The following is a 72089-nucleotide window of genomic DNA, read 5'->3' as shown; positions in this document are numbered from 1 at the left end:
GTCCCATATATTGTGATTAATAAGGCGATCACATGGTGATAAAGTGTCTCAACGATACATTGTAAACGAAAGGTTAATAATGTACATTGCGCCGCTTATGATTTGAGCCCATTATGCCACAGATAGGTGCGTGTCAATAAATTTTAATATAATCTGCAATCACTGAGGCTTCTTCTTCATGAGATACCAGCTCATGCTGCACATCCTTGTAAAGATATAAAACTGTGTGTTTTTTTTTTTTTTATTCAGTCAAGGTGCACATGAATTGACCAGAGGCTACACACACACACACACACACACACACACACACACACACACACACACACACACACACACACACACACACACACACACACACACACACACACACACACACACACACACACACACACACACACAAATAAGGACCCTCCTGAAGGCTTTCTTTGACCTCTATGTTCGATTTCTCTTTCAGAATCCAATCAGGCTGAAGCCTCCAGAGGGAGAACAGAGGAGGAGGAGGAGGAGGAGGAGGAGGAAGTGAAGTAAGGAGCGGCAAGAGCAACAGGAACTTAGTGTGTTTGCTGTGCTGTTTATGTCCATGCGTGCCATTGAAGCTGTGTTCAGGGGCAGCGGGTGCTCGATGCAGCTTGTTGATGTTCCTGTGCACTGCCAGGATCAAGACAGTTCACTGGAAGGAGAAGTAGAGTGTGCGTGCGTGCGTGCGTGCGTGCGTGCGTGCGTGCGTGCGTGCGTGCGTGCGTGCGTGCGTGCGTGCGTGCGTGCGTGCGTGCGTGCGTGCGTGCGTGCGTGTGTGTTTATACCTGATCTGATTTGTTTTCTTCATGCCACATTTTCATGGAAAGAAAGACTCTGGCTGGAGTCAACAATCTATGTGTGAGGATGAAAGGTGGCCTGATGGGTAGGTAGGGAACAGAAATGCTAAACAGAGGAATGTGTTTGGTCCTTTTTTTTTTCATTCCTTTTTTTTTGCGAATATTACAATGCATTGTTTAACAAACATCAAGATCCCAAAACTTCACTAGTATCACTATTATAGCCAACATCTACTTGGACTTACTGTACATCCAACAGGCTGCAGAATCAAGAGTTGTGTTTATCCAAGAAGTTACAGCTCCGTTGTCTTTTTCATCTCTGATGAATGGAGATCTAACGCCAAGCAACAAGATCATTGCGGTACAAATATTCAGAGACATATTAATGTGCCAACTACTTTTTATATTAACATTGTATTCCTGGAGTAGGTGTCTGTTGACTGCTTTTTCACCTCTTTCAGCAACTTGCATTGTTGGTTTTTGATCTGTTATAAAAATATGCTTCATCTTACCTTTTTTTTCTTTCTTTTTCCACAGCCTTTTTTCTTCTGAGAAATTGGAGGGTTGATCTGTGCTGCAGTGGTCACAAGCTGGGTTTTTTTTTGTTGTTTTTTTCACTGTAACTTTGACAAAAAGTTGCATCATACCAATGGTGAGTGTGACTTCTTCTGGGTCCACTGAGCACGGCTCAGAGCGCCACCTATTGATGCCCAATTGACTATATAATCCATACTTGTAAAACTGTGTAGGTAAATGTTTGAACGCAGCCTGAAATGCAAGTAAAAATGATGTAAAATTAATAAATAAATAAAAATCTCCATTGAACACATTTACTCTTCCTAATAAGCCTCTTCTTCTCAAGGCACATTACTGGTAATAAGTAACACATTATATAATAATGACAGGTGAATTCCCATGATTCACAATACATCTTTGGATAATTTGATCGACATATTTGAAATAATAAAACTACATTAAATATTAACACATGCGAAAGGTTTTACCTTAAGTCTTATATTAAAAAAAAAATCTATATGATGTGGCGTGTAGTATGAAAAAGTCAATATCAAATATATTTTGCATGAGAAATGTGTTTCTTTATGCTGTGACTTTGACCTGTACTGACTGTGGTTACAGCCGACCAGGCGTGCTGGACAAATCATTAAAACTATGTCAAGCAAAAATCCCAGCGAGCTTAATAAAACAGTATGATTAAAATTCAAGCAAGGATGGTAGTTATTCCACACACAATGGCTGTCTGCTTAATATACAGCAGTATGCAGGCCCCAGGTCTCTTTGTCCCAGTCCTCAGTGCTTGTAAAGAGCAAGGTCTTTTTTACATTCTCAGGTCTGAGAAAACAAGCTGCTCACACATTCATGCTCCACAGCAGAGCTGAGTTTTAGAAGGAGGCTTGCCTCAACGCTTACACAAACTCTGCACCTCCAGACTTTTCTTTCTGTCTTTCTTCTCTTCTTCCATCCTCCCTTCTGGTCCATTTTTAAAGAGCAAAGCTACCACACGCTTGTCTCTGCAGGTCGTTGCAGATTTGTGATGGATGTGTGTGTGCGTGTGTGTGTGTGTGTATACTGTATATATGTACAGTGAATAATAGTGTTGCAGCATATGTGACTACTGACTGTATGTGTGTGTGTGTGTGTGTGTGTGTGTGTGTGTGTGTGTGTGTGTGTGTGTGTGTGTGTGTGTGTGTGTGTGTGTGTGTGTGTGTGTGTGTGTGTGTGTGCTCTGTCAGTTCCAGCATGAGGGAACTCCTAAATGGCCCGGGTCACTGCTGATCACATGGTTGAGATAATGGTCCAAACAACCTTGACGAGAGTGGAAGAGGTCTATCTATTTAATTAGAAACTTTAATATTTCATTCTCTGCTACGCCTCATTAGAGCCCTTCCATCATACCCTCCCAGGCCCATAAGCACCACCACACAGTCTCTCAGTCTCCAAGGGTCCTCAGTGGCCAGATTTTCACTTTTCACCATTGAAAGAAAGAGGAGAAACAAAAAGAGAGTTTTCTCCTTCTTGTAAGAGTTTATCGGTTTGGTTGCACCTTTCTGTTTTTTTTTTTTGTTTTTTTTCCCCTCTTTGTATTTAAACTAAATCGATTTGTTTCACTAGTGTTCCGTGGGTTACATCAGCACCGAGTTGCGCTTTCATTAGAGATATGAAAGGTGAGAAAGAAAAGCGTGTGCCCATAGTTGTAGCATTTTACACATCTCTTTTACTTTAAGATGAAAAGTTGAGCGGATGAGATGAAAGACTCTCGACATAGGACTTTGATTTTGTGAAGCGAGGGTCACGATCAGACAGAGAAATACCCGTTATAGGTGCCGTGCTAAATTGCACCGTATTGTTGGAGTGAGTCAACGGTGAGGAAGCACATTTCATCCAGATTTCTTGGTATTTCACCTCCAATCACAATAAATACGGAAAACTTAGACTTTTGGTACAACATTCAAAATGCTTTCAATATGAATAACACTGGGGGGGGGGGGGGGTTCTATCAACCCATTTATGAGGAGGGAAGGTGAATTTTGCATGTAGCATGTCTGCACACAATGAAAACCGGCTGGATTCTGACTTCAGTTAAAAACCAGCAAACACTTTTGCATTCTTCATACAAATTTGACCAAAAGATTATTTGTTCGTCTCAATCAGTAAATCCATGTTTGCTTATAGTTACTTTTCTTCGTCTTCTTTTTTTTTTTTTTTTTAACAAGTTGCAGCTTTTGGGCAAACTGTGCAGACATTGTCACCTTTGTTTTACCACTCAGGTCTTCGACTCAGCTCACAGTTTCATAACGATCTTCACCCTGGGACCAATAAGATCTCATCTGTTCTCTTCCCGTTTCATCTTTTGTCTGACTCCACCGGGGGCGGGGGCGGGGGGGTGTTCGGGCCTGCTGCGGAGAGGGAAGGCTTTTGCCCAATCCCACAGTCAACTCAGAGGCCCCCCAGTCCTGGTAATGGGAGGCAGGATTGTGATGACAGGACACTTTAAGGGCGATTCTGTTCAAGGGCGCGTCACTCTGTCGCTGACAACACTTTAATCCTGATCAAGGTGTTTGACTGGTCACTGCTCGTGCTCTTCAGCTCTCTCCCACTATGTATGATAGACAGTATATGTATGCATGAAAGACACAAGTACTCCGTTTTAAAATCTGAGAAGTATTTCAAGATTGAATGATGAACTGAAAGGTGACAGAACTATATATATTATTTTTTTTTGAAAATTAGAGTTCTGTTATTGTCGCATTAAAACTGCATTAGGCTTATTAAATATTGACATTCTAAAGACTCAGTATTTTGAGTCTCTATAGGTCTGCATGAGTTTCTGATTGTGTGCGTGCGACATTGCTGGCAAGCGTGGTGAAGTGTGTGAGTGTTTATGTGTGGTAAGTTATAAGTTTGTGTGTAAGCAGGCATAGAGGGGGGCATAAAATATGCAGGATAATTACCAGGAAGAGGTTGGGACGCAGATGAAAAGCCTCGTATTGATTCTTGAAAGGACCTGACAGCTCGCCTGAATGTTTTATTTCCTCCGCATTGTTTGTTTTGCATATAAAGGATTCCATTTTCTTGTGAATTTTGATTGCAGTAAAGGCGGCAGACCCTCTGCCTGCTGAGCGAAGGACAAGAGCTCTGTTAACTGTTTAGAGACAGAAACAGGGGTTGAGATGCATGTGACCCCTACAGCGGGCTCTCTTTCTGAGTTTTCCAGAGAAACAATCCTGTATTGAAAAAACTAAACAAAAAAAAAGAAAAAGAAAGAAAGGTAAAATATTTTCTGGAGGTGCACCTGATTGTCCCATAGTCCCTGCAAAGAAATGCTTTGAGCTTTTACATATCGGGGTAGAGACACACACACACACACACATGCACACATTTAGGTAATGAAACATCAAGCATGAAAACAAGGATCCGGCTCTGGTGGGCCCACCGTGAGCGCTGGAATGCATCAGCGTGTAGTGTCCCAGCCCAATGTAAACAGCCCGCGCACGTGTGTGCATGACTCCCTCCTCTAAAGCTGCTTTCCATTTCCCTCTGGTGCCCATTTCTTTTCATTCAGACCTTTGTTCCACCAGCTACCACAGATGCAGTCCCACCGCAGGATTTCATACACAAACACAGCATCCGGATCACCCGCCTGCAGCCCGCCCCTCTCGCTGTCCAGCTGTCCTCATCATCATGTTGTAAAGAATGTAGTCTGGGCTCCGGGGCAAATCTTCCACTCATACGAGAAAGTGCATCAAAAAAATATGCTATATGCTATCGCTTTCAAAGGCAGGGAATAAAAGTGAGAATTTCTCAACATATGTTTTCAACCACATTACATTCAAACCTGATCATCTGCAGACCTTTATGTAAACAAACCTTTAGTGTTTTTTATCTTTGCCCTTTAGTTATATAAACTTTAAATTGAAGTGTTGAAGTTGCTTTCCTAAAATTCCAATATTTAACATACCTTTAATGGCATATCAAAGGCACGTCTTTTTAGATATACTAGCTGGGGCGAAGTCAGAGTACACTAAAGAGATGAAAATAGCGTCCGCCCTGCTTGGTTGTCAGCTGGGTTAAAACATTACCTGATTAGAGTTAATCACATAAGAGCACAGACATAACAAAAAGGCAATAAATCAGTGTTTTATTCATACCTAATCTCTTTCCAAATCAAATCATTCCCAGATTGAATTTGCGGACCTTTGTACAATAATAAAAATGCAATACAGTATTGATCTTTAAAGGAAATCCTCCTCTTACTCGTGCAGCAGGGGGCAAAGGTCAGGGTCAGTCACCACACACACACACTGCCTCTGGGGATCCGCTGAGTTTCCAGATCAAACAAGTACACCCAGTCCAGCTTATTTGTGGTATTTCTGGGTGAAGCATAGTCTCTTTATACTCCGGGCCAAGCTGCTGCTGCCCCGTCATTATCAGAGGATGCGTGTACGATTCTTGCTGCTCTCTGTGGAAAAGACCTTCAGTCCCACACTGAGGGTTTTTTACCAAACAAGACATGTTATGTTCGACTTGAAGGCGGAACAAAATATCCACCAGCTGGGCGAGAGTATTTTTTTCAGAGAAAGGGTAATGCAACTGGACGTCTGCTATTAGATATCCGGCAAAAAAATAAGAATATCATGAAAATGTGTTGTTTTGTGCAACTTTATAGTGTATATTTAGATTTTTCATCAAAAAAAAAAACAACCTCCTCTTGTGTTAAATCTGAATTTGTTTGGTAGACAAAATAAACACTGTGAAAATGTCTCCATCTTCCCCCTGAAAAAAATATTCTGACGTTAAGAGTCGCATTTTAGATGTTCAAAAAATTGACAGAAAAAAATAAAGCTCAGGTAAAAGCGAGTGCAATGGTAGCGCAGTACTTCTCTCTCCTGCATGCAGAGATTTATTTCAGATTAGTTGAACACAAGAACATACTGTACGACATGTCTTCTACTTTTACTGGGTCTGATCCCTGCCTGAAGGATAAATGTATCATGTTGATGCAGATTTTTTCTCTTGTGTGTGTGTGTTTCTATGTACTTTGTCATGTTTCTGCTTCACACCTCCTGATTTTGCTGCAACTTCTCCTACAGTTAAATCCTTAACACACACTTAGCCAACAATTCCACCATCTAAAATGTCACTTCTCATCCAAGTGTCACCCCCATTTCAAACCATCACCCCCATCAATGCCATTTTGCTCCTGGGCTGGAAAGCAATTGAAACAATTTTCTTGCAGAGAATTATTGTCCTTAATTGCAATGAAGGGCACGTTTTCCCGTCATTCCTTGGGAGTGTTTTTCTCTCTCTGGGTGGAAATGTAGGCATTGCCACTGAGCGTGGGCTCTCTGAAAGAGGTCATAATTACATCCTTCAGTATGCTCGCCGTCGGCAAGGATTTTACGCTTCATAATTATTAAATGGCAGATTCACTCCGTGCGCGCACGCGCGCGTGTGTGTGAGTGGTCGTACACCCGCCTGCATGTGCGTGTGTTAAAACACAGGGTGAAAAGAGTTTGAATTTGTTCTCCACTGAAAGCTTGAGGAGAGACTATTTGTGCATTCAGAGCGCGCGCGCACACACACACACACACACACACACACACACACACACACACACGCACACACACACACACACACACACACACACACACACACACACACACACACACACACACACACACACACACACACACACACACACTCGCCAAAAAAGTTCTCCCTGTTTAGCCGATTCTATCTCACTAATGTTTTGCCAATCACACTCAGCATTATTGGCTGTCACCGAGGTAAACAATGCATGAATAGCATCAAACTCATTTATCTGTTTCAAGAAGCACGGCAAATTGATTCCAAGTATATAATATTATTACTGAAGAACAGAATAGATGAATTATTTAGTAATTGTTATTGAGACATTAGTAATTGATATTGGAGATGGTAGGCACAGTGCCACCCTAACAAGATAAGCTCCAGTCTGCTCAACTTTCCTATTTCAGCATCATTTCCATATCATAATTATACCGTCTCATTCACAGCTGAGATAACATCCCGCACTCCTCATTCCTAATCTCTCTCCCATCTCGCTCTCGCGCCTTTCTTTCACTTCCCTTTGCTGCCTGGCTGCTATCACAAACTTTAAACTAGACAAATAAGAAGGAAAAAAAGCCATCATGAAAAGATAAGTCAGTATGAGTCTTCTGGAAAAAAAAAGAACAAATCTGCAAAATGGTCATGAATGAAATCATTTGTATTTCGAGTAACTGAAGCTGGAAACAACCAAAATTTCTGTTCATTTAATTATTTATTTTTTTTACACACTTAAATTTTCTGAAATAAATCTTTATGGTGAAAAGTCTTTTTCAATTTGGTTTTCCTTAAATAATCACACAAACACAAACACACACACACACACACACACACACACACACACACACACACATATATATATATGTTTTTTTTTACTAAAGGACAATGAAAAGCAACACAAATCTCAATGATTTTTACTTGAAATATATTTTGCAAGTAAACATGTTATCTTGAGCCACACGTTGAACGAGTCCTTTCTGTGAAGAGCTTGCATGTTCTCCCTGAGCATGCGTGTGGACGTGTGTGTGTGTGATGGTCTGACCGGTCCATGGTGGACTTTCCCTTCACTGGCTCCACTGAATTGGAAGAAGCAGTATAGAAGATGCATGGACGGTTGACTGGACGGACTTGTGATTGTCACTTAATTGGTACTTTTCTACCTGTTGTAAAGGTCTGAGAGTCACCCTGCGATAACATACATTGGTCAGATAGATTTTCTTTGTCCACCCTCTCCATGGATGAGTAATTTAGACTCTTATAACACGGCAGATTCAATCTCGGCGTTCCTCCATCGCCTGCACCTCTCCTCTGGTGAACTAATGCTGGAGATGATTGGCACTCATCACAGGCCGGGCTCGGATCCTCTCCTCACTTCACTCCCTCCTCTGCAGCGGGAGTTCATTATGCAAAGAGACCAGTGGGGTGCAATGGAATATTTTACTTTATTATAACCAACAGGAGAGTAAACAATTACACCGCGCCATCATACCCGCATTCCTGATAATTGTTTTATTCCAAATACACTTGATATTCATATATATATATTCAACATAAACATGTGATGACAATTCATATACACACCATTAATTACTTTATTCCCATGTAGTTGTTGCGTAGTGTCCACTGGCTGTGCTTACATGTTCCCCAGCGAGCGCTATTAGAAGTAATTAGAAGAAAACTCTGTTGCTGAGGATGACTGGAGTTTATGTGCTGCTGGGAAGCAACAACATCTGCAACAACAACAAAAAAAAAAAACGTCCACTTATTAGTGGACCTTGTAAAATGACGCAGATTAGTCCACAGAATCATCTCGTATCTTCCAATGTGACTAAAGTTAAATGCTGTGAAGCAGCAGTGTAAAACTGAAATGAGCTGGGAGCCACTGCTGGAACTCTCATCTCATTGGACGGCCACTGTGGTGTTTGAGTTGTACAAAAAAAAAAAACACATTTATTCTTCAAAATGTATTATTTTATTTGAGGTAATGGATATTAATACAGAACTGCAAACAGTAGTTGCAAATCTTTTCTCTCATTCTGATGTATTTAATTGAAACGTTTCAATGAATTAACAAATAAACAAATTGGTGCTGTTCTGGCCAGACCCCTGTGTCAATAGCAGTTTGACAAAGAGGCCAATAATAGTTTCATATTTAACACAATAAGAAAAATGAGAATCATATATGTCCTGTTTAAAAAAGATCATGTTTTTGCAGATAATATTTCATGTTTTTATTGCGTCGTTCAAACAAGTGTAACAGATACAGATCTGTTACATGGAATTACTTCCAATATTTTTCAAACTTTAATTCAACATATTTGTCTGAAGATGAAAAGCTTAAAGCTTAAAAATGGCTGTAATTTCTTCACAGAGGGTTTTGATTTAGTCATTAAAGCTTCATTTGGCTTGTTAACTTTCTAAATCATCTGTGTGGCTCCCAAACGGTTTTAGATTATTTTACATTGTTTTCTTGCATCTCACCAATTCAACCTGAAAATGTGAAAACAACTGGCACATGCTTGTTTCAGCAAGAGACAGGCAATCAGGAAGTATACTGTCAGACTGTGACGTTCAGTGCTTCCATAGCAAGGTGAAACCTAGAGAAATCAAGACAAATTTCAAACTTTGAAGGGTAAAATGTGGGAGAGTTTATTCATGAACGTGTATGTGTGTGTGCACATAGCGACACACACACTCACTCACACGCCCTAACTAAGAGTGAGCAGTCACGTGGTTCTCAACATCACATGTTTCTGAACTGTGGGAGGAAACAGTAGAGTGTCCGAGTGTAAAAAGTCAACTCATGCAGAGGCAGAACATGTAAACTCCACCGCAAATGTCTCCCGAGGTGCATGGACAACTCGTCCACAACAGATGTTTTTCAGCATTATTGATTGGAAGGACTTTTAAGTATATTTGACATAAAAACCTGAGATTTAGATTTCTTTAAAATGCAGTCGTTAGGTTTAGGGGTGAGGGAGGTGTGATAAGCTAAATTTGAGCAATTCTCAAGAGAAACAAGGCCACATGATGCTATACTAAATATATATGGACATAAACTAGAGATATGAAAAATATCTAAAATATCAATAAGAAATAGCAACATGTAAAAGTACATTGTACAGGATTTATTTACTCGAAACAATTCTGAAATCTCATCCGTAGGCGAGTTGTCCTCCAATCGCCTCCCAAGTCGGTTCTCTCACTGGAAGGTGAAACTAGTAACCACATCACCATGTGTCCTGATTGTCTGCATGTGGAAGGGTCTGTCTTTATTCAATATATTTTTCAGTTTTGGGTTTTTCACACCAACACCACCTGGAAAGAAATGTTTCTAAAACAATCATGACAAAGTTTATTCTCACCGCGATTAAGTTATGTGCAGCAAATTTGTGTCTTCTTGCCCAACTTATTTCATCCTCGGTGAATTTAAATATTTGAATGGAGGTCAGGCTGCTGTTGTGTAACAAAGCCTCTCCATGCAAAGTCCTCGAGCTGCGCCAGTTTACCTGCAATGAAAGCAACGATTTCAATGCGGGAGAATCAATTGAAAATAATAAAATAAGTGTGACTCCCGGGGTCTCCGGGGAAAAACATCTCCTGCAACAAATCAAAACTTTCCCCATTTTTCTGTAGAGCGGTTGTTGAAAACACCCTGTTTAGTCTTGTTCCATTTCTTCACAAACATGCATTTTTGCGGTGAAAAGGAGGAATCAAGACTTTTCAGTTGTCTCTCTGGAAACAGACACCTGAGTTGGAAAGTGGGAGAGAAGTTGAGCTGTTAGATCTCAGAAGCATACGCTCCCCTGGGGAAAGCCACAGCTCAGGGTACTCATCCTGCGCTGCTGTGGAGCCAGCTTAAAATACTGTTGTCACATAGCGATCATAGGCTTCTGCTGATGGTACACAAATAGTCCCCTTGCGAAGCTGTTAAAAGCCCATTAGACGTCACCACGCGCTGCGTTAAAGATGCCACTGCTAAGTGCTCCTGATGCCAGAGCAAAAAGCAGGGAGACAGGCCTGATGCAGAACAACTCCTGTTTTAACCTGTTTTTTTGTTTTTTTTCTTCCATCTCAACATGTTTGTTGACTCTTCGGCTCATTTTATGCGGTAAATATCCGAGCGAGAGGCAGAAAATCTCAGATCAGGATGTGTGACATTTCGACAGATTCATCTTGTGACACAGATGTTTAGCTGGTGAAAGCTGACTTCTGGAGGGCGTTTCACTCTTGAGCTGCCAGGTGGCATCTCGGAGCCCTCGCTCTGCAGAGCTGACTGTGATGCCGCTGTGGCAGAAGGTCGAGCAGGACCACCAGCTCTGGGAACAAGGTGCTGGTTCCGCATACAGGAGGAACCCGGCAGTACTTGTTGTGGACTTGTTGAGTTCTTCAGGCAGCATGTGAAAGCTAAATAGTGCCATCTGGTGACTTTTAAGATTCAGGTGGCAAACCAAGAAGATAATCAAAGTGATAATGTGAAGTAATGATGTAAATGATCTTTAAGGCAGACATTTGAGAATGCATCCCACACAGCTTGCGTGTTTGTACGGCTTTTTAAACAGCAGTTATTCAAACACTAAATCAAATATTGAAGTTTCAAACAGGTAAATACGTTCATTTTTTTATATATTTTTTTAATGACTATAAATCCCAAATTTGCCAGCTCCTTAAAAGAACACCGGCAAGAGCTGCTGGGCCCGGAGGAAAAAAGAGGAAGCAAATAAGAGGCAGAGGTGAAAATGTGAAACGAATGGAGTGAGAGGGATGCGGGTGGGGGTAAACAGCATGTGTGCGCTGCGTGCTCAGAGAGGTAGGTGAGGATAAATGGAGAGCAGAACTCTGTTTGAGTGTGAGAATGCGTTGGCAGCCTCGGGAGCTCAGTGATCACTCCTCCAAACGGTTGCTGTGGGGATTGTGGCTCCTGGAAGTGGAAAAACTAACAGGTTCTAAAGAGGCGTGAGCCCAGAGGGAGGGGAAGCAGTGCTTACAGCAAAGGATCAGCTCAGCCAGTGCCTCTAATTGCACTTCATTATCTCATATTGATTTAATTAGCAGCTGCCTTGCCTTGTGTGCACAGGGTTATGGTATGCCTTCAAACAAAAAGGGTCCGAAAAGAGGCATGCACTGTGATGCATCGGCGTTGAGTCAATGAAGCCTGTCACATGACGACGCTCAGCTGCGTCACTGTAATTACTCGCGTGCAGTGTCACACGTGCAGACATATAAATATGTGCTTCGACCACAGGCCGCGAAGCAGCAGGTCACAGAGTTGAAACGCACACGTTTTGCAGACTTCAGGTTCCTGTGTGGAGGCCCTTAAATCTGACGTCCTTTAAACAGAAAACACCTGAGACAGTGCTTTTTTGTGGGTGAGTTTGTTTTTTGTGCATTTTTAATGGGTCATAAAGCCTTTAAATATAATTATAGGGTACTTTTTTTTTTTTTTTTAAACATAAAAAGTGTACAGCTGTCAAAGCACAACAAACTTATGGAAATGTGTATTGGCAGAAATCCTCACTGACGTCAGAGGTTGAACACATTCAAATAATTGTCTCAATGGGTTCTGGTGTCTCGCTCTCCAAGTGTGGTGACTTTCCAGCTGACCATACTGACCTTAGTATTTACTTCAGAGCATGAAAATAAAGTCAAACGCACAAAAGTGCACTATTATGAGAGTGAATGGGCTCCACAGAGGACAGAGGCGAAGAGGAAGACTCGGGTCTCAGTTTGGCCCGTTGGAAACATTTGACATTTTTACAAACTACACAAATGAGACCCCCCATCCTGTGATGAGAGACGGAAATAGAAAGTGTGAGCATAAAACTGAGAGATGAGGAAAAGATTTGGAAGTAATGTAGAACAAATAAATTCATAAATGAGTAGGACGATAAATAGATTCTTTTTTTCTTCTGTATCTTTTCAGAAAGGACTCTGGGAGCAGATAGGGACAATTTCAACAGACACACTTAGGCTGTCTATCTTTAATGATCCAAGCAGCTCTGGATACAATCATCTTTGTAATAAAAATGAACTATCTTCTCCACCAACCCAATCCGTCCCATTACAGCAATCTGTACCCGATTACAAGCAACAACTGCACAGAGATATTTTAATCAAAAGACGATGTCCTGGAGGGGAAGTTAAAACTATGCATTATATATCTAAAACTTGAAAAGATTCTGTTATTAATTTTTATACCTGCTAAATATCTTAAAGATGTATTTTACTTATCAAGCAAGAGCAGCCAGCAGAGGAGGGATCTTACAAAGGAAACCAAATTTATTTCATATCCGCAGACTTTCCCGATTGTCACAGCCTTTTGAACACCCTTCGCTCTCCCTCTTTGACACGATCCCTTTGAAGACTCAAATACACCGGCGGAATGAATGAAAAGTTCACATCAGTTATGGGCTTTAAGGGGGACGGCGTAGCTTGACTTCACCTCATTGCTTTTCATTCGACAGACATGCTGTCTTCTGACAGCTCTGTCCTCTATTGACTTGTCCACCGAAAACCAAAGCCTCAAACCTCTCCACCCTATATTTTATTTTTAATATTCCTTCAACTCACCTAATTTTTCTGAAAGGTCTCACTGCGTGTGTCACTGCATGTAAGCAGAATCTGTATTAGAATAAATGCAATGGGTCTGTGGTGAAGAGGGAGACGAGAGAGGAATAGAGTCGGCAAATAAAAAACAGCGAGTGCAGCGTGGAGTGGAAAGCCCCAGCAGCAATCTGCTAGCACTTAGAGGGAAAGCAGCCTGGGGTCAATATCTAAAGCCAAAAACTTAAAAACACACACAATTTAGCCACTTTAAATTGTTAAACAAATACCAGTCAGTTTAGAACGAGCCGGTGAAGGTATGGCTGCTTTCTGTTCTCTTGCGCCGGCTGCTCCTCCGTGAGTCTTTACATTTTCCTCACTTTTTCCACTTTTTCTCCTCTTGGCATAACTTCTCCTGGAGTGTGTTCCTGTCTTCTTTCTCTCTTTGCTGCCTTGGCACTCCGAGGCAGAGATAGATGGATGGACTTGGCAGGCACACATAGCCAGCCTGGTGATGCGAGAAGATCCGGTGCCAATACAGAGATGGTACAGATGGACATGACATGTTGCTGTTTTCGGTTTTTGTCTAATATTTCTATATTCTTTCCACGTCTGTCTTCTCACATGTGTTTAAACACATACTCGGATGGTTCTCGCAGGGGTCTGTGCTCATAGGCTTCGAATTGGCCATTAGTGTATATGTTCAAAGGACAAATCATCAACGGCTAATTAACAATTATTAACTGTTCTGCTGTGAAAGAAGACAAATTATCATAAATTACTGCCTAATTAAAATGTGATTGCTGGCTCAATAGTTATAAATCATTAATTTTTAACACCCTTATCACATGCGGACGGAACCAATTCAACAAAAGGTCTATTAGACAAAAATGAATTCAGCAGATTCTTTCAACACACACACACACACACACACACACACACACACTGCTCCTCTCTCCCAGTGCAGTCATTAGCCATAATTACTCTATGTAACACACTGGCTTTATCCATAGATATTAAGGAACAATTAAACCAAAGCCTAATTGCATTAAGTGAAGTCTTGTGTGGAAGCTGCCCAATCCTAAACTATATGCAATTAGTGCACGGAGATATATGGGTATACTGAGGTAACCAACCGTAAGTGCAGAAAGAAACTGAAAACTTCTCCATTACGAGTGAAATTGGCTTTACTTAAATATTCCATTTCTACTACTACAGCCACCACATTCACAAAGCGGTTGCGGCGGTTGCGGTGCAAGATGTTAAAGCACGACGACTCGGAACAACTTCGGGTTCATTGTCCTGCTGAAGGGCACATAGACAGGTGAAGCTGGGGATCAAACCGCCAAACTTGGGATCCATCAATCCGTTCATCCACCGCTTTACTGAGCTGACTCCAGCTGACTTTGAGCTTAGACAGTGGACCTGTGCAGGTTACACCTGGGTAAACCAGCACTTTTAGAAAATGTCTCCCAGTTCACAATGTTTTCTAAACGACTCTGCCCCTGTCTCTGTGAGAATGCAAAAATGTAACCGTCCTGAAATGTGATGTACTACACCCATACTATTGCAGTATGTAGCTTTTATGCCCCTGCTTAAGTACATCTGCACCAATGACAGTTTACTCTTTTGAATTTAATGTTCCTCCAACAATGAACATTTACTATACCATCGTCTGGATCAGTGGAGTCATTTCATCGTGTGCTAAATTCTGAGTGTGCTGATGTGATGAAGAACAGCTAAAAGCCTCATATGGTTGCATCAAAAACACGCCACCAACTAATGGCCTGGCATGGAAACATTTTCAGTGTTTTTCGTGTTCCCCTGTGTATGATGAGGGTGCCATTTGTACCTGATTTCTTTCTGAAATGCAATCCCACAGGTAGTGTAAACAGGGCCCCTCACATTCACACCTATGAGCAATATTGAATTATCATTAGCTTTAAATGTATGTTTTTGGATTGTGGAAAGAAGCCAGAGTGGTCAGAAAAGACCCAGTTGCATGCTGGGAGAACATGTAAACTGCACAGAGAAAGGCCCCCAACTGCAATTGAACACAGAGATATAGCCTCATTTTTTGTAAAACATTTTCTGAAATAAGCCATTTTTTTTTATCTTTCTATTGATTGATTGATTGATTGATGGAACCCCATTGATTTGCAGTCCTGGCTTCAGGCAGCTCCAGCAGAGTATCTATGCAACCCTGCACAATTTCAAACAACTGTTTCATCATGTGCTCTTTCCTTGCCACACCATACCTGCAATTACTTAAGCGGTTGCTACTGCATAAAGAAAGTCCCTGTTGCCCCAACATTTAATGAAAGTGTTAAACTTGTGAATAAAAGGGTGATTATTGTTACAAAGCTGCTACAAGAAACAGTGTGTTTTGTCAACATTGTGAGCACGGTCTAGTCCAAACAATGTTGGCTTGTTTGGTTTCACTGTAAAAAAAATAATACATTTTAAGAAGAAGAAGAAGAAAAAGGACAAAAAGACTGCTCTGTTGCTCAGGATGTGTTTGTTTACTTCTTGCTGCTTTCTCGGGGCTGGATCTCAATAGGCTTTAGGTAAAAGAAGGCAGCCTGAACTATGAGTCCATCTGGGCAAACAGAGGAACAGCACAGGGGGAAATGGAAAACCTTTGTTGCATTATGAGTGGCCATTTACATGACAATGGTGTTGAGAGCCAATGAAAATGGAACTTTTTCAAAACGCAACTTTTAGAAAATGCTGCTACTGTGCATGCACACGACTGATTGTCAACAGTTCTTCTGCAGATGCACAAGTAGATTGATAACAACAACAATGGCGACCTCCGGAGTGTTGCGTCTCCCAGTCCATATTCTCCTGGAACCTGGTGGTTTTACACTTGAGATTCACCTTTATAACAATCCAACTTTGTGATCTGTTCATGCAGTACGGATGTCCGTGTACTCGCCATTATTGAAAGCGTATTGTTATTTGTGCGCTTGTGTGTGTGGGTTCATCCCAAACAATCCAAAATAACGACCCCAATTCATGGCCTGGCATGTTAACTACATCATTTTAAGCATTTCTGCTGTTTCCGTGTGAACAGAAATGCCAAAACAGTGAGTTTTCTCTTGAAATGTCGCCGTGCCAACAAGGCCTCACATTTACATCTACAGGCAATTTTGCAGTAACCAAATAACCTTCAACTGCATATTTTTGATCTGCATGAGTCAAGCGGTCCCTGGAGAAACAAAACAAGGCCCAATGCAGAACATTAAAACTCCAGGCAGAATGGAATTCAAACCTGGACTCAAACCGGGGATTCAGCGACCGTGAGGTGAGAATACTAATATCTGTACCAAATGGGAACAATGTGTAATGTATAACATAAGAAATACAATATAATTCATATACTACGAGAACCAGAAAACTATAAATGGTCAAATATGGGAGAAAATCTCAAAACTGTATTGATGTGTAATATTAAAATACTAAATGCAGATTGCAGCTGAATATAGAGTCAACATGTTTGTCGTGTTTCTGTTTAAAAGCATCAGGTATGTGCACACCCACCGTCATCTTTATATACGATGATCTGATCTTCTAACATCTTTTCCACCAGGGTGTTGTGTATTTGTTATCCCCGGGCTCCTGTTTGTTGGATTTTTCCTGTCTATTTTCCTCCGCCTTCGATCCCTCCTCCTCTCTCTAACAAGCCAGCTCTGAGCCCAGTGAGGTGAGCAGAGGTGAGGTTGAGGGGTGGGGGGGTGGTGGGGGTGGGGGTGGGTGTATTGTTTAGAGTCGTTTCCTACTGACATCCAGGTAAATGGGTAAATGTGCACTCTCATCCATATTCCAGCAACCCAGGCAGAGGCATTTGGCCAGAGCATGGCCGGGGCCAGGACATGAAATATTAAAAGGATAAAGTGAAAGGTGGAGTACCCAGAGGGCCTTTGGACAGTTAAACAGCTCTTTGTGTGGATGCGTCTTTGCTGCCTGTATCCCCACCTGGAATCCACCTCTGCGAGAGCCGGGGATTTCAGCAAGCCTGCTTTGTGTACTCCAGCCAAGGTCAGTGCACAATACACCAAGTTAGCATCAAACTGTGCTCTATGATCAGCTCTTACCGTCCTAGAGCAGTGTCAATGATGGACCATGTTCACAGCGAGCAAACAAATCAATAACTGTGGATTGCATGACTGGAGCTCGCAAAGATGGCAAAGAAAGTGAAGGATCAAGCCTTTCTCAATTCTTTTTTTTCCCCAGCCTGACTTGGCGGGATGAAACTGAGCCTGCTGTTTGACTGGTGGTATGCCAAGTAGGAACTCAAATATATCAGATTTCAATTAACCAAAGTTCATAAGGGCCATCCACAGAGGTGACGTGGGCCTCCTACTCTCCATCCCCTGCTTAGTTGCTGCTCCGGGGAGTAGGTAATGAGATGGCTCTCTATCCAGCTCTCCATCTCCTCTGTCTTTCAGGAGGAAGACTGGCATTCGGGCCCGAGGAGGCCTGTTGACACCTGGGGCAGGTGCTTGGCCCATTTGGCTGTGGCTGGTAGCCTCCAAGCATGTTTGGCTTGCAGTACTCACACAGTTTGCCCCTCTGGACTGCTCCAGGGGGGTAGATAATGAATAGTCTCAATGCAGGTGTGTGTGAGGGCATGTGTCTGGTTGTGTGTGTGTGTGTGTGTGTGTGTGTGTGTGTGTGTGTGTGTGTGTGTGTGTGTGTGTGTGTGTGTGTGTGTGTGTGTGTGTGTGTGTGTGTGTGTGTGTGTGTGTGTGTGTGTGTGTGTGTGTGTGTGTGCACAAACAAAAATAAATATGAAATATATTCATCAGCCATAGCAGGTTTCACAAGCTTCTTCAAACACAGTTTCTAATTTTGTCTTCGGCGGATGTTTGAAAAGTACCAGAAAATTCCCTTTGGTCAAGTCTTAGAGAAAAGAAGGTAAGCCTTCAATTAGTTTGACTTAATTTAGGAAATGATTCAATCACAGACAAATTTAATAAACAAGGTTAATAAAGAAATGACTAAAATAATTCTACCAGCTCAACCAAATTTAAATTCAAATTCAAAGGGATTATCAGTATTATTCTGTCGTTAGATTGTGACTTGATGATCTATTCCAATCTATTCGATCGCCAAAGAACAAATGATATCGAGTATGTTTCATGTGTTGACATTGTACCGTCAAGATGATGACGGCGTACTGTTAATGCGTATGGGTCTTTTAGACTGTCTGCAGGAGATCTGAGTCTCTGATAGAAACCAGTGGAGAGAAAGACTTGCCCCAGTATTTTCTATGCTTCGCCAGCAACATTCATAACCAGAGAGGGACAGAGAATTGGGAGGATGCAACAGTGCATCCGTCACCAAGAGGAATGGCGGTGTCATCGCCAACTGTGGTGTGGAATCACACGCAATCGCTCTAAGATACACTTCTTTATGGAGGCACTTTTTACATTCTGCTGAGTAGCTCTGGAAAAATAAAAGCTAAATCTTAGCTGTCACCATCATCCTTCGCTGCACTATAACACTGTCCAGTGTGTGTGGGTACAAACACACACTCGCAGTAACTTCACACATTCAATGATGCTGCATCGCATCATGCAAATATACACCCATGCGTTTGTGTGTTGTTGTTTTTTTGCCTGCATGTGTACGTTTTTGCATTTCTTTTGGTGGAGGATAATGGGGCTGGGAAAGGTCTCGGCGTGGCCGCACAAAAGCCGCTTCAGAAAATCAAATGGCTGAACAGTCAGTAATGAGGCAGACAACAGAGACTCAGCCAGACCCAGAAGATTTGAAGGGCAGACGGGCAGGGGCTGTGGTGAGTGTGAGGGCTGCTGCTGGTGGGAAGAGGGGTGTGTGTGTGTGTGTGTGTGGGGGGGGGGGGGGGGGGGGGGGGGGTTCCAATGACGGAAGGGGGAGAAAAATATTGAATTAGTCCGACAGTAATAGCAGAAAGAGATGAGTTGTACTGTGAACGTCCACTGAGGGGAGGAAGAACAGGTTATGACCCAAAATATAAAATCATGCAAAACAAAAGCAGAACCAGCAGCAGAGGGAAAACATGGAGAGAGTGAATTGGTAGGTGAAAGTTTGCATTTACATAATTTATCAGCGACGGAGGCTTATAATAAGAGGGGGGGAGGAGGGGTATCCACACACTCTAGTGTTCAGGTTGTGAGAGGAGAGGCGGGGAGGATTTGTGACTCACTAACATGCTGTTGATCTTCATGCTGCTCCGACGTCTATATCCTCATTTCTCCAACTTCACACACAGCGACTGAATCTCATGCTGACAAAATAATGTTGATTATTATCTGTGGCTTGGAGATATGTGATTAATTGAGTGGCTTATATTTAACATGCATGCCTGTGTATTAGTGTTATTTCACCTAAAAGTGAATCTACAAATTAGTAATCACACATTCACAGGTTTTATTACTGTAATGTAAAATGTTTCATTAAGAATGAGATTCCATTTGCCAATGTGAGCTTTCCTTCCAGCTTTTTGTTCAACGTTAAACCTAATCATGGTAATAATTTGCTTGCTGCCTCTCTCTTGGGGCCAGAACACGAAACATCTACAACTTCAAATTTCAATTAAAAAGAAATCGTCACTTCAATTCAATGGAAAATAAACACAGACAGCAATCCCCAGAAATTCTCTCCATTCTCTTCATTCTCTTCATTTAACAACACAGTACACAGCGTTAAATATTTATTGTTCCAGGGCAGCTCATTTGGTACAGTGGGATGTCTTCCTATCTCAAAGTTGCTGGTTTGTACTTGAACAATGACAATAAAGCTTCTTCTTCTTCTTCTTCTTCTTCTTCTTCTTCTTCTTCTTCTTCTTCTTCTTCTTCTTCTTGATCTCCAGTCCCCTCCTGGGCAGAACACTGGACCGTGTCAGAGGTGAAAACACACAATATAACGACAAACTTTCACCTCATACTTACTCAAAGACTCTTCAGAAATACATTTTTGGATTATGTGTTGTATTATTTTGATATTTAGGTATCTATTTAGTAGATAATTCAACTTTCCATATGATTATAGTCATGTTCAACTTATTCGTATATTCCAGCAATATAACCAGACCTTTTAGTGGCGATGGTGATCAGTCATCATATAAAGTGTAATGGATGTAACCGTTTTCCTCACAACAGAGAAGTCAAGTCACTTTATTGTAAACATGTTAGATTTAAGCATCTTGGCCAAGGAACTTCACTTGTAAAAGGAAAGTGCTTTAAGATTAGAAAACAAATCAATGAAGACCAGTAAATCTAATTGTTCGGATTAAGTGAATACAGAACGTTTCAAAGCACAGTGTCACCACCAATGTTAGATATCCAATGTGAAAAAGCCACAGTGCAATAAGAGTAAAGTACTTAGTTACTTTTCACCTCTGGCAGCAAGAAGGTACAGGCTACATCGTGTCAGTGTGCAAAAAGTCCACCAAGCCAGCGTGAATGTGTGTCAGCAGACACGGATGGAGGCAGAGCGATGCTTCCTGCCTTCCATCTCCCAGGGAGCCCGGCTCTCTGGTATTCCTGGAAGGTGGTGATGCAGTGTCGGATTGTCGCTTCCTCTGATCTGCAGTCACACAGCGGATTCCCAGGGAGCGTGTCACTGAGGGCGGGTGGGAGAGGGGGCTCAAATGCTCTGCTCGTTACTCTAAACGCTGCCTAATTAATAATGTATCAGAGAGGACGCGCTGAGAAACAGCAGGGCTCCTCTGCTTGTCACAAGTACTGACGCCACGCGCACAGACACACACACACACTCACATTTGAGGAGAGACTGATCAACCACCCCCATTAACACCCCCCGTTTTTACCAAAGCCTCCACCCAAATCTCCTCTCAATGTTCAGATATAGGAGCAGCAGGAGGAAATAAATAAAAGCTTTTGAATACATTGATGACACATACATACATACATACATACATACATACATACATACATACATACATACATACATACATACATACATACATACATACATACATACATACATACATACATACATACATACATACATACATACATACATACATACATACATACATACACACATACACACATACATACATACACACATACATACAAACCAAGAAGCAATCTTTTGGGTTTTGTTTCTTGCAGCTTGAATTTTCACGATTGAAATTTCGCTGCACGCCGAGCCGGTGTAGGGGGAGAAGTGAAAGTGTTGGGAGAGCTTAGTTTCTCCTGATGTCTCTGACACACACTCAAACTCACACTCACCCACACACACATCCAACCTGGATGTAGCATGGTCCCCGGAGGGGAGGGGGTGACAGGTGACAGCGCGCCGGTGTTGAGGTAATGGCGCCTCCTGTCCAGTTGAGTCCCTCGGTTCTGCACCACACAAACACTTCAGGCCTTGATGATATGAGCGCACACATCTACCTCAAACTTCTGCTCAATGCATTTATTACTCTTATTACCATTATCATTATCTATTATAATTTCATCCAAAAATCTGTCAAGCCAACTGCTGCTGGGCGGGATTGTCATGTTTTAAGACTAGCACTTTATCTTCATGCTCTTCAAACAAAAACAAACATTCGTTCCAAGGACGGTTTATTCAGTCATTACAACCAATGCTGCACTACTATATATATATATATATATATATACATACATATATATATATATATGTATGTTCTGAAACTGACATGCACAGCCTATTTCTGCTGTTTTTTCTTCTTTCTCTCTCTACCTCACATTTGATTTATTTGCTTCTTTGTTTGTGTTTGTCATATGGAGAGATGTAAATTTAGCCACCCCAAGGGAGAGCATCCTCACTAGTGACACAAAAAAGACTGAGAGGGAAGGAAAAAAAAATAATAAGAATAACATAAGCCACAGAAAAAGTGAGAGGGGTGGGAGGAAAAGTGAAGGAGGGATTGTGGTTTGAGAGGTGGTGGTGAGGGAGGGGGGAACAGAGAGAACAAGAGAGGGAGGTTTGAGATGCGCAGGACTCTGTAAACAGTCGACGCGGGGGCTGGAAAATTAACGCTGCATAAATTGTGCGAAACATGTCCTATTTTCTTCTTCCCTTTTTTCCTCTGCACCCTCTTTTAAAAGGGTTCAGGATGCAGGGCTGTCAGATGAACGCCAGACAGGCATTTTCCGACTTCGTTTGATCCCGGCTCCTTCTTTTAAAAACACTTCCCAATGACAGAGGGGAGGCAGAAAGCAGGTCGCAGTATGTGTGTGAGCGTGTGTGTGTGTGTGTGTGTGTGTGTGTGTGTGTGTGTGCGTGTTTGTGTGTGTGTGTGTGTGTGTGTGTGTGTGTGTGTGTGTGTGTGTGTGTGTGTGTGTGTGTGTGTGTGTGTGTGTGTGTGTGTGTGTGTGTGTGTGAGGTACTGGTGGTGAGCAAGGGGGGAACAGGAGAGACGAGCCGACAGGAGACACATGTAGACAGACTTTCACAGTTATCACACCCTCATTGACACTGCCTTTATAGTCCGTGCAACCAGCGCATCTCACTGGGAGAGCAATGGGGATTTGGTGTCTGATAACTGTGTCAGCACCTCAGCTCACCAGGATCCGTGCATATTGACACAGTGGTGTTATGGACAGGTAGTGAGAGCGCAGGTCAGCGATTACACTCAAGCACAGGACATCAGGACAAACGCACAGGAAACAAACCAACAAAAACAAAAACTGACACTGTCACTGACCTGTCCACTGACCACACGTGTGCATTTAACTTTAAAAAGAGGTTTTGCTGTATAGAGTTGTAATTATGTGCTTTCTGACCACAAATATTGTGTTCAAAACAAATGTAAAAATCTTTTTTTTAAAGCACACATGGTCAAGTTGAGTGTAACAAATATAAGGAAGACCAGTTAAAAGTGTAAAATAAGCTGTCGTGCAAACTTGAATGAAGTTATCTATATGAGGACCAACCCAGCTGACTGCCACTTTCAAAGAAAAAGTATTAGCATGCCTCTTTTCATGATTTTTATCTACTGTGGGTCCCAACAGCAATGAACAACAACATATGACTTGTCCAACATAGACAAACAGTCATATTCACACCAAGGGGCAATTTAGGGTCACCGTTAATCTCAGACACATGTTTTTTTGGATTTTGTGAGGAAACTGGAATGTTCAAAATAAAAAACCCACAGACACACACATACAGAGGGAGAACATGCAAACCCTTGGCAGTAAGGCCGAAACACGCGGGCTGAAATAAACCACGCTGTGAGGTGAGTGCAAACCAAAATGCCGTGTAAGAATCCTTTAATGTGAAATGTCCTGGTGAAGAAATATGATGAGTTTGAGATCATTCACAGCACAAGCTTCACTCTTGATGCATGAGAGCGAGCAGCCCTGTTTTATTTGGATTTTAAAATATCATCAGAATGTATTGTGACGATGTCTTTGTAGACTAGTGTATGTGCAGTGCTGGTCATTTCAGGTGTTTTTGTTTTGTTACCTTAAAATATTAGACTCTACATCTCAAGGAGCCATCTATTAAAAGAAAATGTTTTAATTCAAATTCAAATAACGACCACAAAGCATGATGGTTGGAGTGTTTGCGTCTCAAACTGACTGAAATGTTTTGTGTTTGCCCCTCGTGTAGCACACAGATATATTTCAAGTCAGATCCATCCGAAACAGTAATCAGAACTTCTCTCTCCTCCTGATGCTGCTATCAACTTCACCCTTTGTGTCAAACTACATCTGCCTCTGCTCGTCTCACCAGCTAATGAATTCCAAACAGAGTAAAGAAAAGGAAGGGGGGATGAGCAGGGCATCTCTCAGTGCTCCCTCTCTCTTTCTCTCTCCATCACAACAACACCATTTCCATTTATAATTTCAATTGTTAATTTGCATGAGAAAAATTAGTTGGGTGACACGCGTGATGTTTTTCCCCCCCCCCTCTTTTCTTTTCTGCTTAATTTTCCCACTAATTATAAGCAGCAATGGCACATTATTTACATAAATAATTGTTGTTCCTTCTGTTCGCTCATATTTTCCTCCTTTCTTTCTTTGTCAGAGTTGTTTTGGCATTTGTTGTCCGCAGGGGCAATTCTCCTCCGAGAACATTTTCACATCTCTCCTGACTGAAATATCTTGGATCTCGACTGTGTTTTCTTTTTTTTCGTCTTCTTTTCCTCCTGATGTTTGTTGTGGTGTTTTGCTGTCCTTTGTTCAATAAATAGATTCATCCTACATTTCTACTTCCCCTCAACTTCTAATCTCTCATAAATAAATATGTCAGCTGTGAACACTTTTCCACTATTTTTACTTCAAGACACCACTTTTCCGCTTCATTGACTTTACAAAGAAGGTTATGGTATAAGGGATCAAACACAGATCTCGTATGTACGCCGCACACGAGATATTTTCTGTTTGTTTATCATCACCATTTTGTTATGGCTGATATCATTCCTGCGAGTGTATTGAGGGTGGGTATCAGTTGTAAGGGAGCATGATGATAATGTCTTGTGTGTTTTGCAGGTGGAGCTGTAAACTGCCCCCCTGCTGCTCAGGGAGCTTTCACACTACATAAAGAACACAACAACCAAACAATCAGGCCTGTTTCGCAGGCCACATTTCACATGTAATGCACACTGCCACACATAAACCTCAGTAATTGATATGGAAGTGGGAGGGGGAAAAAAAAAAACATGGGCTGGCGGCAGTTCAATTAAATGTGCTTTTTTTTTTTTTTTTTTTTTTTTTTTTTTTACTTTCACCAGACAAAAGCTTTTCATTAATTATGTTGAGTAAAGTTAAACCGCTGCAAGGCCAACAACAAGTATACATGAAACAATTTACAAATATATCAGATAATGAGCCATAACTGTCTGTTTGTGGGGCATTTTGTCACCGTGTGTACGGAGAAATATCTAGTTTTACCCTCTAGTCCTTTTATTGTTTTAGAGTGAGATTAGCAACCCAGCAAATTAAGCGTGTAAATGTTCCCATTACTGTGAGGGTGCACTAAACTTCATCATTTTTACCATTATGGCCGCTTCTGGCCCCAAATTTCTCTGTTGACCAAACACAAATTTCAATTTCGACTAGCTGAGTAATATCAAAACAGAACATGTCAACTCAAAATTCAGCACAGTTTATTATCAAGTACTTAACATTTTGTCTTTTAAAACTTCAAACTTCAAAATTAGGAACCATTTAAAGCCTTTAATCCCATTTTTCTGCAACCCCACCAGATTGTTAATCCTGCTGTCTGGAGCTCCTTCCGTCACTGTGGTCGTTATCACTTTGCAACAAGTACATATTCAGGCCAAACTTACTCTGTTTACTTACTGAAGCCTTTGAGAAAGTAAAGTGGAAGCAGTGGTTGAGCATTGCTCTAGCGCAGTGATATAGTGTTGTTTTTCTTTTGTTTTTGTTTTTTTTAAAGGCCTTACACAGGTTATACAGGTTAATTTGTTTTCTTTTTTAGTTCAAAAAAGTGCTGATACACTACGATAGATTTGTGAGAGAACATTTCTACAGCTTTACACTGCGCTGTTTAACATCCGGTCACAGGGAACTGAGATCCTCAATAGAAAAAAACGTTCACTGCATTTTGGGTGTTTGTTTACATGACAACAGTCCTTAGAGACACTGAAAATGCAACTTTTTGAAAACGGCTCCCAACTTGGAGCTTTTCAAAAAAACGCTCCAACTTTGTCTCCATGGAAACGGGAGAATGTGCACATGCGCACCACTGCCATAGTAAACACTTTCTCTGCATTTGCAAGTAGACTGATAATAACAACGTTTGCCTCCAGAGTGTCATGACTCCCAGTTCATATTCTCCTGAGACTTGGGATGTTTATAGTTTAGAGTCACCATGATAGCAATCCAACGTCATCCTCTCTCCATACAAATGTCTGTGTATTCGCCAATTGTTAATGTTTATAGCGTATTGTTCTCTGCGAGCATATTCTTTTGCTTTCATTACAAAAACAAACAGCACCAGCTCGTGGCCAAACGCGAAAACTACATTGTTTTCGCCATTTATGTCACTTCGGTGTGAACGGACATCATTTTTAAAATGTTGCTGTGTAAACGTGAAGTTTTTCTGAAATGAAAAAGCAAAAAGCAAGTTTTTTCACGTGAAGCGTGACGCAGTGCCTGCGTCTGATGTACTTTAGCCCCAACTAGTGGTGAGCAGCTTCATGACAGTTGACTTTGTACGTTACTCTTTTTTATGCTCAACATCTAATATTACAGGTTCCGACTAGTAAAGAGGAAGATGTTCTAAAGTTTTTCCGACGAGTTGAATGCATCACTATTTACTATTACATTCATATATATAATTGGTATTAAACTGTATCTATCTTGTACAGCTTGAAAATGATTCTCTTCCCCCTCATATTCTTCATAGCTTCTCTCTAAAACTAGTTCATGCCAGGAACAATGGATACGTTCAACTATGGATTTTTGCACAGCAGTTTTTTTCGGCAGGAAATCATTGGAGCACAACTTATGCAGACTTGATGGCCAAACAACTGACCCACAGCTTACCCAGTGGGTTTGTCATCTAATCCGGAGGTTGGAAGTTCAATCCATCTCAACCTGTCCATGTGTCGAAGCGTCCTTAGGCACTGAGGTTTCACTGAGTGTTCTGCAAACATTCTGCATGGCCTTAACATTGGCGCTCGAGTGTGTGACAGATGTAGGAGGTAATAAAGTACACAAGGTGACTTTTAAGTCCTACTTTGTACATTTGAACACAAATATCTGTTCGTTCTTCTCCAAGAAATCAGAAATGTGGCATCTAGTTTAGAGCGTGAGCAGATTTTGATACAAAAATACCTGCTATTTTTTCATCTATTACATACTTTAAAGCATTTACCATATCCTCATTACACAATTTAGATTAAGTCTTACTTGAAAAACTGAGTTTTAATATACTATGTTTTAGTAATACTGTAATAGAAAATGTACACAAATACATTTCTGAACCAGTACTTTCTGACTTCTAAATGAGTTAAACGGGTATTATTACCAGCCTGTCATGCCATGACACTATTTCTAGTTGTATAGTATTGGAGAAGTTTTATTTGTATAATTGTACAACAAAACAACTTACAGCAACAGCACAATGGAAATATAAGCAAACTGTATGGAGACATAAACAGTGTAGAAACTGGTGGCACTTGCAGACAGGTATCATTTTCTTCTGCACATTTACTGCACATCCAGGTTGTGCAAATAGCGTAATAGTGCAAAGGAACCATGGTGCATTAAGTACAGTTACACCGTGCAAAAGAGAGCAGTTTTTATTGCCCATTGAGTGGAGAATATGAGCTCTTTGGCCACCTTTGGTGTGTGAACGATCGTGAATGAATGGCTGAATGTGGCTGGTCATGTGAAGCACGCTGAGGCCGCTCAGGAGGTAAACTGTGTCACATAAGAGAGAGTCTATCAAGCTTTCATTGTGGATTTATTTGTTTTTATTTTGTTTTATTTGCATCAAAATGGTTATAAAGATAGAAAGATTTGGCTGAGCAGCAAGCATTTTATGTGTTGTCATAGAATGAGTTTCATAAATGGTATGATATGACCAACCTTTTCTGGTGAGGCACAATTAATGACAATCACTGCACAGTCAGACTGATGGACTGTGTAATTCTTCCTGCCTCCTAATTTTGTGCTTTTTCCTCACAGTCACGCTGAGCTCGGATGTGAAGGCCCAGTTTGTTCTCGGTAACAAGGGGAGAGAGAAGTCATTGGAATCCAGGGGAGAGGGCTGCTAGTGGGGTACACACTTTTAATTGAGAGAAGGAAAATGTGCATCAGTAGTGTTGTGAGGGGCGGAGGGCAATCTTCAGAGGCCAATTAATTTGGAATACAAAGCAGCAATCTGCTCAGGTTTCTGTCCGGGTGCGTGGCGAGCTCACACCAGCCCCGTCTCTGAGGCATCTAAGATCAAATTAATTTAAACACCACCACCACCACCACCCCCAGCTCCCTGGATAGCAGCAACACTTCTCCACAGCACAGTCTTTTGCTGTACATACATCCTTATTACAAATCGGAGCTGGATATAGTAAAACAGCTCAAATTCATACTGTTGTTGCACACAAAATTACCTTTTTCTCTCCATCTCTGCTTCTCACAGGACAACCCATGGAGTGCCGTTCTTCAACTCAGCCCAAAGTCACCAGGTTTACTTCCTCAGAGCTGCTGCTTGTGTGCCCGGTCAAGAAGCTCCCTAAAATAGCCCAAACTCAGCCATCCATCCATGGATCTGGTCTACTTGCTTTCTCCAGAGACCCACAAGGGAACCGGGCCACTCGGGTGCTGAGAAGTCCAACCTCATAACACCTGCCGGCACTAAAAGTCCAAGATTCTTTTATGATCTTGCAGCATCAGACCAAGCCAAAAGCATGTCAGGCTTTACTGAACTTACAACCAGCACTACATTTTGGAGTTATATGCAGTCTATTGTGCGTGCGCAGAGGCAGTATTCATTTCTTAAAGGACCAAATCTAGTACAAGTAGCTTAAAACACCCTGCTGGAAAACTTCTTGTAACTCATGATGAATGCAGAGCACTTGTGAGAGTGGAACGCTGAAAAAGAACGAAACGAAAAGGAAAATCGTGATGAATGTCCATGCTGATGAAGGCCCCGGTAAAAGAAAGAGATAAGGAAGGCTTACAAAGAGGAGAAACCTAATTGTGGAGGATGGAGAGGGTTGCAGAATTGAGGTTCTCTGTGAGATGGTTAATTTATAAGACCGGTAGAGGGGAGTAACGTGACAGGCCAAGTAATGGTAAGGAATAGTTTGAAAAGATTCCTTTGTCTCTCAGGCCAGGCATCCATTTATGTCACTCAGTTCCCTCTTCTATCTTCTCCTCCTCACTCTCTTTTTTCTTGTTTTTTTTCTGTCTCTCTTCCTTAGCGGACATGCTTGTATCCCCATCCCATACAGAAGTAATCAATCTTAATCACGGTACAAATGCAATATTTGCCTTGGCTCAGTTGGGGAGCAGCATCTCAGGGAGCTGGGTCGAGTTTCACCGGGTTCACACCGAAGCCTGGGAGGTTTTCCGCCCGAGGAAACCAGTTTTTTATCCACTATTTCAGAAAATTATAGGTATTATGATTCTGTTACACTTTATGTTTTTATTTTCTGTTTAACCTCCATTTTTATTCATGGTAAATCTGACAACAAATCCTCTCTCTCCTGCTTAAGTCACCCTTGCTCGCTCTCGCCCTCCCTCTTGCTTCCACCCCTCTCTATCTGTACCTCATTGCCAATGCAGGGAGCATCGCGACGGCCATAGACTTCAGCGTGGAAACACCCAGCAGACAAGAAAAATGACGGCCGGCGCAATCTCATTTTCTGAGGGGCTGCAAGTCAGGCAGGAAATGGCTATTATTCCATCGACACTGTCGGTATTAAGTTATTTCCTTCTCTAAATACGAGAATGTTCATGAATATCTATTGAGTTCCAGGTGCAAGCGCTGGAGGTTTTGTCGCCACACACTTGGATGATTGCAGCCCTATATTCTGCCCGCTGCACCCTCACTTCTGAGATTGAAGTGAAAGACAATGGTAGTGGAAATTGGCTAATAAATCCAGGGGAGGCAAAGGGCTGTTTGAGCAATGCTACCAGCTCATGCATGCTTTTTAAGAAGGATAAAACCTCCTGGCTCTCCTCAACCATATGCTTGTCTAAGATGAGATGACCTGGCCTAAACAGACAGATCTTCTTCGCCAGGTTCCTAACAGGTTTTTTTTGTTTGTTTTGTTTTTTTTTGTGGGTAGGAATACAATTTTGCAGTGCGGTCAAAGGGCTGTCCCATCATTCCTTCATGTACACATCGCCCATATATCAAAGCAATGAGATTATACATTTCTGCTGATAAGCGTGCCACAGACGATGAGACGGAGGGTGACGCATGAGAGGAGAAGAGGCTCATGACAGAACTAAGGGACATTTGCATTTGTTCTGCATGTGCCTCTCTCATTCTGCGCTTGGCTGTATGCTTTGTTTATCATGAATCAGAGTCGTAAAGCTGCCAGTCACCAGCATGAGCGGGGAGGTGAAAGCCGAAAGGAACGAACGGCAAGAGAGGAGGGCAGGAGAGCAAAGAGCCGGGGGAAGGCTGGAGGATGATGACCAGCAGCCAATCTGGGATTTGAGTGACCAGTTACCTCCCACTGCACAGCGACACAGAAGGCAGCCGGCTGAAAAAAAAGAGAGCAGCGGAGCTCTGCTTACATGTGTCCAGTCAGAGGCAGTCCATTGTGGAGAGAAGACGGGGCCAGAATTGATTGAAGGTGGTGGACCATAAATGAAGGTATTGATTTCGGGGTCAGAGTCGCAGGATGAGGTCTTGAAATAAATTGAAATAAACATATCAATACATCAAGTATATTAGACCAGGAGCACACACATACTCTTCCCCAGATATATTATAAACCTTGTTTAGCCTATTAGATGGTTGATTAATGCACACATAATGGCTTCCGTAGATAACTGGATGATAATCAAAATGAGATGTCTTTCCGTATAATGACAGTATTAAGCTTTGCTTTTTCTCTGTTAATTTAGGTGAATTAGGGTTTATTGCGTATTATAAAGACATTTTATTTTCTTGGCAATCGGAAAAGCTTATATGCACAGCATTAGCATTAGCATTTTGTATTTTATTATAACTTTAACAGTGCCTTCACAACATAAGTTTGAGCATTAAAAGAATTTTATAAACAGCAGGTTTGAGTGATATGAGTCACTATTTGAAATCTGAAAATGTATCTCATCTGCATAATAAAAGAATAAAGAGAGCACTATAAAGTGAACACTCAGGAAAGGTTAAAGTACTTCCAATTTATGGGTCAGAGGGAGACGGTTTAGCTGGGAGAAGAGGAGAAATTACTTGGCTGGGAGACCAACAGAATCTCTGCGTAAAGACATGGCAGCCAATTAAGAGAAAGGTCAGACCATAAAAGAGGAAGCAGCACAGGAAAAAGGCTCTGCACACAATAGCTCCTCCTTTTCAACTATCTCTCACTCCACAATCTATCTGCTACTCTCAAAATGTCTTTATGTGTTTTATAATGACAATTTGTTTTATGAACCATGTTTCATACACCGTCATTCAGATGGATAAAAGTTTATGTCCGGCGGCGGAGGAAGTGGCAGACCACACTTGTTTGAGCATTATCTTATATCGTATTAACCAGAAACTTTCGGACAAGTATTTATTAAATCAACACACTTTATGCAAAAGGTCTGAAACCTGAGGGACCATTTGAGTTGCGAAACAACTAACTTCACTGCTGATAAGCGCCTTTCTCTCGATGTCTGGAGCCCTGCAGCGATAACAAACCCGACCAGCGTCACAATAAACGAAACCACGTGACCATACAGTCGCTTCATGCCCACTTTCTAGACATGTTTATTAACAAATACTGTTAACTTTGTTTAAAGAAGTTGAGGATAATGTTTGCTAAGTATCCAATGATAGCGTCCTTATTAAAAGAAAAAGAAAATCAGCAAAGAAACACTGAGATTAAGTCAATAAAGGTAATAAATAGATTTACCCTTCACAAAATTGAAAAAGAAGAACCATGTCGTGTAACGACAATTGCCACCCTGTTGTAACTTCTCAACACTAAAAAAAATAAATAAATAAATAAAAACGCGTGTTGTGGACCCTGGATGGTTTGGCAGACATGGCACAACATGCTGGTAGTGACCCAAACTCCCATTGGCCTAAAACATACATTTGAGGCTGAGTGGTGAGTCTAAAGTTTCTCATCGTGGTGGATGGGAGTGTTTTTTCATTGCGTCTCTCTGTGTTTGTTCTGTGATTGACTGGTGACTTGTCCAGGTTGAATCCTGCCCTCGTATAGTCAGCTGGGATCAGTTCCATTCCCTTATGACCTTGAGTTTGATCAGCACAGTTCAAAAATGCAGAGTATTAACAAAATGTAATAGAAATAAATAAAAAGCAAAGTGTAAAACATAAATAACATATTATAAGTTCCTGCCTCGCGCTGAGAAGCCACATTATCAGATAATGTACGACTCCGGTCACCCTGTCCCAAATTCAGTTGGCAAAGGGGGTTTTGGGGTGAAGGAGTGCTTGTACCTGTTGGCCTTCATATAGAGTGATATCGAAGAGAGATGAAGAGTTGCTTTTAAACAAGTTCAAAAGTAAAAAAGCAACAATTACAAATGTAGCGGTTTACTGTAGTCTTCCTCCACAAATCTTTCTCCCACGTCACCAAACACCTGTGTATTATATTCCAGCAGGTACACTCAAGTACTCGAGTACAGAGGACCACATAAAATGTATGCTAGACAAACTACTGTTAGGGTGCTTCAAAAAAGTAGTCAAAAACTACTCAATAGCAGTCATTTGATTTATTTGCGCTGCATTCATACCAAGCATAAAATAGATGACAGATACATCATGCTGATTTGCTTTGAATAAGCTCAAAAGATCCAATATGAATAAACTGATAAGAATAAAGTTATTGGATGGGGAAGACGAACATACTACTAAATCCAAAATATGACCTACCTACAGTAATGTGAATACTTTAATGGTATACTTCTACCCCTGCAAACACACAGACACAATGAGATTTAAGATGACTTCCCTGCATTTCTGATCACGTATAATTCTGAGGAGCCTCAGACAATACACTGAGGTTTTCTCACTTTCCTCTCTGCGATCAATGTTTTGACGTACGCATATATGAACTCCTGCATTTCGGACCTTCTGCGGCTGCGATGGCTTCGGGCCAGCTCCTCAACATTGCAGGTCGCTCCACAAAACCTTCCCAGCAGGAAGTGAGATCATCATGGCTGTGCAACGGTCTCATTTGGAAAGGCTTCAGGTTCCTCCTCCACTCTCTCGGACACAGTCTTCTGCCTTCACCTTCGGGCCAGTCAAGCATGGCCCCCGTTCCCTGCCTCATTTGCCGAATATAGTTTCTGCTTTGTCCAAGTGGTGGCAGGTTGGGGTGGAGGAGCTGTCAGGTCCAGCTTTTCTCCGAAAGAAAAGAGTGTACCTGGGAAATACTACTGAGGAGGGTGTGTGTGTGCGCGCTCTTAAAAGGATGTCTTTTGGAGTCCTAGATTACATTTGCCAAGGTAATGAGACAGAACAAAAGCTGTCTAATATCAAGCTGTTCAAATGTATTCCTCCTGTACTTAACACAGCTTTTTTCCAGATGTTCTTGCCCAGAGGCTGAGAACCTACAGTGATTATATTTTCTTTTGTGAGAAACCTTGACAAACTACATATTTGTGAAATATAATTCCAAACTTTAAAAGTAAGTGGAACAGTATTCTTTTACATTGCTAAAATATAGGGGGGGGGGGGGGGGGCATTTAGTCTCTTGAATCATTGTTTATTAAAACAGAATTAATTCTGTGCTCTACCTTGTAGGGGTTACACTGCATATTCAAATTCCAGCACTTAGCTTAATTGTTCTCTTGGTAATAAGAAAACTTTCCTCAAAGAGATGTTTCAGTTGAGTTTTTCTGTGGGATTAATACATGGTACAATGACACCTTGCCCTCTCCTCACCTCATGCCCCCGCCCGGAGCAGCTGGTGGGGCACACAGGCATGAAAGCATAGCATGACGAATGACATGTGTAATTGGAAGTGGCATGACAATTAGGGTGCCTATGTGGTATTGGAGATGGGGTGAATGAGGAGGCTAAGCTTGGTGATCTATAAGCTGTCATACGGCTTTGAATTCAGAAGATTTCTTCATTTTTTATTTTTTTTATCTTCTAAGATGGGAGTTTTAGGAGGCTGTCTTATGCTTTAGCTCACACCAAGTAGTAAATATTGATTGAAACATAGACTTCCTATCATTTTAGACATTATTGTTCACAGCAGCTCACGACATCCATGGTCAGGAAAAGATCTTATTCTACTTGCTTTGGGAATATCTGGAAAGTCTTTACAGATCACAGCTTTCACACTAAAGTATACTTCATCATTTCAATTCCTGTACATTACACTGACAATAATTTGTTTTCTAAAAGTATGCTTTCATAGAAAGATTTATAGATTTACCCCACACTTATTTATTTTATCAGGATTTCACTGAACCCCACTAGAAACACAACTCAATATAGTAAAATCCTCATCTTTAATATGAGTAACATCAAATAGGGAATATACAAATGACAGAATCTATATTAAGATGTGTGGATGTGTCATATGAAACTACATAGAATTAGTATGTCTGAACAAACCTGGACATCGGAGACTAAGTACAGTTCATCACCTTATCATGCTGAGGCCCGCTGCCAATTACACTCTCAGACTCACTGCCAAACAGGACAAGTGTTAAATTAGAAGACTGTTGAAGAGATGGATGGAGGAAAATCAGCGCCTCAGTTTTATAAAAAGAAGAGGTGATGAGTAAAAGAAACCTGAGAATATTTTTTTCCACCTCACAGGTATAACAGCTCGTGGTGGCTTGTCGACCTCTGCAAACCTCGTTCTTTTCTCTGCTGCAAAAATCCTGGGAGGTGTCAGCGGCCCTGACACCCTGTCACCCTTTTGCTCTCTCTCCAAGAAGCTTCTCCGCTTTATGTTTCCCCATCTCTTAGCCTCCAGAGCTGATGGGCCAACAACCAGCACTGTCCTGTCTGCAGCCTGTGTCTGCTCACTCCCACCTCCTTTTTCAATTGTCGTCAGTTGAGATTTTTCTTTTTTTTTTTCTGTTTGCATTGTTGCTGCAAGTTGGTCAAATGCAGTTTGGAAACCCTGGAGCGATTGCTGCAAATGTTTTGGAACAAATAATTACATGCATTACGTTTTCTTGGCACGTGAGCCACTGCTACGAATTGGAGCTCATCTCATGCTTATTGTTTAATAGTTCTAACCACAAAGGCCACTTCATGGTTTCTGTATCCTCAAGCACGTTTTTATATATATGACAGCTGAGGATATGGGGATTCAAGACGTGTACATAGGAAAAAAAATAATGACCGTTATCCCCACACACGGAAAAGAAAAGCTTCTTTGTAGAGTCTGGAGGAGCCTCCACTAATGCAGGGCCCAAAACAAGCATCCAGTTTACTTTCCTGTGTGCTTGTAAACAAAGAAATTCTGGGCGGCACATGAATGCCTGCATATTTTTGTGTGTATCCTCACTCACACTGTCATAGAAATGGATTTCACTTTGTGGGTCTGAAGAAAGCACAATACATCAATCTTATAAGTCAGCTTCATCCAACTTGGGTTCGCTGGGCGCTGGAGCTGATCCCAGCTCACAGAGCGCTAAAGAGGGTGTCCAACCTGGACAGTCCATCACAGAGACAAACACACACACGTCTACCATACCAGCACACGTCCAGCACAATGCATGTTTGCGAAACTGATTACCTCTTTGATGTTTAAAGCTCCTCCGCTATCTACATTGAATATAAAACTTAAGGGCATATCTGATGAAGGAACACTGTGAAGGTCTCTGCACGAATCGTGTGAAGTGTGTACGTGAAAAAGGGAACGGTGCACAACAAGTTAGCAAAGGGTAAAACTCTGAGGGTGTGAGCTGACCAGACTTAAGGAGCTTGCCCTTCATCTCTGCTCGAGGCTGCCTCGAGGCTACATTAGCGGCTACATGCAGGACGTCAACATGCAAGGTGGGAAATGTACGTTAGTGAGGAGTGCAATGCTGCAGCCGCCTTTTCTGATAGAGTTCCTTTTGAATAACAAAATTTACCTCAATAATAGTGAAAAACTCAACCAAATTTCCACAAAAAACACCTACATTTAGTAATGAACATATGACAGCAGGAGCCAGTTACTGTGTCCACTGGGTCTACTATTTTCAAGCAGGCTCTGCAGAACACATATTGGAGGACTTGAGGGAGCATCTGGGCTCGACTGAGTCACATCAATGAATCATAGCAATCTGTCCTTCATTGAATATATATTGTTAAAATATTAACTGAGAAATCTATGTGCTGAACGTTGTGGCCTGCAGTGGTCAAAGGTTAAATGTTATCTCCAGACGTAGCTTTCTGCTGGCACTTCATACCAATTGAGATCTATCTGTGTGAGGACTGTACAGAACGTGGAGGGGCCACGCTGTTCTTTAGACAGCGGAGCAGAATGGGAGGTTACGGTACAAAGGCCTCACTCTAGGGGTCTAGGGTTTTGGCAGCCGTATGTGTTTACATTGTAATTAGGACTTAATTGTCCTAATTAGAATCCCCAAACCCTGATTACTCAAAGCGGTGCAACCTGCTGAGCCAAACGACCTGACTCCGCTACAGTCGTCAACCTAGACACCCTGCATAATGTTTTCTCCAAGAGCATGGTGTAATATTCATATAATTTTCAAAAAGCCTCTGATGACTGTGAAGGGACTGCTCAAAACTGCCCAGGGAGTTGTGAGAAAAATGGATTTCCTGCAAATGTGTTTCTAGCCTCAGGCTGGGAATATGTTAGCAAAGGAAATTGTATGCAAAGGCCTGTATACAGTGGGGAGGTCTTTGTCACAAGCTGCATCCTGCATGATTCTTTTATTGATTTTTACTGAGCAGATTTCGTTAGAAAGATTTTCATACCATCACATCACATTTTCCGCATTTTTGCCTCCCTCCCCCATCCCCAACCTCCTCCCCCGGTCTTTTCCTCTCTGCTTTCACCAAAATTTGAGTTATGAGCACCTGTCCTGCCCTCTGTGGTGGTGGTGGCACCAAGGGGGCAACAAGTGGAACAAAAACACACCTGTCTCCTCCCTCACCCTTTCTGTCTGCCCTCATGGGGCTGCTGGACAGAAGGCCCCATCAGTGGCCCATCTGAGCCCTGTAACCAACAAAGCAGCGATGCCAAGCGCACCTCCCAGTGGTGCACACCGGGCTGACACTCCAAACGGCGAGCGGCGAGAGTGGGCAGCTTGGCTGACTGCTGCTGTGCTGGAAGGAAGCGTGGAGCTTGTCAACCCACAGCCAGAGTCTCTCCTGGGGTTCAGCATGGCTGGACCGGTCTGACGCCCTTAAACACCAGGGGACACATCGATCCACAGCCAAGCATGAGAGGTTTGGACTGTGAGGCTACATCACATCAATGATAGCGAGAGAAGGGAGTGTTAGAGACTCTGCTCAGTACCTTTAACTCGGATTTTGGACACATGTCACACTTCATCTTTTTATATTTGTCTTGTTTCTATGTTCTAGGTGTTATATTACATTGAAGCCTGCATGTGTTGCTGCTAACATATATCAGTTTTCAGAAACTACGGCTGCAGAGACACCACGCGTCTAACATCAAATTGAGCTAAAGTCAAATTTCATTGTAGAAATTTCTGTGGCCTGTGCTTTTTTTTAGAGGTTATTGTGCTTACCATAAAGCATGAATTTTGCTTGCCAATGTTTGGTCCCAGCTGTGATTTCAGCAACTCATCATGTTACTGTGGGTCATGTTTTGGCCTGTAGCATACAGTGTACACCCCTGAAAGACAATCGCTTCCTTACAAACTGAAGTTAGTGAACTGAACTTATAAGCTTTGACTTTCAAAGTGGAAATAACTTGAAATAAACTGTAAAACAGAGTCTCTTAAACTCTCTTTCCCAATGCAAAGAAGACTGCGTACATGACGATCAGCGAGAATGAAGTTCATCAGTCTATCAAATCCAACGATGGCACTGTGCTGCAAGAGGCTGGCGATCCCGACCTCTACGTTGGATCATTTGTCTCTGATAGTAAGAAGGACTTCAAGGCAACCAAGGGACTGCCTTGGAAGACATGTAATAATTTACACATAGAGGCAGGCGGACTCTCAGTTACATGGATACTGAAGCTCGATACCTGCGGCAGTCAGTGGATGACATCCTCACCCTAAAGAGAGACTGGGAAATCTGGCGCTCGCGACTGAACACCATCTCGAGTGCGGTCGACCAACACGCCACAAAAGTACATCATGCCCATCGTGGACCTTTATAAGTGAAAGGTCAACTTTGATCAGATGTCAGTAAACCATTGGCCAAATGGTGCCTTTAATCAGTGCAATATCATTTTCTTATACACACTAATCTGAATTAATTTATTTAACACACATCCATGGTTCCACCAATAAAGATTCCTGATTTTACAAGAGCCACTCAGTCAATTGTTGACAGTGTGTAAAAGTGTACATTGGCCCCCTGAAAACCTCTGCATGCCTGCAGGGACACATTTTTTCCTCAGGTGTGTCTGAGACTGAGAGATTAACTCAGCATGTGAGATCATGCTCCACACCATGCAGGTGCGTGAGAATGAAAACGCTCTATTGTGTGAATCACATCCCGTTTCTTCTTTTGAAGCAAAAAAAAAAAAACTTAAATTAATCCGGGTAAAACATCAGGACAGCTTCTCAGCGTGCGATCCGCACACAGCTCGCACCACTCACTCACAACACTTAATGAACCAAGTTATCCCACTAATGAGCTTCGCTAAGGACTCAAGGGTCAACTTTTCTGTCTCTCTCTTATTACGTGCGCACACACACACACACACACACACACACACACACACACACACACACACACAAGTCTCCGCTTGCACTCACTTTTGAAGCTTCCTATAAAACTCACAGCAGCTAAATTTAAAACCTCCTAGTTAATTAGTAATGACAGGTCAGAATTTCATCATCAAACTTAAGTTCATTAACCTTCAATGACACTGGGCTTTAAAGAGGTTCTTTTATGTCACGTTATTGGAGAAAATCTTATGACCTGAAGAAATCTCCTTGCCTATTTACACTGTTGGGAATACAAGAGAGCGTTGTGTGTTGGCCAAATACTGAAGACCGATTAGCTAAGCCACGTTTAAATCTGTTATAAAGACCATTTAAAACCAGAAAAATAATGCAATTTTCTTTGACATTCTGATCTGTTGCTATGATTTATTATATGTTGCTGGTATCTCAGGCTTTATATTTGAAATGCTGCTTTTTTTTTTTTTATCTTAATTGCTGTTCAGCCTCCGTGAAAAATAAGGGGATTTAGACAACCAATCAACATTAGAGAGATTCTGTCTGTCAGGATTGTAGCCTTGTAATTCTGCAGAAGATTATTTTAAATGTAAAGCAAATAAACATGGAGGCTGTACCAAAGTCTGAGGTAGACAATGTGATAAATCTTGAATCTGTACATCTGAAGGCATCTTCCTCTGAAAGGCATACACAATCACAAGAATATAATGCCTACACGCACGATACACACACACACGCACACACACACACACACACACACACACACACACACACACACACACACACACACACACACACACACACACACACACACACACACACACACACACACAATCAGAGTCTCCATCTCTGCAGGTGCTGTCATGGGCCCTCTCTTCAGCCTCCCATCTTTTCCCCAGCTCTCCTCTCCTTCCTTTGTTCCCAGACTGCACACCGTCATGTCCAGGTCTTGCCTCTGGGGAGTTCAGCCTGGCAGGAGGCTTGTTTTCAGAGCTTTGCTCTTTTTTTTTTTTTTCCTTTCCCACTCTTCTTCTTTCGCCTTCCTGGGTTTTTTTTTTTCCTTCTTTTTTTTTTTCCGTTTGTACCGTTGCTGGCTAATTACCGGCGCATTCTCCTCCTGCCAACAGCGTGCTGCTGCTGTCGAGCTCCAACCCGCCTCAAACCCACCCCACCAGCACCGCCGCCTCCTCCTCCTCCTCACTCCTCTGTTTCTCTCTTCCTCCTCACTCTTCCTCGGTGAGCGGAGGAAGGAGGTGGAGGGGAGGGGAGGGCCAGGGTACAGATGTGTATTAATGAAGCAGTGAAGGGCAGGGGGTGACTCATAGAGAGGGAGAGAGAGAGAGAGAGAGAGAGAGTGAGAGAGGGGAAGAGGAGCAAAAGGCTATTTGCATGCAGAGACAACGAGATTCACCACTTCTACAATGCCTTTTCTCTCCCCCTCTATCTCTGTCTGTTTCTCCCTCCATCCAAATCCTCTTCCCATCATCCGGCATTCTCTCACTTTTGTAGCTCTTTTCCTCTTCCCCTCTCTCCCTCTCTCTCTCGCTCTCTCCTCTACCTCCTTGCCTCTCTCCTTTGCTCTCCGGCTTGCTGCCACTGCTGATTTGAATAATTCAGCACAAGCCGGTATTCTCCAGGGCCCCATTGTCTGCGCGCGGCGCGAGAATGAGAAGGAGAGAGATAGGAAAAGAGAGAGAGAAGAGGGAAAATGAGGGATAGCAGGGCAACGTGTGTGTATGTGTGTGTTAGTGTGAGTGTCTGTTTGTGTGTAAGTGGTGGTAGTGGTGGTGGTGTGTGTGTGTGTGTGTGGGCGGGGGGGGGGGGGGGGCATCCTGCCTTCTTTCACCTAGCTGTGGCGTAAATCAGCACTAATGAGGTAAAGGAGGAATACCTAGCCCTTGTATCAGACTACAGAACCCTTTGCCACGCAAGCACATAATGCTCTCAGGTAGACACACACTTAGCAGTCTGCATGCATGCAGCACCTCCGCAACCTTCACTGCTCTGCTGTGTTTTGGTTATTGACTTGTTGCTAACCCTCACTCCCATGTGTGTGCAACCCGGCGCATGTTCAATGTCATTGTGCAGGAGGAGGAACATTAGCAGGGAGAGAAATGGTGTCAGCAAACACAGCGAAAACAATCAGCACAGCTGATCAATAGCATAATTGTTAAGGTCATATGTTCTGAAGTGGTCTGTAAATAATGGATTATTTTTTTTAAATGTCTGCATCAATCAAGATGAATTCATTATGCGATGTAAACATTTGGACCCATTTGTGGCAGAAGAATAATTAGCTATAGTCGGTTGTGTGTGTGTGTGTGTGTGTGTGTGTGTGTGTGTGTGTGTGTGTGTGTGTGTGTGTGTGTGTGTGTGTGTGTGTGTGTGTGTGTGTGTGTGTGTGTGTGTGTGTGTGTGTGTGTGTGTGTGAAACAAGCAAAACATTCCTCCAAAGTGTGTATTGTGTATGCACAATGGTTCTGTAATCTTGGAGTAATTTAAAAGATTCATCTCTAAGATGTAAAGTAGTTTTCTGCTGGAATGTGTGTCTCCTCTCTGGAGGTTTTCTGCTGTAACACATTTGTTGTAACACTGTGACCATTTGTAGTTTTCATGGCTGCATGAACAAGAATAAGACTTTAATCTGTAGATTCGTACCAAAGAGGAGTTTTCTCCACTTATTTCAGGCCATGATTCCACTCTTACATCCTTTTCACGTCAGATTTCTTCCTGAACCCTGCGACGGTGGAGGTCAAACCCAAACTGCTGAGCACACAATACATAACAGATGCTGCCTCGTTCTGTCTCTGTGGGTCTCTTTAACTTTTGGTCTCAAACCTCTCACTCAGCCCTCCTCCTCCTGGCTCTCCTCACTGGGGGGGGGGGGGGGGGGGGGGGCAGAGACTGTCCTGTCCATGGGAACTTCCCCCGACGCCAGGCAGAGACTGGACTCTGATCAGCTGAATGTGACAAAGCTCCAGAGACTGTAGTCTACACTGCTGCATCTTCACACCCTGCTGGTGATTTGTTCCCATAAGAAAATATGTCAGTAATAGCTACACCTTCATGAATATGGACCAATGTGGAAGCTTTGTACTGTCTACACAGTGACTTCAGTCAAGTACCTCTCTCTTAGGAGATGACACACTAGCCCGTCAGATGTGGGGTTCTTAGTTTCTCAACCAAAAAAAAAAAAAAAAGGAGAGAATGAAAAGAAAAACATATAATGTCTAGACATCAAAGGAATGACGCAAATGTTGTGAAAGGGCTTTCTTTTGTAAGTCTTGTGAACCGGCTGTCAGGCATGGGTAAAATGTGCATTTTAAAATGTTTGGGAGTGTAGATTCAAGACTAAGTATTGCATATTATTTCTATCTCAACTTCGGCTCTATATTTGGCTCCTGTGGGCGAAGAACTCAATAAAAAACAATGAGTATGGGGGAGGCACGATCACGTCTTCTTCTTCTTCTTCTTTTTATTCTGTTGTTGTTGTTGTTATTATTGTTTTTTATACAGAAGATCAGATTCCCTGGGTACATTTTACTGCTGTAATAATGTAATCTGGGGAACATTTATTGGGTTATTTATCTGAAATAACAAGCCTAACAACACGTTAGGCTCAATTAACCAGTGAATCACAAAACCAGTGCGATGAATGCTTGTTTGTCGCTCTCCACCCCCGTCCGGGTAAGACGGCTAAACTGAGAGACGTTTGTTAGCCATCGAGAGGGGAGGAAGACTTTAAACGGCTTCAGCACACTCATATGAATTAACCAGTGGTCAAACAATCAGCTTTAGGAATTTCCTTCATAAATCAGTCTCTGCTCCTGGACAAGGACTAACATCAACACTCTAGGCCCTTTCACTCTCTGCTCGTCTCGCCCAAAACATTGACAGAAGGAGGATGAAAATCCTCAGGGCGTGCTGAAAAATTTGAGAGGGTGACGATCGAGGGAAATAAAAAAGGAGAGAAAGAAAAGCTGCGGATGAATGTAAATCATCAATCTTTCGGCCATTAGTGTCTGAGGACAGGTTTCTGTCATTATCAGAAAGAAAGAAAGAAAGAAAGAAAGAAAGAAAGAAAGAAAGAAAGAAAGAAAGAAAGAAAGAAAAACTGTGTTCAACATCTGTTATGCAGCTGAAAGTATTTCTAAGGGATGCCAGGAGAAAGAGGAATTAAACACTAGGAGGAGGAGGAGGAGGAGGAGGAGGAGGAGGAGGAGGAGGAGGAGGAGACGCTCGGAGAAAGCTGGAAGAGAAGACAAACACGATATCCAACACGACTGGAACGGAGTACAATGGCTGGAGAAAAGGATCACCTATTTATTGATACAACTCTAATAGTCTGCTTGAACTTTAATATGGTACAGGACAGATCTCACTGCCACCATGAGCTGTGGAAGAATCAGGTCCGCACGCTGACCTTTACAGTGACGCCACATTTTATGACAAAGCTGCGCCTCTTTTCTTTTTTTTCTTTTTTTTTTTTTACTCCTTGGGTAAACTTTCACCTGACGAATGTTCATTTACAGCACGTCGGCGTTCATGAAACAGCAATTTGCGAAGTCGTCGTCTTGAGAAGCAGCCTCTCAGCGGCTGGAGAGTGGCGGTGAAAACAAGGCCACACACACACACACACACACACACACACACACACACACACACACACACACACACACACACACACACACACACACACACACACACACACACACACACACACAGGCGTGCTGCAGTGTGAAAAACCCAACCGGGACCGAGCTGCGTCACTCCTACAGACCCTGACAGTAATCAGGAGGAGAAGTGAGTGCTGAGGAAGTGTCAACAGAAACAAACCCCGTGCTTCGTTTGGGCCAGATTGAACTGATAGCTCATTGCCAGTGACATAATTTAGATGAATGGTGGGTGCAATCCATCAGAAGAGGATGGCTTGGTGTGAGTGTGAGGGAAGAGGAAGGGGGGGGGGGGGGGGGGGGGGTGCTCCCCGTGTACGCCTGCCAGTGTAGGTATCCCATTACCCTACACCTGTTAACAACACCAATCCTCTTGTATAAACAGTAAAGTGATTCTTTTATCGAAGGCAGGGAGACCCGAAAGAGACAGGAGAGAACAGGATGGGGGGGAAAACAGGCGGAAAGAGAAACCTGGAGGATGGAGAAGAAAAGAGGACAGAGGGGACGAAGCAGGGGGAATAAAGAAATGTTTTCTTGTTTGATTTTAAAGAGACTAGCAACCTCTGGACATGATGGATGAACCCAGGGTCTGGAGAGACAAGTCATAGACAGATGGCTCAGATACACACTCCGATCACAACATCGTGGAGCTCTAGACTAAAGCAAGAGGGACATCTAGTGGCGAAGATTGTCGCTCTCTCACAGCTGCGTGTTTCTCTGTCAGGAAATGGGGAAAATGTCATTAAATATCTTTAGAGCAATTTATAACTTTATGGTTTGAGTGTTAAACTATAATACTATAAACCTTTAAAACTCATTTTTTAACCTTGGATTATCAGCATATGAATTCATTAGTAAACAGTTTAGAATAACATTGAGTGTAAAAAAAGAAAGAAAAAAAACCTCAAATATATATTCTAAGACACCGTGAGAGGATTTCACTTAAATAAGACATTTTTAGTTTTACAGTTACTCTCACACACACACACACACACACACACACACACACACACTTAAACAAATGGACCAAGCGATGATTTATTGAACCAGTAAGTTTTGGAATAAAAAGATGATCCACTTCACCAGCTGAGCCACATCATGTACACGTTGTTGTACAATAACTGGAGATGTGTAGAGGTGCATTAGTTGTTGTGGGGGTTTTTTTGTTTCTTTGTTTTTGCTTGGGGTTTTTTACGTTGGCTGAGACACTTCAGACTTACTAAAAACACCAAACACTGATCAAAGGAAACCAAATGTGATCCGATAGTTTGAGTAGAGAACTCCATGTGGGATACCTGAACCGAAAGCATGAACCTGAGCGAAGCTTGCAAATGTGTGTCGTCGCAAAACTCTCTAAAACTGACATGTGGCTCCGAAAGAGAAAGGAAAGCAAGAGAAACAGATCATTATAATTAACGTGCTTTAAAGTATCTTTTAATGCCAAAAAAAAATACAAGAGTCTATAAGTAGCTATATGGGGTGCTACATAATAGAATAGAATTGACTTCATTCTATTTTTACAAGTTTAATGAAGTGTGTACTGGTCTCTCAGCCGTGCCCATTAAAAAAAACACAAAAAAAACAGGCATCACAGAAGCTCTAAATCTTTCAACTTTCTTGTAGACCTCTATTGATAACACATTCTAAAGATCAAACTAAATCTTTAAAGGAGAAAAGAAGCTGGAGGAATCTGGGGGTCAAGGGGATTCCTTTTCCACAGCAGGATTAGTTAATTTTCATTAGTGTAGGGTGAAACAATTTGATTTTCCCATTGAAATACATTTTAATACTGAATTGATCGTAGATTTCATGGAGTATAACAACATTTGCAGCCGCATATTGCTTATTGTGAAAACAATATAATAAAAACACCCTGCTCTAAGCTTAGTGTGCCACATCAGTAAGGCACTGAGCAAACGAAGTGGAAAAACCAGTGTGAAATGATCTGCTCTCCCCCTTCAGCCTGTTGTAAATTCTTTTAATGAAACCATTTAAAGTGAGGATGACTGCAAAGTGTGGGTTAGTTGAATATTCATCACTTTACATTAAACTGTTGCACTGCTCCAAATAGAAAACTCCAAAATCTTGAAGATTAAGAATGAACATTAATGGACAAGTTCAATCAGTTTGTCACATGATAACCCTGCAGATCAGTGATGTGTCTTATGGAAGACGATGAAGATGATGGTGATACTTTAATTTGACCAAAATTCAGGGGTCATTCTGTTTCAATGAGATTTAAAAAAAATAAAAAAACTGATTGGATTACATTAGATTGGATTAGATCTAATGTCGAGATGTTTCATGTTAATTAATGCAACGACTACAATCTAAAATATATTAAACCTGCATAAAGTCTTTCTGAGCCACAAAGCAGCTTGTTATTTCACAGGCTAGAGAAGAGATTTTTTTCACAGCCAGCATAAGGCTGTTGTTTGCCCAAGAAAGAAAAGTTTCATCTATTTTCTCCCCCATTTAATCCCTCAGCGGGTTGCTTTTTGTAGAAAAATGAAAAGACTAACTATCGGGTAAAAGGTATTGCGTCAAGCGAGGAGGCTAATTGCCCTTTTTCAGGCTGTGGAAATAATAGGCTAAAAATCAAACGCAGTCCAAAATTTGGCTAAATTACCCTCCTATAGCTTTAGAGGGTCTTTATATTCATCACTGAATAATAATAACGGTTGGAAAAATGCAGAGCAGTGACCTGGCAGATTTTGAGGTAGCCATTAATGGTTTGATGGCTTTGGAGCCGTGAAGCATCGGCATTTACCTGCGTGGTTTTGTCATTATTGTTCACTGTCATCTTGATTTATTCAGGAAGAAGCTAATAAGGCTGTTTTCATGGCAGATGGCTGCTTTTCAGCCAGTTCTTTTCAGCTCCAGGTTTCCACCGCTTTTCGACTTAACACAGATGAGGAGACTTGCAACAGCACATCAAGGCAGGACCGAGGTGTGGACGCACTCGCTCTCACTGCTTTTGGGAAATATTAATGTCTCTGGCTTTACATCTGTCACACTTCTTATTTTTTATCTTCTATTTTCTATTGTGCAATGTTTCTTTTTGGCTGATAGCGTTTTGGTTTTGGAGCAGCTCTCAGCTGCACAGTCTTATTCACATCGTGTTACAGCAGGTATCCAGGCATTTTAAACAGCTCGGGTCACCAAGGAAAAGTTCCTCCAAATCACCTACAAAATACACTGCAATGCTTCACTCTGGTCTAATGTCTCTACTGAGAACCAAGTGCAGTTTAACACGTGTCTCAAGAAAATCTCATTTTACTTTAAACATTTTCATTTAGTGTGATTTATTGTAACTTTTCTGCCCTGTGGTAGATATGGCTCTTTTGGCTGTATTTATTGAAACTATTGAGAGTGGAGTTAGAGAATATTGTGTTTATATTCATGATAAAGATCCAAGTTCTACATCTTACCGATTCTGTTTTAACCCTTTGCTATTCTCTCAAAGAACAAACCTCTTTCAAAGTTACCTGGACTCTAAATGAGACCCAGACTTCTTGAACTGGATCAGTCTCAATGGACGGACACTAGAGGACTTTTTCAGCCTGACCAGGACTTTTCTGGTCTCTTGTATTTCAGAACAAGAGTCCTGAAATACCTCTTTTTTTCCCCTTCTAGTATTAATAAAGTATTTTTTTGCAAATGTTTTTTTTTTATTTCAGACTTGGACTCCTGAAAGTAAACATCTTACTCTTTAAATTCCTAAAACAAGACTTTGGCTCCTAAAACTGAACTTAAATCATCAAACCGTACCTGGATTTGTATTTCAAATCTACACCCAGACTCTTTCATCCAGATTCTTCATGCATAAACTTGAACAAGGAGTCGGGTCTAATTAAACAATTGACTTTTTGAAAATCTTCAGCAAAAGAAAATTCTCCACAAAATCAGCTGCCAAGCAGCTCAGCAGGATGTTGAGAGTAAAGAGAAGTGATATTTTCAATTTTAACTAGACAAAAACAAATGAAGAGAAACAGTGAAGTAGTGGTTTGTACTCTTGCCTCACAGTGAAAACCTCCTGGATTTGAGTTTGGAGTTTATGCGCCCAGTCTGCATGTTCTCCCCGTGTTTGGCCTGTGATGGACCGCTGACCTGCACCCTGGCTTCAAGGTTCACTGTTATAGAAAACGGACGGATGGATATTAATTCTCAAAGCGGAAAAGTGACTTGAGCTACGCTGATTAAAACACGGTAAAGGCCATCAAGTGTAAATGTCACCAAAGTAACTCTACTTAGCGTAACTCCTACAAGCACAGCAAAAGTACACATCTGGAAGGAAAGAAAATATAAGTTATTCATTATTTAAACAGATGCTCCAAACGTCAGATATAGGACGAAGTCATAGCCAAGAAAGCAGCGGGCGAGCAAACTGTCAATCAATGTAGACACAGCAGACATGAAAGTCTTCAGTCAGCCTTCAAACGGTATCAACGCAGCAATCGTTTCCCAAAATGACCACCAGCACGCTGAGATGAAGACCTGAATATCAGTTCTGAAAACTGATAAAGTTGTGAAGTGTTTGGAGCTTGTATGTTGTGCTTGGCTGTGGCTTTGCATCCTAATGTTATTTCTGCGCAGCCTCTAGCTGCTGCTTGTCGGGGATATTTGACCGTTTCCTCCGAAAATCCCTCCTGGTTTAGTAAGAATCTGCTTCTTTAAGAACAACTACGTTACTTCAACACTGCAACACAGGTTTCATAAGCCTGCATAATGGATGGTTTTTAAACTAAAAGCTATGATTAGTACAGTCATCATGGATTTTTTTTTTTTATGCTATTCTATTATGGATATTTAATAGCCCATTCATGTTGAATTGATAGGCTTTGACAGTGGGAACTGTAAAGGTGTTAAACTGTAAACCTGTGACCTAAGTGCAGGAGCCCACTCGGGGGTGTTTCACTTTCTAATTTAAGTTTCTTATTTCCATGTGTGCTAATGAAAGTGCAGCTAATTTCTTCCACTTCCATCTGATCCTGCTGCTGCATCACTTCTCAGTGGGTTCGTGTTAATGGCAGCGTGTGGGGGCAGGAGTGGTGCAGCTGAACTAACAGCATTCGTCCACACACAGGAGTGTCTCTCCTTCTTCTTCCTGCCTCCTCCTCCTCCCCCTCCTCCTCCTCTCTCCCGCTATTCTCACCCCCATATTGTGTCTCTAACGTGTCACGTCCATCCAGCAATTATTATGAAATTAAAGCTATTTTCCATGGCCGATGTTTGCCCCGGTAATAACCACGCCGAGATAGGCTTCATTCATTTAGCATTTTAGTTCAGCTCAATTCCTGTCGCATTAGCAGGAGGAGCAAAATCAGAGTGTCACTCAGATATTCTGCTTAATGGTTTGGCGATGGCCTGGCCTTTTTTTTTTTTTTTTTCTTTTTCTTTTTCTCCGTTTCCTTTGCGATCCTCCTAACCCTATCTCTCTGCCAATTACGCTGTTTAATCTATATGTAGATAATGGTGTCCAGGACCTCCCTGTTGAAATGTCAGGTGTGAAGAGGTTATTAGCTAACTTTTAATTACTGTCCATCATTCAGCAGGCGGCAGGACAGATTGGCCCTCTCCGGCTGCCCGCTTATCTACTTTCTGAATGTTGACCGCAGACGGGGGGGAAAGAAAGACATTTAGGAAGCACCAGGTCTCTGACTTAATATTACCATTTTCACACCATTAACAAAACCTCGCGTTTGGTGGGAAGATGCAGACGCAAGGAGGAAATGGCGTGGCAAAGTAGATCAGGTGTCAAATGGTTTAATGGGAGTAGATCATGTGTTGAATAGTTTAATGGAAGATGACGGAAATGTTAAGACTCGGAAGAAAAGGACACGTAGCAGGAATCAGCAGAGAGGATAGTGGTTATTACACACCGCACAGAACTTCTCTAAATATGCAGGAATCTGGTCTTTTAGGTTTTCCAAAATGCTTAAATCACATTACGTTTAGTGTTTCTGCACACTGTGAGTCATCGCAGGCCTTGGATGTATTGCTGGCCTGTGAGAGCCAGCTGCCTGGTAAAAAACACTGATTTTTTTTCCCCCTGTTCATGGAGATTAGTTAGATTTTCCTTTTCTTCAACTGTTTTAAGAGTCTGCAAACAATTTTCATGAACTCCCCCTGCCCTTGTGTTAAAGCCCTCTATCGTACATTTAAAGACCCACAACCCCTGACCCAAATTTTACCACTCTCATCTTAAATTCCTGCTCTCCATTACTTGTACTGGGGCCTAAAATAATACAAGTGCTGACCACAAAGTCAGAGATCTGAGCTCGGTCTGTCTATGCAGACTGAATGAGCTCGATTTTTGATGAATAGAGAAGGGTGTAAAAAAAAAGAAAACAAGTTAAAAAAAAAAAAAGAAGCCCGACAACAGGTTGGACACATTAACTTTTTCTAAATTAGCTGGATGTTTGCATCATTACACTTCACGCTGTCTACCAAGCACCCTGCTTTTAAAATAACTATACTTCTGCTAGTAGGAGTGCTGCAAATGTTAATGATTTTCTTTTGCAGGAGCACATGACAGTACATGACACTGTGTACATACATGTAAATATCCAGAATGATAGAAAGGACCAAAATATGGCAATAACAGCAGGAGGTAGTATAAAGTGCAAGATAATAAGGGAAAAAGTTAAAAGGGCTGATATTGTTGATTTCACGGCAGAGAAAGTAAGTAATAATTTAATAAACTACATTCATGAGATTGCCCAACATGCTATTGTTTTACAATATTTTGCTTGACGCCCTGTTGCTCTTCTTTGGCACATAAAACCATTTATTTTTAAAAGGATTTGACTAATAGATTACATTGACTGAAGTATGTTTGCACGCCTCTATCGGAACCATACTTGTGGTGTAGGGATTTGAAGTACTTCTAACATCACTGCAGACAGCAGGCCTTGTGCCCCTAAAACTGAAATCCTCAACAATATCTAAACCAGATTCCAACATCGTTATTCAGACTGCAGGAACCGTGACACACACCAACACTCCCTCGCAGGGAGAGCAATCTCTGTGCAGCCCTTGAACTGTCTTTGAGCGGATTTACTATTTTAAACTCTGCAGGACAGAGCACTGCTGATTACGGCGCCACAGAGAGAAATACTTCTCGAGATCACTTTGTCTTCTTCTTCTTCCTCTTCGCCATCTTTTACAGCTTACAGACAAATTCCATTGGAGGCAGTGAGCTGTTATTTCAGCAGACATCGTCCCTGTGATGGAGGCTCTGGTTACAGGGAGCTGCCTCCAAAGGCGCACACACACAAACGCACACACGTATGCACACACACACACACACACACACACACACACACACACACACACACACACACACACACACACACACACACACACACACACACACACACACAAAACATTCCTTATTTTACTAAAGGAAAGAGTAAAACAGAAACAGACAATCAGTAAATTCTCCACAAATTCTTCAAGGATGAGATCCGATGTAGAATTGCAAGTCTGGGCGGCTCTCTGTGACTTGTTTTCTTGAACATAAACGTCTCAATGGTAGGTCTAATTACCCTCTGCAGCTCATTACTTCATTAGGTGGACAATATTGCCTGATCAGTCAGATCTAATTAAAGTGTCCTGCATGTGCAGCTGCGGCAGGTATCTGCAAATGTCAGCTGGGACAGTCTTCTGTAGACCTGTGCCGTCAGTGTGGTATACCTAAAGCATCCTATTCAACAGAGGACGTTAAGTTCATCAGTGTGTTTTCGTCCCAACATACCTGCCTTTGAACCAGAGCTCGTGTGATATTCAAGACTTTAAGTGAAGCCTCGGTGTTCTGTGAGGGGTTTTGTGTGTGCTAAGATGCTGCTTTCTGAGCTCTGCGGTGAATTACAGCTGACCCATGAAGACCCCGGGCCCCGCTACTCCCACCTCTGGAAACCCCCGTCATCTGGATCAAATCGGGACTGAAATGAGGGGCAGAGCAGGACACTGGAATGAGGGTCCACTGCTTGGCCTGTCTACCCCCCCCCCCCCCCCCCCCCCCTCCCCCCTCACACACGCAGTATTCACTATTTTTTAAGTTACGACTGCATACAGGGGCGTGTCGACTCCACCATCTCCCTCGCAAATCAGCAAAACACAACAAAGCTTCTATAGTTTTTTTTATGTGTTTTTTTTTATTTTGATGAATAAACTTCTGTGATCAGCGACAGGTAGCAGCTATTACAAAACTCCACCATAAGACACAATAAGACACAGTGCACGCAATCAGCCACATGAAGCTTTTAAGAAACTCCTGCAACATTTATCTGTCCATCGTCAATTCTGCTTTATCCCAGACTGGGTTGTGTGGATCCCAGCTCACAGAGGTGAGGTTGCTAGTCTACACCGGTAGCAAACAGATTCCCTCCAATGGGCAACGTAAAGTCACCAGTTAACCTCATGTGTGTGTTTTTGTACCTGGAGCGCTGCATTCTCCGTGGTTAGATTGTCGTGTTGAGAAGATTTATCAGCATGAGTGTTCATATTCAGGGACTTTGTCAGTCTACCAGATCTTTGTAGAAACATGCAGGAGTGGTTCTGTGAAATATCTGTTTCACTCAATATGATATCAACGTTTGCTTTTCAAGCTCTCATCATACAGTTTATATAAAGGCAATGATACAGCCCTTTCATCCAGATTTATAAAACAGTTTTCAGATTCAACAGTGCTCATAATTAATTCCTCTTTGATTTGACGAAGTTTGATTTACCGAGGTTATTGCTCATAAAGACACACTTTCACTGTAACAAGCTCCGACAGATCCAACCACTTGTACTTCTATCTAGTGTTTCACTTTTATGGCGAAGACCACTTGGTGTGTTTCCTTCCCAAATAAAATCATTGCGATAAATTAAATCAGATAAGAAACATTTTATCCACACGACGTTTACAGCGTGCCATTCATATAGTAAATAGTTTGAAATCATTGCACCATCACAAATAGTGTCCACTTGTGAATTTGTGCAGAACATCCACTGAGCAGTGGGAGAGCGTGCAGTGCATCGCAAAATAGCCAAAACCTGGTGAGATGCTGCCCCCTGCTGTAAATCTGCCTGCATAAAAAACTTTGACAGCATTATATACCAATATATGAAATGTATGAATTAACTCAAAGTAGACGGCTGCCTATTTGTGTCAGAGATGTCAGAGAATTTATTTCATAAATCACTAAAAGTCTAGGGAGGTCTGCATGGCTTGTTGTGTAGTGAAACATCCAGAGCTCTCAGGTAATCTGGATCAAACCTGTTCTCTTTCCCCAGAGTCAGAAACAAACATGCATGAAACAGTAATTCTGAGACAAATATTTGGAACAAATTCCCAGGAAACCTGCAGGGCGGCTTCAAGTCGGACCTCTTTCGAAACAGGTTGTAGTTTCTCTTCAGTTCTCCATTTCATGTTTGTGGATGTGAAGCATTTTAAATGGCCCTTTTTGCCTAAACGTGCGACACAAATGGAGTCGCCTTTCTTTGCCTTTCATCAGTTAAACGCACACTAAATTAAGATAATTCTTTAAAAAAAAAAACATTCCAAAACATAAACTTTAGCTGGGATGAAAACTTGGTGAAAGAAAAAAACACTTTGCAAACTTTTAAAATTGTGTGAATCTGTTTTTAAAACTGTCTGCGTTCATCAGTAGAAAATCACAACCATTTACCTGGTTGATTTATTGAATTGAAGAAGATCAGACACACGCGCTCAGATTTTGATCGGAAAGACAAAAGTAGCCAACCTGACAAAGATGCCCAACTCCTGTGATTCACTTTGAAACTGATCACCTTTGAACCTGTGAAAATGTTTTAAGTCACAATAATCTGAGTGACAAAGGCTTTTTGTTGGTCACATTTAAAAATAGTTTGACAGCTTCAGTATTGTCAACAAAGTAAAAGTGTTAATTTTGTACTGTCCTGCAACTTTTGCAAGCTTGGTAGTGTTAAAAATAAATAAAAAAAATAAGAAATACAAACAAAAAAGATTTTTCTACATGTGATGTTTGTTTCATTTATTGCCAGTAAAAACATTTAAATCAAACGGAAACTGTACAATATGTCAGATACAACATAAAGTAAACAATGGACAATAAACCATTGATACATGGAAATAAAGCTTTATTTTTTTTATGTACAACATGAGAAGACCATGATGAACAATGAATTACAAAAATATATCATTTCTTTAACAGTTGACATGTCGGATACTTGCTGTGTGTCATTTATGGGACTGGATACTGTATTTTATGTACATTCTCATTTCCACCTGGACTAAAGGAGCGTTATGGAAATATATTACACAAATGTACTAATACATAGCATGAGACATGAGAGAACTTAATAAATGGGCATGTGCAATAGGTTGTTTTTTTTTAAACCTAATTGTAATATTGACTTGTGACTATATTTATATTTAAATGATGTGATTTCATTGATCGTTCATACATACAACCAGGATGAACATTTGTGAAATGTTGCAACAACAGTTATTGATGATGGACATTATATTGCATTATGAAATAAATCTTGATTCATAGGATTCAGATGGTCAATCATTTGGTTTTAAACTTGCTCACACACACACACACACACACACACACACACACACACACACACACACACACACACACACACACACACACACACACACACGATTCTTGTTAGTACATTTAGTAAACGATGTAGCTCCTCGGGTTCCGGGTGCTTCACCGACTTCAGTTCCAGTTAGTTTGTTAGCTGATTAGTGGGTTAGTTTGTTAGTTTGTAGAGAGCTATTAAAAGCTCTTTGGGTTAGTAGGTGTTAATTCCGCTTCAGGAGACAAAAAGGGTCTTGTTCCTTTTTAAAGGACTGCTGCTTGCAGAAAGACGACTGTTAAAAACACCCATATATAAAACAAGATGATGTCTCAGATATAACCTTCCATATGAAACAAACGTCTATTCGGCTGTTCCCTTTTACAGAGATCAACACAGCAAGCCTTTGCAACTTGCACTGTGGATATGGATAGTTACTATGCTGGATGTGACAGCCGGTGTTCGAACCCTCGTCTCCCACCCTTGGGGTCAGGACTTGACCCAGGGAATCATCAAGGTGGGGGCGGGGGACTGGGTAGAAACCTCCATGTAATGTCAGTTAATGAGCACCAATGGTGACCAAATGCATGCTTCGGTTTGTTTGAAGCTCCTCAAATCACAGAGAACCCAGCTGTTAGTAGGGGCAATAGGTGGGTCATCACAGCCCGACCACTGTTAGTATCAAGATGAGGAGTTAGTACGAGAGCGGATGTTTGCTTGGCTTCTGTCTTTGCTTTTTGAGCTGATATGACAACAAGCCAGACACTCACCTGCGGAGGTTGACCACACAGCGCTCAACCAGAGGTCATCTCTGGAAATGTGGATTTTTAATATTCAAAGCTTCAGTGGAAAATCTGATAAATATTCAATTTTGTATTAATTGTAATTAGGTTTTGTGGTCAACCCATTTAGACGTCAGCAGCTGTTTCTGCTGCTCTTTCAACTTTTCGAGTTAATAACTTCCCCCTCCCCACATCCTGAAACCCCTCTCGGTAGGTTCACTGTAACATTTGTCATGGACTTTCTTCTTAAATAATTGATCGAGTGCCGAGAAGAGGGATTGCAGGATCATGTGGGAGGAGTGTGTGCGTCTGACTACGGGCGTAAAGCAGAGGGTTAGTCAGTGGGTTAGAAATGCCAGCCATTAACATTCTCATTATAGGTTAGTAATCCTCCAACAGACATTAGTACGGTTAGATATTAGTAAGATACAGTTAGTACAGCCCAGACCTGGATATAAAGCTATTTACACGTAATCAGTAGCATTTGCTGTAATTGGTTTAAACTTTAAATGATGGCGCTGTGGGCATCAGGACAGTTTAATTAATGCCAGTAGGCATCAATTAGAAAAGTACACTGATAATTTCCATCCTATCCCTGTAAATCACAAGCACAACTAGTCCTTCGCTGGAATTGTACCAAATGCTAATAATCATTTGTAAATAATGCGTTATACCAGATCCGGAACAGACAGTGTTAAAAATATATATTAATTGTTTGCAGCTATGGGGGGGGGGGGGGGGGGGGGGGGGGGGGGGGGGATCACCATAAAGCAGCTCCAGCATCGGGCCCATCATTAATACATTTCATCAAACTGACATGAATTACATGCACATACACACACATACACACACACACACACACACACACACACACACACACACACACACACACACACACACACACACACACACACACACACACACGTGCACACACACACACACACTATTACAGAGAACATGCGAAGAGACACATGCATTCACACTGACAGCTTCACCCACACACATACACACCACGGGAAAAAAACACAGCAGTACTTGTTGTCATTGGTACAGTCAAATTGGTTGCTATCACACCCAACTTAGGAGACAAACAAAAACATACTGGGTGAATTACACATCGTTAGAATGTGAGAAAACTCGTCATTCACCCACATTTTAGCAAGTTTTTTTTTTTTTCTTAAAGCATTACAGGCTTAGACGTCTAAGAGATTTCCAGGTCTGGTTCTGGCACAGATTATGTGTTAGATTTCGTGAGAAGGCACACAAGGCAGTAATGTTGAAACGCCTCCTCGAGTGAAGTGTCCTTTACAGAGAGGAGTGATCAAAGTGTGAGAAAAGAGTTTCTGAGGTACGGAGTGAGGAGGCCGCTGTAACACAGCAGCGGAGGAAAACAAGCCTGTGAGGTGAAGTTGATGACGACAGTGTGACTGTTTTTGAACAGGGGGAAAAAAGAAAAAGAAAAAGAAGAGCGTGGGTGTGGATAAAGCTATGTTGGTATCACTCACAGCCAAAGATTATACGTACATGTGAGAGAGGGTGTAAAAAAAAACTAAAAAAAAACATTTTGTACACCAGCCGTTGAAAACCTTTCTCCTGAATTTGATCACACTGAAAATGACTGGAAAACAACATAGTGTTGGGATTATTAACTCTTGGTAATTTTAGAGGAAGTGGTTTGTTAGACTGTGACTTGGACTCCCTCCTGAAGGTGTAGGGGGCGGCAGTATTCCCATCATGCATCAGTCACTGCAAGAGAAGTGAGAGTGCAGGTAAAGTTAGTAAAGTACAGGCAAATACAATGAATCATGATGTGATTTTCAGATTAACATGAATGCCACCTTGTCAGCCTTTTTTTTATTTTATTTTTTTTTTACATGACATGTTCTTAAATATACACTTTTATCCTAATATGCAAATATTTCCTTTGGCAGTATAATCCTGCATAATGTTGAATATATGAATACGAGTCGAAGATTATACTAATCTGATTTGGTCACGGTCTCCACTTGGAGGATGGTTTATCTCCACTCTTAACTATAATCCTGGGAATGATAGTAGCATATAGCGAGAATATGTCAGTGATTTAGCACGTCACTAATCTCCCGTGTTCTATCTGCTCTCAATTTATCTGCACACTCCACCAGCAGAGAGGTTTAGTACAAATACAAAGCAACACACACACTGGATGTGGGCAAGGGCAAGAGCAAGCTGGAGTCCATAAAAAAAACTGGCGCTGCAGTTTATATTCATCCAGACCGATATAACAAGTCACAGTGCAGAGTGTAAAAGTGAATACGAGGGGAAATAAAAGTCACAGTAGTGTAAATCTACTGGTGGATTGCGTACCAGGGAGCGAGGCAGGCAGCTCAGCAGAGGGCGATGGAGAGATGCCACCAGGAAGGAGGACAATGAGGTCCTGTCAGGCCCGTCCTCGGTCTGCTTTTTCATCAGCGTAACTGGAGAAGAACACAAAACACAAAGCAGCAGAAAAGTGGGACGCCACCCAACTGTCCACCCAAAACACTCCCAAGGACTGTTTATTCTTTCTTTTTGTTGTTTCTTACAACTTCATGAATGAAACTGAAAAAACACCCAAAGCTAAAAAGCTACATCACATGAGCTGATCCCCGTCTGATCTGTGAATTAGCTTCAACTGTGATTTTATTAAAGAAAATAAAAAAAAAAATAGACATTCCAGGCTGTGCACATAACCTGTCCTGATGTTGGTTCCCACTTGGATCCTCCAGCATCCTGACTGGTGAGCGGTCAGCCGCTCTGGAGAGGAGTCCATGAGTCCACGCAACAACCAGGTTACCTGAAAACCAAAAACCACAATGAACAAAGCGCCGAACACATGCGGCTCTGCCTGTTTCTTTAACTTTCTGGAGTGAATGACTGTATTCTTGGATCAAGTTGCACTCACGCTTTGTCTTACTGCCAATAGTAATGTTTTGGTAGAATGCTCCTGGGATGCCTTTCTCATGATAAAATATTACTGTTAACAGCTGTTGGGATCAATAGACAATCAAACAGCTCTGCTACATAAGTTGTGGTCTTGTATGAAAGTTTGTCCTGATTTTGAATTAGTCTCCATGACACCAACAACAAATTCAGTCACAAATGTGCATTTTCATAAAACAAATTCATGTTTTAATCATGATTTCATCCCAACAATGAAGAGAAGAATAAATCCTGAAGGTAAAAATAAAAAAAACCACTGTAAATATCTGCCACCTGCAATGTGATGTGTGAGAAATAACAAAAACACATTTTAATCCCACATAAAATGATGAGATTTAGAGGAACCCCCTACAGACCAGGCCCTCCTCTGCAGGACTACAGGAGTCTGTGTTTACCTGATCGAGCAGATAAAAGCAGGTGAACAACTTTGATCCGTGCAGAATAATAAAGAATATCGAGATAATGAAGAATATTGGGTTTTATTTTCCTTACCAGTGAACAGGTTCCACATGCACCTGCCGGCAGAAACAAACGACGCGTAAAGATGATTCTCGTCCCTCGTTGTCTTCTTCTTCTTCTTCTTCTTCCATGACGAGGACCATTCAGCCGCTCGTCTTGCGTGTGTTTGCGGGGATGTGTGCGGTATATTCGGGTGCGGTATAGTGAAGACGTGCTCTCTTCATGGCCGCCGTGCGGAGAGAAAACCGCAGATGTGGGAGCGCCGACAGCAGCTGCGCACTGAGTCCGGACTGGTCCGGTCCAGTCCGGGTCTGGACCGGGAGGAGTCCGGTCCAGAAGGACGGACATGTAGAGGAAAGAGTGCGATCAGAGGCTTTGACTGAACACAGAGCGCAATTCATGGTCTCGGTCTCCAGCTGCTGTCACAGGTTTATGGTCCTTTGTGTGTGTGCGCCGCCCCCCTTCATCCACCATCTGCGTTTCCCGGGAAACCGGAGCGCCTGTAGGCACCAGCAGCTCCACAGCAGCAAGGTACTCAACGTGTGGGGCGGGGCCCCAAGGAGGGGCGCTCGACAGCAGGACAGATCAGGGGTTCATGGGATGCCCTGTCCCTAAATTATTGATTATTTGTAGAAATGAGACATAGAATAAAAGGAAAGCAAAGCAGTTATTTATTCTATTAAAACACTATCAGCGTTATATAAATGCAATTGAATTGAATTGTATCAATGGTTGCAGACTATACTGTATATAAAGACCAACTGCATTTTCAGCTAAAAGCTAATTGTAGCAGTGTCTAACTAAAAATTAAAGGCCACTATATATATATATATATATATATATATATATATATATATATATATATATATATATATAAGCTTTTTTTTTTTTTTTTCCAGTAACAAGTAATCTAACACGTTTACTATTTCCAAACCAGCAATCACATTATCCCAATCGTCTTGCAGGATGTTGGAAAGGAAGATAAGTTTCTTGTCTGTGTTATGGAAAAATTATTATATGCTACTGAAGGATTGTGTTCTTCTCTGTATCCTGCTGAAATGTTTTTTATTTTTGTCTGTGTGACTCCGGCCTTATAATCTTTTTTACGAACTCAGCAGACAGCTTTTCACTTTGCTTCAGCTCAACGGCGCCAGGACAGTGGGAGCGAGAAAGGTTTCTCACCCACAGGTGTGGGAACCACATGAAGGTTCTCACTCCCGTGTTTTCGACCTCTCCGCCCTGGTGTAATCAGTAAACTCACCCCCTCCACTCGGCATCCCTTATAAGGTTAGCTCGAAGCTTGCACATGGCACACGCCCGAGCGGACTGACTGGTGATGTTTGCATTGTGGGTGTGTCTGTTGAAGCTTCAATAAATATCCTTAACAGAAGAAGTCTGCTTCACGATTTTATTCCAACAGCAGCAATAGAAGAAATCCACAACATCTGTAAAGCCGCTTTATTACTGAACAGAATTGGGCAGCTCCTCCGTTCTCATTCAACCGGACACACACACACACACACACACACACACACACACACACACACACACACACACACACACACCCGATTGTGTCAAAACAACATTACGAAGTATAACAAGATAGTAAAGTCGGCTGTACAAATCACTTTTCAAAGGGTTCATCCATCACATCTCATTTGTAATACGTGAAAAATAATCAGTAAAACTTTCCTGTATGTACCCTTGATAACATTATTATGTACTTGTTTTGTTTTGTTTTTCTAAAAGCCATTTGTGCTGCTATTATGTGAGGTTATTGTGAAGGCTCTTTGTGATATGAAGCGAACATTTATACACATGTATGCTTTTTTTTTTATTGTTATGTGAATACAAATATATGTATGTCATATAGTGTATGCGAACTATCTTTTGCATGAATAACAATAATAGTACATTACACATTATTGACTTGTTTTGACCTTATTTATCTATGTATACAATGCTGAAAGTAACTAACTTATTTAGTTACTTTCAGTAGCTGCTGAAAATAACTGAAAAAGTAAATTGCAAGCCATCTAACATAATTACTTTTAAAAGCAAGTAATCAGTAAAGTAACTGAGTTACTTTTTAAAGGAGTAACTAGTAATTAGTAATCAGATTTATTTTTCAAGGTAACTTTCAAAGTGTGTGTATATATATATATCTTGTGTGTTTTAATCTTTATTCATATGGAACGGGTGTAAAACACATTTCACTGCATGTCATACGATTTATATAATTGCGTTTATGACAAATAAAGGTCTTGACGTAACTTGACTTGCCCAACCTGTTTAATGTTTGCAGTGAAAAATGATTAAGCCAATAAGTCACATGATGTATTCTCTTCTAAAGAAAAACAATAAGTCAACAACAGCTAGATGAAGCAATAAGTATATGAACTAAACAACGTATCTCATTTCATGCTGTTTTGAAAATCAACAAAATTAAAGCATAAAAAAATCTTTTTGACTTAAAAAGAGAATTAAGATGGTAGAAAATAAATAATAAATAACTTCCAGCTCCATAATATTAATCTGATCTCTGGCAGAAGTAACTATTCCAGGTGCCCTGGTAAACGTAAGCATTGGCCTTATCTTCCAATGTACCAAACTGATGTAACTTGTATGTTATGTGTTAAGTTTGTACTATGAAACAATATTTCTCTAAATTGACGAATGTATGTTTGACATCCGTCCAGCTGGGGGCGACATTGCGTGCGCTTGTTTAAGATTGTCCTAAATTATTTGCCGTTGAGAAGGGCGGTACTGCTCCATTTAATGGTTGTAAACCGCCGTTAAAATACAACAAAAAGAAGACTGTCGTTGAACAGACTGACTAGTCGCGTTCCACGTTTGAGTTAACATTAATGAAAGCAAATATCAGGAGAACATCTGGATCCATGCAGCCGCTGCACCCTGCAGGTTTGTCGGGCCTGTGTCGAGTCACCGACCACCTTTACCTCAGTAACGCGCGAGCGGCGAACGACGCGTCCAAACTGACCGGAAACGACATCACCTGCGTCATCAACGTAACAGAGACGCCGCGCGGCAGCGCTCCTCCCCCGGGGGTCCGCTACATCCACGTCCCGGTGTCCGACTCCCCAGCGGCTCGCCTCTGCGACCACTTCGACGCGGTGGCGGATGAAATCCAGGCCGCCGCGGAGCGGAGCGGTCGTACGCTTGTGCACTGCAACGCCGGGGTCAGCCGCTCGGCGGCGCTGTGCATGGTCTACCTGATGAAGCATTGCGCCGTGACGCTGCTGGAGGCTCACGACGTGGTGAAGGCCGGCAGGCCCGTGGTGAGGCCGAACAGCGGCTTCTGGAGGCAGCTCGTCCAGTACGAGAGGGAGCTCCGCGGGTGTAACTCGGTCCACATGGTGGCCTCCTCCATGGGGGAGATACCAGACATCTACGAAGCTCAGAGCCGCAACATGACGCCTCTGTGAGGAAACCTGCTCTGCTACATTCACGTGTTCCCAGTGATGGAAGCAAACACACAAGCTGACTGTCACCCTCACATGTTTCCACAATAATCCAGTCTGATGGTCTGTGTTTTCTGAACTGGAAGTCTGTCCAGGATGAACCTGCTTTGCCTCTTACATAGTGGACCTGCGTCCAAAGTCTTGACCCTGAACTGTTGAAGTGGAAGTACAGAAATGTACGTGATAATACAGGTTAATTTGCACAACGTTGCTCACTCCTTAAATTACTTGAAAACTAGAAACTTTTTATTGCTAAGTATTTCTGTGGCTTTCCAGAATCAGAATAAATAGAATATGTAATTGATAATGGCTTTGTTAACATTAAACCTTCATAATCTATCTGAAAGTGGAATATCTGTAAATGTATACATTCCCTTTTCCACATTTGATCCACTAGGATACTATTTTAGTATGTGAGGTGCCGTTTGCACTTGTTTTCCATGCATTCAATAAGTCGGTGATAAAAGGTGTAAAACACCTAGAAATGTGTCCATAAACCACCAATTCTAAAAGTACACATCTCAATATCCTGCATCAATATAATTAAGTGACAAAAGAAGTGCAGGAGATGCCAAATATGGCCGTAACAACCCTGCCATGCCGACACCTACTGCGATTTATTGGCAATCCTTACTGAATCATCTTCCTGGACCAAATCCTTTCCTAATAGATGTACCAGAAATTCTGGAAACTAGTTTTAACATTAAGTGCCTGCTTTTATGCAGCAGGACTGACTCGGTGTGTAAATGTGTAATTTATGAACCGGGAAATCCTGTTTGTTTTTATTAACCTCTTTACATTTATGTGAGCAAGAGTTTCTCCCAAAGAAAAACCAGTCCTACTGATAATTCCAGTTCCTCCCCCTGAGTACCAGATAATGATGAGATTCAGTTCATGTGAGGCGGGAAAGTACAAAAAGCATTTATTTTGATAAGTACTTCATCAAACATTTGAGGAACAGCAGAATGTTTTCATGAGAAGTCAAAACAAAGTGAAATAAATACTTTAGACCCGCACCTTTACCTACATGAGCAGGATGTTTTCGATCCACTTCTCGGATAGAATTTCACAGGAAAAAAAAAAATATTAAAAAAAATGTTTCACTTTCTATGCGGATTTCTCAATAAAAATATATTTCTTGTGATGTAGTGGTGTATTTCTCTTGCCAGGAAATAGCTCAGCTATATATTTCTTTCACAGAACTGTCTTTCTGATCCCTATTTGCTACGACCAAAGCGCTCATCCAAGTAAACAGGCACAATACACCAGCAGCACGATGAACCACAGTAAAATCATTCACGATTTGGCACAAGTCTTTCCTCTCCGTAGACAAACACTGAACTGCGCTCAAGGGGAGATCACATTTTAGAGATTCCTGGCCATCCCCAGAGTTGGGTAGGTTTTCTTGTAGTGCAGTCCCAACAGTCCCGTTCTTTCCTCTTAAATTACTGTACAGGTAAAAAATAATCCAGACAGAAGAAGCTGCTAAGTACACGTGTAAACCAGAGACGTGGGAAAATTCAACATTAAACGTTTAGCTTGTGATTCAAAGTATAAATAAATGTGCAGCAACCAATAATGGGATTTTGTCCATTTTAAATGTTATGAAGCCAATAATGTTATAACTTGCCACTGATGTAATAACATGCCAATAAATTAATTTTATAGTCTTGATCTACCATTTCAAAGAAAAACTTTAAAAATGTAATGATTCATTCTTTTTGGGTTTTTTTTTACAGTTTTTATGCCGTTTGATTATCAAAAATAGGTTCATGAACGGCACATTCATTATATTTTACTGAGGATACATACTGTGCGGCTCTGCCAATTATAAGCGTGAAATGCGTTTGTTTTTTTTATCATACTACTGGCAAGTTATGTTATTGGCATTAATACGTTTCAAATGGTCAAAATTAGTAGGTTCCTGTCAGGTAATGATTGGCTGCCCCCTCCCACAAGTTAAAATCGCTCAATGGGAAACATCAGACAGAAAGAGTGCGCCGTGAGGACATGGTGGGTAGATAGAGGGACAAAGAGTCTTTTGGCTTAGTTTACAGCTTCACACTTCTGCCTAAGAACTCGCGGCTGCTGTCTGAATCCATGAATTTAACAAAGAAACGAGGACGTGTTCCGCAGTGAGCTTCAGTTATCTTCTGTTGACTTTCTTCCACACCTTCACTCGCCGCCGGCGCAACTCGCTCGGGCACTTCTATTTACACCGCAGACGAGGAGTCCGATTCTTAACTGAAGCAAAAATAAATATGAAATGCACACCATTTACCTGCAAGGATATTTTATCCTTCAGGAAGATGGAGTAATTAATCAAATAATACACGTTAATACATTCATCCAGTCGTCGACTTGTGATTGCGAACACAAACAGAAGTGTGATGCTCTCACACGTCTCAATAAAAGTCTCGATATATTTCCATCATATAGACAATTTTAACAACTTCAATAAATCCTACACAGTCCGTATTGTACAAAGACTTAGATGGCTTATTTCTGTATGAGGGGCAATCTCTTAACAAATCATCCAACCAAAGGCTGGAATCAAAACAGCTCATTTGCTACTGAATTATCCTGAGTCAGGACCTTAAGTCAGGCCAGATTACAAGATTGCCTTCCAAGTGGGACAATGACACAAGTGCAAAAAAACAGCATGCTTATTTTACCTTCACTGCATTTCCACTAATTCCCTCAATAAGGCAACAGTGTCAGCTGCATAGTCATGCAATAAACATCGAAAAAGGAAAAAAGGAACCGAATAGAAAAGGTCATTGAAACCAAAGTGAATGCAATGTAGTGTGCCCCGATGAGCCGATGTTAGCATCCGACCTCCGTCTCTCCACACAACAGTGTATTCAGCTACGACGGCCGACGGCCCGAGATCACATCTGGAAACCAAGGAAACAAAGAATTTCATTATTCAACAAATATGCAAAAACAACAAATTTGGAGAAATTCTTCTTTTTTTTTTTTCTCTCTCTCTCTCACATCAACAAGAACTTACAAGCTGCTCCAGCTTCTGGTACTGTGTAGATTTGGGTCGACGTGAGGCTCTGGATCGCTTCCCTTCCAAAACAAAAGCGATTATCTGGGAGGACGAAAGAAAAACAAATGGAAACGTTTTCAAATGACATCTTGTTTCCTGCAGGGCACCAAAGCCACGACATAATTACATATTTAATCAAACCGGCAATCTGGAAGCGTGTGTTCAAACTTGTCAGAGATACACTCCGACGGCGGTGTTGTCGTGAGGTGGGGGTCCTTCCATCCCAACATGGCTAACGAGAGAAAAACTCTGCCTGCCTCCAAAGTCGGTTCAACTAAAGTCTGAACGCTGCGAACACCAAACGCCTCCAAATCAGACCCAACACCAGAGGTGACCATTTCCATTTTCATTTCCTGCAGAGCAGCACGTCAGATGAATTTATGCTACTTTAACACTCTAACCTTCTTCTTAGCTGGTATAATATGATCTGCTGATTAACCCCCTCCCCACACACTTTGATCAAGACAAAGAAACCTCACCACAACGTGTGTTAATTGCGCCAACTTCAATCGCTTCAGTTGGCGCACAATCGTCCTTATTTCAATTTGCTCAACCAAAATGACACCATGATTAGATTAACATTGTACGTAGGCAGGGGACTTTCCGTCTGCAAAGGTTACAACAACGCTGACGTGAAGAAAATGTCATCTAGGTCAATGGAAAGACTGTCTGGTTGGAGGGCCAACGTACCTTGCGCTTGTTGTGGTAAGTGATGTAAAGAACAGCCACCAGCACAGCAGCGGAGACAAGATAGGCGAAGAAATGGCTGCTTTCTGCCTCGTCTTTTACTCCGGTCGGGTTGTGCTCAGATTTTCCCGCCTTTTCTTCCTTTTTTGCGTCATCGTTCTCTAGCAAATTCTTGTCACCGGTTTTCTTACTTGCATCGTTTACTTCTGGTGTTAAGTTTTTATTTTCTGCATTCTCCAAATCAGTGTTCCCGTTTTCTTCACCATCTGCTTCTGCTTTCTTGTCTTTATCCTCTCCTGCTTCTGCTTTCTGGTCTTTATCCTCTCCTGCTTTCTGGTCTTTATCCTCTCCTGCTTTCTGGTCTTTATCCTCTCCTGCTTCTGCTTTCTGGTCTTTATCCTCTCCTGCTTCTGCTTTCTGGTCTTTATCCTCTCCTGCTTCTGCTTTCTGGTCTTTATCCTCTCCTGCTTTCTGGTCTTTATCCTCTCCTGCTTTCTGGTCTTTATCCTCTCCTGCTTTCTGGTCTTTATCCTCTCCTGCTTCTGCTTTCTGGTCTTTATCCTCTCCTGCTTCTGCTTTCTTGTTGTCAGCCTCTCCTGCTTCTGCTTTGTTGTCTTTATCCGCTCCTACTTCTGGTTTCTTGTTGTCGGCATTTCTCGATTCCAGCATCTCACTGTTGCCGTTTTCAGATCCCGTTGTCCCTTTGTCACCATTTACTGATAATGGCTCCTTATTTTCAGCTTTTTCAGACCCGGTTTCCTCTGACCTGATCTGTGTGGGACTACTCAATGGCACCTTGACATTTTCACCCTTTGACAGTTCTGTTATTTTGTGCTGATTGTCTACATCTGATTTCAGACTTTGTCCATGAGCATTTTCTTGAACTGGACTTTGCTTCATTGACCCGTCAGTTTCAGCCTCCTCATTGCTTCCATCAAGTTTCGATACCGGCTTTGGAACATTAACGTTTGATACTTGGCTCTTTCCCTCCTCGCCCTGATCTTTTGCGTTTGCTTGCTGTTCTACAACTTCTTTGTTTGTTGAATCTCCATTTCCAGAGTTTGGATTGGATGGATTGTTGTTGTTGGTTGAGCCTTGGTTGTCATTCTGTAATGGAGCCCCTGTAAATAACAAAAGCAATGGAAACCGTAAAGTAGAAACCAAACAACAAAGAACTGCATTACATTTTTGAAGACGTCCCATCAATGCAGCCTATTTGAAGCTGAAAGAAATCCTGGTAAGAAACTGCCCACTCGTTATTCTGCTTTTCCTCCACAGCACACATCTGACACACGTTGTGTCAGAGAAAGTTTGTTCACCTTGTCTGACACAACCGGTTGATAATGTCTTCTTTCATCTTTTTGTCAGCCTCCGCCTAATGATTAAATCATAGCAGAGTGTATGTAGGCTTACACAATTACATCAGTTATGCTGTAAAAAAAACAACCAAAAAAACCCCTGAAAATCAGGACATGAACGCAGAGGACACACGAGAAAACAAACTTTGGAATGTCAGATTTTTGTCTGGAGGCTAAATAAAGCAAGTGGAAAGAAAAGTTACTGCAATGTCTTTGTTTTCATTGTTGGTGTACTTCGGCCAAATGCAGACGAGCAGCATCTTCTCATCCTGCTTGTACAATTCAACTCAATAAAATACAAACATTCTGCTATTCAATGTACCTTTACAGGATTCATAAATTCCTTTTGTGGACACTGTGGTTCCACAAGCTGCACCATCTTCAAAGCAAACATTACAGCCGTCGTAAAAGATCATAAGTGTCATAAGGACTTGGCAGACCTGTTGTGTCAGACTGTAAACGTGTCACTGTGGCCAACAGGTTTCAGTGCACTTCAGTGCCTGCAGCACGATGGGAACACACTTTCAACATATGCTTCGTTTCTGTTAGAGTTTAAATAAGTTTTCCTTTTTTACCCAGTAAATTAGTAGATTACAAAAAGGTTTATACGTTATGTCTCTTAATGAGGTGCCGAGAGTAAAAACAAAACAGCATATAAATAAGTCTAAGGAGAGAAAAAGGTTTAATCAATTTTTAGAATTTGAGATTCAAAGATGTATGAGAGCATAATAAAAATATAAAGTCTAAGTTTGAAGATTGGCTCAGAGATGCACAATATCGCCGACGTTTAGTTTTGTTTCTTTTGTCTCGTTATTTTCTTAAAGGTTTTATTTTGTTAATCCACTTTCTGCTTCCTCGTCGCCAGTATCAGACTTCCTGTGAAGCATTTCAAAACCGAGCTGCATGAAAAGTGTGCAAGTGTTTTAAAGTTGACTGACGGGGGCAGACGACCAGCTACAACCAGAAACGCATCGCCAGCTCTAAGAACGAGACAGCAACATCTCCGGTCACATTACAGTCTCAACAAGGATGTCTTTGGTTTGTGGCAGAAAACTGGAAAGCAAAGAGAGAGACCCCACATTGTTGAGGGATAACATGCAAACTCTACATCAAATGGGCCCGGCCTGGATTCTAACTACCTTACCCATCAGGCATTGCTTCAATTGTGTAGAAACACTTCAGGCTTGAGACTGACTTGGAATAACATTGGCAGAATGGATCACGTACATTCAGAATAGTTTGATGTGATGTATGCATCTATGAGTGGGCCATCTTCAAGGATTCCTTATTGTCATACTAGTACATGTCGCTAGTGGGGGGGGGGGGGGGGGGGGGGGGGGGGGGGGGTACAGCCCCCAATAGTCTCCCTGGTCGGTTGGGAGATATTTGTGAACTGAAGTCAGTTGAAATGAGGAAACCACAGAATCTGAAGCTCTGAGGGTAGTGTGTTTGATTCCCTGGGGGAAGAGCTATATTAATGGCGTTCAAGCCTGCTTTTTGTTTTATAAGCCATTATAACCTCATGTCGTTCGACATGAATAAGCACTTTTTAAAATAACTTTCAACAACTCTACAAGCACACGAATAACTAACTAACCTGCTCAGTTTATAGTGAAATGCCTCACTACAAATTACACGCACGCACACCAAAGATAAATACAAGGATCTACTTTATGGACCATCCCTCTTTCTCATCTCTCTGATAGAGGACAGGAGCTCTGTTCTGAGGAGGCTGATAAGGAGCTGATCGAGTGCTCGGGTCTCACATTTCTGTCACAATGAAGAGGACAGAGGAGAGGAAATACTAAGCTAAAGTCTACTCACCTCCCACCAGGCAAACACACAGAAAAACAACGACGAGTGGCAGAAAGACCGTCCTCATTGTGTCCGCACGCCGATCAAACACAAACCAATCCGATCCGATCTAATCTGTCTCTTCAATAAGCTCCCACACACCCCACAGGTCCACCGTGACACATAAAACACGACAGCTACTCTTTCTACTTCCGTGTACACCATAGACATATGCGTGTACACAAGCTGCCTCTCTTCTTCACCTGCTCAGTGATCTCAGAGAGGCGCTGCACTGCCCCCTGCTGGACAGCATTGGGGAATACTCTTTACTCCCACGGTCCAAATCAAGCATTTTTAGACGTTATTTTTGGCATTAAAGGAACGGACGATGAATGACACAAACAAAACCAGAACAAAATGAGAGAAAATAACTTCTCCCATGATGGCATTTGTTGCTCAGAAAGGAGAAAATACTTTATTTAATCTTAGAGGAATATTCTTTTACGGCATTGCTCCACACAATGATTAGTTGATTGTACAAAGTTTCTGACAGTAGTTGAGCATTATGAACTATCAATTAACTGAGAAAAAGTGCAATTACCGTATATGAAATATCAAGTATTAACAAAGTAATAATAAAATAACAAAAACATCCATCAGATTAAATGGGGAGTGTCTGTGAACAGCAATTTGCAGGTCATCCCAGGGACTTTCAATTGAATTGAGGACTGAACTTTGATTTGCTCACTCTAATACATAAATATAGTTTGATTTAAACCTTTCCATTATAGCTCGTGCTCCTTTGTTCAGGTCGCACGACTGGTAGTTGTCCTGTGACCAGATCGTCCCACCTCAGCTGTGGATCTCTGCAGCTCCTCCAGAGACGCTATAGGCCTCCCCGCTGCTTCTCTGATCAATGCTCTCAATGCTTGACTGCAGTTCAGGTGGACTGCCATGTCTTGGTCAGTTTGCAGTTGTGCCATTTTATAACTTACCCCTGTTTTAAACTTTGCCACAACTTTCTCTCTGACCTGTCCTCATGATGCCATTGTCTACAAATGTCCACTAATGAACATCTGAGACCTTGACAGAACATCTGGATTTATACTGAGATTAAATTGCACACAGCTGGACTCCATTAACTAATCAGGCAACTTCTTTAGTCACTGGATTTAGAGATAGCAGAGTAAAGGAATAAGAATACTTTTGCACAATTTTCAGTTTTTCTATTTGTTAAAATAAATTGGAAAACCAATCAATCATTTGACACGTTGTGTTGGTCGATCACATAAAATACAGAGAAAATACATTTACATTTAGTGCGATCAAATGTAGAAAAGTTTAAGTGGTATGAATACTTTTGTAAGCTGCTGTTCTGGTGACGCAGAGGGAAACATTAATACATCCCCAGTTAGAAAATGTGTGTAGAGGTTAGTACATCTGCCTCACAGATAGATACATCTTCCAAGATACAAATTGTAAGATTTGTTGTTATTTGATCAATTCTATACTTTTATTACATATGATTCCCTTATAATGTTGAAATAAAAACAAATGCATTGCAATGTTCAATTCAGAAGTAGTTTAATGAGACGAGGGGTTAAACAACAAAATGGCTTACAGATCATGTTTGACTGGTTTTAGTGGTGAAGTCGCCTAAAAAGACTAAACACAGTTAAACTCATTATTATTAGTATGTACCACAGCAGTGGTTCTCAATATTTCAGAGAGTTTTTTTCCACAAGCCTCTAAATGGAGCTTGTGTACCACTGGACCACAGTAAGAAATTCAATATAGTATTGCGTTACAAGGCCATGAGTTAAAAAACATTTGCTTCTGCTCTACGTTAATGTGTATGAAAATCTGTTTTGACGATGCGAAGCTTCCTCTTCCCCTTTTCAATATTTGTCACAGCACTTTTCCTTCACACATGCCTGCACATATCTGTGTTTACATATCTGTGGAACCTGCACATGTTGGGGCCAGCTGACTTGAGCACTTTGGGTCTGTGCGTCTCGGTATAAACACACACGAGCAGTCAGTGGAAGTTCAGCACTTGACTTTCATGACTGCATTATTTAGTTTAGTTTGAATAACATACATGGAAACAAAAGAGGATCCAAATATTTGGAGCAGATGTAGCTACAGATGTAACTGTATGTAAGGTTGACTTCCTCCAATTGTACTTACACCACACTGCACCCAACTGAATTCAACTGTTTGGTAGACATGATTTTTTTTTTTTTTAAAGAATTGAGAGATATATCTGTCTTCATGCACAGTCTTTGTTTGTCCAAATGATCCACTATGAAATAAAACAGTGAAGTAGTCCGTGTTTGTCTTCGTACTGCCGTCGGTGAAGCACTGGCATGATATTCACTTCACATGGAGTTTGTGTCAGTGTTTGACCTTATCAGCAGATGGCAGTATTGATATACAGAGCAGCTAAAAGAAAAAAAAAAAAAAAAAAAGACCAATATTCTTCATCATATTTCTTCATTTGTGACATAAAATAGTTTAAACTCTTCATAGTCTATATTATCTGTGGACAACTTTAAAATGTATTTACTCGAGAGAAGTAAAACGCCCTGGAGTGAAGTCAAGACTCTGACAACAATATTACGCAGAATCACTAAGAGTGTGCAGTGGCTTCAGGGATGAGATAATGATCCAAATGGTAATTGGGGGTGTTTTACATCTCAGCTGGGTGCGAGGGACCTGTGGGTTCTTGTAATGAATATGTCTTAATTGTGGCAGGCTATTTGGCATTTGAAAAGTCCGATGATCCCTCTCATTCTTGACACCCATTTGCATTTCCATCTTTAAGGTCAAACAGGTATGAATAATACATAAGGGAGGTTCTTAAGCTCACAGCCAGCCATACCTGTCGTCACAAAGGCACCAGCGGAGTCGTGCTAAGCTCAGTGAATGTTACAGAAACAATCAATTAATATCACTTTGGGGAACCACATGTGAAGCATCCTGTTATTAGTGGGAATATAAGGTCACCGGAGTCAATGGCAGTTATAGGATCATCCTTCTCATTATGCTTTATGCAATTGTTAATCTGAAAACAATAACGTAAATCCATCTGTGTGGTTTTAGTCTGAATGCTTCACTCCGCTCTTGCATTCCTTCAAATTGTTTTACAAAAAAAAAAAAAAAAAAAAAAGCAGAGCTGGGAGCAATATTACACAGGTGAACCATCTAGTGGTTAACCTGGAATAAATTCAAGATCAAAGGAAGGCCCAAAAAAGAACCTTGGCAAGAGATTGGAAGAATTTAATGAGCAAAAATTAACATGAATTAAATCTGACCTCGTGCTTACATG

At 41.6% G+C, this 72089-nt stretch overlaps 2 protein-coding genes and 1 long non-coding RNA gene across 3 annotated transcripts; 1 reads left to right on the top strand and 2 right to left on the bottom strand.

The window, feature by feature from the left end:
* Nucleotides 1-56141: 56141 nt before the first annotated feature.
* Nucleotides 56142-58860, bottom strand: LOC308112459. The gene is made up of 3 exons (XR_013935484.1): nucleotides 58416-58860; nucleotides 57309-57777; nucleotides 56142-56708 (listed from the first exon to the last, which is right to left on the bottom strand). It is a non-coding gene; the product is annotated as an uncharacterized lncRNA (long non-coding RNA).
* Nucleotides 58861-61135: 2275 nt separating this feature from the next.
* On the top strand, nucleotides 61136-62768 carry LOC308112392 (dual specificity protein phosphatase 18-like). The gene has a single exon (XM_080467883.1). The coding sequence runs from the start codon at nucleotides 61250-61252 to the stop codon at nucleotides 61826-61828; it is 579 nt and encodes a 192-aa protein (XP_080324009.1). The 5' UTR covers nucleotides 61136-61249; the 3' UTR covers nucleotides 61829-62768.
* Nucleotides 62759-69013, bottom strand: tgoln2 (trans-golgi network protein 2). The gene is made up of 4 exons (XM_080467882.1): nucleotides 68789-69013; nucleotides 65610-66727; nucleotides 64878-64961; nucleotides 62759-64761 (listed from the first exon to the last, which is right to left on the bottom strand). The coding sequence occupies exons 1-4, from the start codon at nucleotides 68844-68846 to the stop codon at nucleotides 64756-64758; spliced, it is 1266 nt and encodes a 421-aa protein (XP_080324008.1). The 5' UTR covers nucleotides 68847-69013; the 3' UTR covers nucleotides 62759-64755.
* Nucleotides 69014-72089: the final 3076 nt, after the last annotated feature.

This window comes from Lipophrys pholis (assembly GCF_963383615.2).
Source record: "Lipophrys pholis genome assembly, chromosome: 7".
Taxonomy (NCBI): Eukaryota; Metazoa; Chordata; class Actinopteri; order Blenniiformes; family Blenniidae; genus Lipophrys; species Lipophrys pholis.
This window is presented reverse-complemented; position numbering and strand designations above follow the sequence as displayed.

Bases quoted from the DNA above. Each gene is read 5' to 3' on its own strand.
- tgoln2 (XM_080467882.1), bottom strand. From the start codon at position 68,846: ATGAGGACGGTCTTTCTGCCACTCGTCGTTGTTTTTCTGTGTGTTTGC. The intron at 66,728-68,788 runs GTGAGTAGACTT...TGTTATTTACAG, and splicing joins GTGTGTTTGCCTGGTGGGAG to GGGCTCCATTACAGAATGAC. The intron at 64,962-65,609 runs GTACGTTGGCCC...TCGTCCTCCCAG, and splicing joins CTTACCACAACAAGCGCAAG to ATAATCGCTTTTGTTTTGGA.
- LOC308112392 (XM_080467883.1), top strand. From the start codon at position 61,250: ATGAAAGCAAATATCAGGAGAACATCTGGATCCATGCAGCCGCTGCAC.